Source organism: Acipenser ruthenus, chromosome 50, assembly GCF_902713425.1.
Source record: "Acipenser ruthenus chromosome 50, fAciRut3.2 maternal haplotype, whole genome shotgun sequence".
Taxonomy (NCBI): domain Eukaryota; kingdom Metazoa; phylum Chordata; class Actinopteri; order Acipenseriformes; family Acipenseridae; genus Acipenser; species Acipenser ruthenus.
In genome coordinates, this window is record NC_081238.1 from 8630928 (window position 1) to 8699389 (window position 68462).

The 68462-nt window shown below is 41.3% G+C and overlaps 4 protein-coding genes across 9 annotated transcripts; all 4 read right to left on the reverse strand.

The window, feature by feature from the left end:
- Positions 1-3981: 3981 nt before the first annotated feature.
- On the reverse strand, positions 3982-34790 carry LOC117969720 (E3 ubiquitin-protein ligase TRIM39-like). 6 transcript variants are annotated; one of them, XM_059015596.1, is made up of 14 exons: positions 34709-34790; positions 24702-25016; positions 13619-13678; positions 13163-13198; positions 12976-13002; positions 12186-12221; positions 11500-11529; positions 10854-10886; positions 9808-9903; positions 9242-9328; positions 7970-7996; positions 6567-6593; positions 6448-6474; positions 3982-5138 (listed from the first exon to the last, which is right to left on the reverse strand). In XM_059015596.1, exons 3-14 carry the CDS (start codon positions 13665-13667, stop codon positions 4588-4590), a joined length of 1026 nt encoding a protein of 341 aa, XP_058871579.1. In that variant the 5' UTR covers positions 13668-13678; positions 24702-25016; positions 34709-34790; the 3' UTR covers positions 3982-4587. The 6 variants fall into 6 exon arrangements, with proteins under 6 accessions (XP_058871579.1, XP_058871581.1, XP_058871578.1 ...); XM_059015598.1 differs by lacking the exon at positions 12976-13002; XM_059015595.1 differs by lacking the exons at positions 24702-25016; positions 34709-34790 and adding an exon at positions 16208-16725.
- Positions 21279-23603, reverse strand: LOC131722034 (uncharacterized). Its single transcript, XM_059015606.1, has 2 exons — positions 23560-23603; positions 21279-22626 (listed from the first exon to the last, which is right to left on the reverse strand). Exon 2 carries the CDS (start codon positions 22585-22587, stop codon positions 21976-21978), a length of 612 nt encoding a protein of 203 aa, XP_058871589.1. The 5' UTR covers positions 22588-22626; positions 23560-23603; the 3' UTR covers positions 21279-21975.
- A 5880-nt stretch (positions 34791-40670) lies between the features above and the next one.
- Positions 40671-43811, reverse strand: LOC117404946 (zinc finger protein 135-like; the record flags this gene model as incomplete). The annotated part of the gene is made up of 1 exon (XM_059015376.1): positions 40671-43811. A coding segment is annotated over one exon (1350 nt), but the record flags the coding sequence as incomplete, so codon positions are not given.
- Positions 43747-56164, reverse strand: LOC131722033 (zinc finger and SCAN domain-containing protein 12-like). Its single transcript, XM_059015605.1, has 3 exons — positions 55951-56164; positions 54102-54576; positions 43747-45981 (listed from the first exon to the last, which is right to left on the reverse strand). The coding sequence occupies exons 2-3, from the start codon at positions 54544-54546 to the stop codon at positions 45806-45808; spliced, it is 621 nt and encodes a 206-aa protein (XP_058871588.1). The 5' UTR covers positions 54547-54576; positions 55951-56164; the 3' UTR covers positions 43747-45805.
- Positions 56165-68462: the final 12298 nt, after the last annotated feature.

The following is a 68462-nucleotide window of genomic DNA, read 5'->3' on the forward strand; positions in this document are numbered from 1 at the left end:
ATTTCTTATTTCTAGGTGAAATAGTCAATATTCAGGATGTGCTTTTTTATTTTTATTTTAAATCCAAGAGTTGGAGAGAAAATATACAGAAACGGAGTTGAATCTAAAAGCCTTTCAGAGAAACCCCTCTGAAGCTGAATCTATGGATGGTGCAAATTCCCTTCAGTCTGCCACACTTGCTCACAAATCTAGTATTGTATATTTAAACATCCCTGTGAGGGGATTTTGTGGTGTAGTAAATCCACTGTAAGAACATAATAACTGGTAATGTATCAAACCATTTCGTATGGCTCCATTTTTCAGTGCAAAATTAATCTGTATGCTTCACTTGACCAGAGATCCAAGATGGCCCCCATTGTGGTCATGTGACTTCTTAGTTTGTGGATGGCCCTCATGCTTTGAGCTTCATGATCAGTGCACCCCATCGTATCATTCTCTTTGCCCCTGTACTGATTGGCAGTCATGGGAATTGCACTGCTCAATTTCATCTACATCAAACATTGTGTGTTGGATCATCTAATACTGGAAATATCCACAATATCATGCTTTTAGGATAAAGTGCATGAGTCACCATAATATTGAGCATATCTGCTCCTCTAATTCTAGTTATGCATGTGTATTATATTTCTTTAATTAACATATCACAGATCACATGGACAGACCACGTGCACAAAATTCACATTAAAAATGAATACATAAATAAATAAAACTGCACTAACTTAGCAGTGCAGTTAGATACATCTGAAAACATTCATTTTTATTACTATGGCAATCCAAATTATCAGTTAGAGATAGCTAAATGCATTTCAAGATATCTTGAACTGAATTAGATATATCTAACTGAATTACAGATATATTTAACTAAATTAGATATCTAACTGAATTATATATATATATATATATATATATATATATATATATATATATATATATATAATTCAGTTAGATATCTAATAATATATATATATATATATATATATATATATATATATCTGTAAATCATTTTGAGATATCTAAATAAGATAGTTTTAAAGATATCTATAATTTATTTAGATATCTTGAAATAAATTAGATATCTAAAAATCATTGAGACATTACAGACATCTTATTTAAAAGTATATTTCAAGATATCTGAAATCATTTGAAGATATCTCCTAGATGATCATTTGACTTGTCATACTCTACTATTTTCAGTCTCCTCTAAAGCGTTGAGGTGAATAATCTGGGAATGCTCTTATTAATAATTCGACAGAACAGAACTGACAGGGTCGATTCGCACAGGACTAAAAATACACACGACAGTGCACGAGTTTGAAATTTTATATACAGGAGGTCCCGATGCCCCGTAAAACAAGTGGAGGACCGCTGGAAAAACATCTGGGGTAAAACGAAGTGGACAATTTACATGGGACTACATTTCACTGATGACATGAAGAACAATTCCAGAACCGCTGGCAATCTGGTGATTAAGTCCCGTGTGAACAGTGCTTTAGACTTCACAGAAACACGCGCGCTTGTGAGAGCCTTTCAAATAGTGTTTTCATTTATTTATTTATTTCTTACCACAGAATGAAAATACATGCAAAAAAATATTTCATACAACAGGGTCGTTAATTTACCCAACGTAGAAGTGACCTCAATTTTTATTCATATACTGCATATATATTATTAATGTGTGTTTGTATTACATGCATTTGCATATAGAGTATTTAAACAGTACTTGTACAAATAATAATTCAATTCTAAAATACAGTATTGAAACCATACGTTTTTCTTCTTCGTGTCTGCACACTTGCTGTGCTGCTTTATATATAGAATAGGACAGTCACTCCCATGATGCAGTTCAGTACTGTGTCACAGGTGTCTTTTGGGGATCCCACTCAGTTCTGTATGCACTGCAGTTGGTTGGCGATGCTGTGCTGCAGCGCCAGGATGATATATCCCACTATTATTTTTATTAACAATGAAACATATTGTTGATATAAAGTGACTGTCTGTCTACTGGTTCAGTTTTAAACCTGCAATATGTCAAGAATCATTTAGCCAGGGCACGCAATGCGTACAGGTTAAAAGCATTGCGAGTAACTAACGCGCTCTTACGGGCTCCAGAAATGGCGCCATTGTTTACTAACTCCGCCCACTTGTGACATCACTGTCCTATCCTTCTTTATATAGTCCTCGAGGTACAGACAGATGTTAGCTCTAATTGAATGATGCATGCACAGAGCGCTTTTGAAAATGACAAGGATACATTACCCAGAGTTCATAATTGTAACTACAAAATTGCCTCATAAGCTTTACAAATTATATACACACACACACACACGAATAATATAGGGTTAACTTATCACATACTGTACGTGTTGTCAAAAAAAGAAAGAAACACTGGAAAAAATCATGTATCAGCCTCTGCACTTGTTTATATCCAACTGCCTGAAACGCCTACCACTTAGCGAGGCGTCAGCTTTTCAAACTTAACGTGTAGATAAAGCAATGTTGTAGATATAGCAATGCTGTATTGTGATGCTGTACATATAGCAATGCAGTATTATGATGCTGTACATATAGCAATGCAGTATTATGATGCTGTACATATAGCAATGCAGTATTATGATGCTGTACATATAGCAATGCAGTATTATGATGCTGTACATATAGCAATGCAGTATTATGATGCTGTACATATAGCAATGCAGTATTATGATGCTGTACATATAGCAATGCAGTATTATGATGCTGTACATATAGCAATGCAGTATTATGATGCTGTACATATAGCAATGCAGTATTATGATGCTGTACATATAGCAATGCAGTATTATGATGCTGTACATATAGCAATGCAGTATTATGATGCTGTAGATAAAGCAATGTTGTAGATATAGCAATGCAGTATTATGATGCTGTACATATAGCAATGCAGTATTATGATGCTGTACATATAGCAATGCAGTATTATGATGCTGTAGATAAAGCAATGTTGTAGATATAGCAATGCAGTATTATGATGCTGTACATATAGCAATGCAGTATTATGATGCTGTACATATAGCAATGCAGTATTATGATGCTGTAGATAAAGCAATGTTGTAGATATAGCAATGCAGTATTATGATGCTGTACATATAGCAATGCAGTATTATGATGCTGTACATATAGCAATGCAGTATTATGATGCTGTACATATAGCAATGCAGTATTATGATGCTGTACATATAGCAATGCTGTATTGTGATGCTGTACATATAGCAATGCTGTATTGTGATGCTGTACATATAGCAATGCAGTATTATGATGCTGTACATATAGCAATGCAGTATTATGATGCTGTACATATAGCAATGCAGTATTATGATGCTGTACATATAGCAATGCAGTATTATGATGCTGTACATATAGCAATGCAGTATTATGATGCTGTACATATAGCAATGCTGTATTGTGATGCTGTAGATAAAGCAATGTTGTAGATATAGCAATGCAGTATTATGATGCTGTACATATAGCAATGCAGTATTATGATGCTGTACATATAGCAATGCTGTATTGTGATGCTGTAGATAAAGCAATGTTGTAGATATAGCAATGCAGTATTATGATGCTGTACATATAGCAATGCAGTATTATGATGCTGTACATATAGCAATGCAGTATTATGATGCTGTACATATAGCAATGCAGTATTATGATGCTGTACATATAGCAATGCAGTATTATGATGCTGTACATATAGCAATGCAGTATTATGATGCTGTACATATAACAATGCTGTATTGTGATGCTGTAGATAAAGCAATGTTGTAGATATAGCAATGCAGTATTATGATGCTGTACATATAGCAATGCAGTATTATGATGCTGTACATATAGCAATGCAGTATTATGATGCTGTACATATAGCAATGCAGTATTATGATGCTGTACATATAGCAATGCAGTATTATGATGCTGTACATATAGCAATGCAGTATTATGATGCTGTACATATAGCAATGCAGTATTATGATGCTGTACATATAGCAATGCTGTATTGTGATGCTGTAGATAAAGCAATGTTGTAGATATAGCAATGCAGTATTATGATGCTGTACATATAGCAATGCAGTATTATGATGCTGTACATATAGCAATGCTGTATTGTGATGCTGTAGATAAAGCAATGTTGTAGATATAGCAATGCAGTATTATGATGCTGTACATATAGCAATGCAGTATTATGATGCTGTACATATAGCAATGCAGTATTATGATGCTGTACATATAGCAATGCAGTATTATGATGCTGTACATATAGCAATGCAGTATTATGATGCTGTACATATAGCAATGCTGTATTGTGATGCTGTAGATAAAGCAATGTTGTAGATATAGCAATGCAGTATTATGATGCTGTACATATAGCAATGCAGTATTATGATGCTGTACATATAGCAATGCTGTATTGTGATGCTGTAGATAAAGCAATGTTGTAGATATAGCAATGCAGTATTATGATGCTGTACATATAGCAATGCTCTATTGTGATGCTGTAGATAAAGCAATGTTGTAGATATAGCAATGCTAAATTGTAATTCTGAATGGAGAGTTTCATGTTGAATCAAACCTGGTGATTTTCAAAGGTGCTTTATCGTGACAGCCTGGGCTTAAGACGGGGTAAACCACCTCAGGGAAGTTGTATTTAAAAGTATGCATTGCATATCTATTGTCAGCATCATAGATGTTGTAAAATGACAATTCCCCTTTCCAATAGTTCAGATACATCCCCACTTTATAGAGCTTGTGTTCCAGTGTGAGAGGGAGAGGGGACTGGCTCTCTTGTTGGGATGGAGGAGGGTGAGTGACCAGGCTCTTGCCCACTGCTTCATACTTCCTCCCTCTAGCTGACAGTCTCACAAGCCAGTAGCCCTCCTCTGGTTTCTCAGGTATGATCTTCTCTCCAGGGTGTGTGGAGACTCCCACAGCCCAGTAGCCCTTCTCTCCCACCTCCACCTCCCAGTAGTGTCTCCCTGAGGTGAACACCTCCCTGCCCAGCACACTGGGCCACTCTGCTTCTCTCTCCCCTGTGAATTTCACCAGTGAGTCATCTACATTGACTGCAAGTCCTGGGCCGGCTGTGTCAGGATTCAGGGTCACTTCAGCTGATGAGAAGGAACAAATAAGAAGCCTTCTTTTATCAAGTAGAACCAGAAATGGCCGACCCTGGTCCAGGAGAGCCTCAATCCTGCAGTTCTTGTAGGTATCGTTAAATCATCACTTGCTAAATACCTGGAACAAATGGTAATTCTGACTAATTAAGCCCAGTAATCGAGTCAATTACCTCATTAAGAGGCTTCAGTAGTATGTTTAAAGTCAGTGGTTCTCAACCCCGAATATATTTCTTAGGATAGAAAATTAAACCATAGGGAACTGTTTAGCTTTTGGAATGAATTAAAACAACTACTTACTACTCTATATTTATCTATATACTACTCAATAGTTAAGCATTAAAGGGGAACTCAGGGTGTGTGTGTGTGTTACATGTTCCCATATGTTGCTACAACTGTTTAAATAAGGTGTGCATAGTTTTTTTTGACATCCTGACCACTTTTTAACACTATTAAATTGCAGTCTACACAGTGCTCTGTTTCCAAGATGGCTTCAAAATGTACCCATCAGAAGAACATTTCCTATCATCCTCCTGCTCATGTATCTATGATGGGAGTGATGATGGGAAGTGTAGTTCTAAAATTCTTCTGAAGAGTACATTTGAAGCCATCTTGGAAACAGTAGCACTGTAGAATGTAATTTAATAGTGTAAAAATGTGGTCAAGATTTACAAAATAATAATAAAAACATGCACACCTTATTTAAACAGTTGTAGCAACCTATGAAAACACACACACACACACACACACACACACACACACACACTGACACACACACTGACATACACACTGACACACACACACACGCAAGCACACACAAGCTGAATTGGGCAATAATTAGACTGAAGCAACCAGATTGAAATGCAGGTTTCCCAATCCTGGTCCTGGGGGACCCCTGCCTGCTCTGCTGGTTTTTGTTCCAACTGAGCTCTCAGTTACCTCATTTAACTAATAATTTACCTCAATCTGAACTCTTAAATTATTTAAAAACAGATGGAGATTTCAAGTTAAATATGAAATATTAGGAACTTAAAATCTCCAACTTTTTTATAAGCTACACAATTTAAAGTAAAATTAAGCAAAGTATTAGTTCAATTGAGGGTTCAGTTAAGTAATTGAGAGCTCAGTTGGAACAAAAACCAGCAGGGCAGGCAAGGATCCCCCAGAACCAGGAATGGGATACCCTGCTCTATATAATGTGCATATATGAATTATATCAACCTTAATGGCGTTGCACAATATACTAATAGATTCTATAATCATAAGAATGCAGTAAACATGGAAGCAGTACATTTAAACTTACTTTTGGCTTTACAAATCTGTTGCCATACTGAAAGAGACAAAAACAGGGATGGATTCGCAACTCAAAATCAGCATATTCTCAATAATAAAAATGCATTCAAAGAGATTTACTGTATTTACCTCCATTTGTAACATATCCCACTACATCTAAAGAAAGAAAATGACATGTTACAAGTTGTGAGAGTATAGAAGGGGAAACTGACATTCTAATTGTACTTCTGCATGTGGTTTTCAGCACAGCTCCAGCCTGGAGCTGACCTGGTGGAAGAAGAAGAAGAAGAAGAAGAAGAAGAAGAAAAAGCAACACACTGGCAGTTATAACAAGCGAACAAGTTTGATATCTTCCCTTAATTGACACATCTTCTTTTGAAGTTATATACTGGTGTTTAATCACCTGTGAGCAGTTCATTTCTCTAACAAGTTTGTTAGTATTACTCTCCATAGTAACAAAATAGTGGTAACATTGAATTCATTCTGTCACGTACAGTATTTCTTCCTCTTCTTTGTACATCATCATGTTACTTGATAACAATTGACTAACTGAAAAAACACAGCCCCTACCAAATCATACAAAATGACTTATTCTTTAAGGTATTTTTTTTTAATAAGATGTGGCAATTAAGCAAAGATATCCGAGTCATGTGTTATTACTACTGCCAATATGTTGCTGATTTTGCACCACCAGGTCCATTCCAGGCTGGAGCCGGGTTGAAAACAGCATGCAGAACTGCAGCTGCAGTATCATACGCAGACTAGAAGATGCTGCAATAAGAACACAGCCAAAAAACAGGTCGTTTAAAAGGGGAACACATTTTTTTTATTTTTTGTGCATGTGGTGTGTTTCCAAAATGGCTTCACATGTACCCTTCAGAAGAACATTTCCCATCATCCTCCTGCTCATGTATGTACGATGCATGGGGGTGGTAGGAAATGTAGTTCTGAAGTTTTTCTGAAGGGTGCATGTGAAGCTGTCTTGAGCACTGTGCAGACTGCAATTTAATAGTGTAAAAAAGTGTTAGGATGTCAAGAAAAAAATAAAATAAAAACAATACACACACCTTGTAAACAGTTTTAGCAACATATGGGAACATGTACAGTAACACACACACACACACGCGGACACATGCATGCACAAACACACGCATGCATAAACACACATGCGCACACACACGCACACACATCCCAAATTGACTCCCCCAGCCATAAACTAAATGAATTCAGTGACAAGCAATTCCATTTGAAGTCTTCATCAGGGCTTTCACTGAGAACATTTAAGATATTTATTTTACAATTCCTACTAGTACCTAGAAAATACTGGAAATCCAGAAAGCCTTTTATTATGCAATTTTCGCGTATGTCAAAAATAAAACCAAATGTTGTTGGCTCACGATACAAAATTCAGGGCAACAGCAAGTCATGGCCGACATTTGTTGAGCGAAATAAATCTTCTGTGCCAAATATTTTGGCCACAAATATTTCTGGACTTACAGTAAACACAAGAAAATGAAAAAAATAATTCTTACTTAACTTCTTTAGAATTTCAGCATGATCTACAAAAGAAACACAATGAAAAAACACACATTCATTATTGGAACAGAAGAAGTGTGGCTTTCTTTATTAGAAAACTGTTTTAATTGCGAGCTATAACATTATTTATAAAAGATGTTTGAAATGTATAAAATGTGTATGAACTCAATTTGTTTTAGTTTGTCAGGTTTTAGAAGAAGAAACAGAGCTTTGTGAACTAACCTAGTTGGAATAAAAGTAATAATCTTTATTATTTTTTTTTCTATATTATTATTTAGTCGTTGCCAATTTTTTTTTTTTATTATTTTCTCCCAATTTGGAATGGCCAATTATTTTATTACTGTCGGCTCACCGCTAACACCCCTGTGCTGACTCGGGAGGGTGAAGATGAACACACGCTGTCCTCCGAAGCGTGTGCCGTCAAGCCGACCGCTTTTTTCACACTGAGGACTCACCGTGCAGCCACCCAAGAGCTACAGCGTCGGAGGACAACGCAGCTCTCGGGCAGCTTACAGGCAAGCCCGCAGGCGCACGGCCAGACTACAGGGGTCGCTGGTGCGCGGTGAGCCGAGGACACCCTGACCGACCTAATCCTCCCTCCCCCCGGGCGATGCTCGGCCAATTGTGCGCCACCCCCTGGGAGCTCCCGTCCTCGATCGGCAAAGGAATAGCCTGGATTCGAACTCGCGACTTGCAGACTATAGAGCGCATCCTGCACTCACGTGGAGCGCCTTTACTGGATGCGCCACTCGGGAGCCCCGTAATGATCTTTATTTTAAGTGTATTTTCTATGTTTCCTAAAATAATATGAATACATTGGACTCCTCAAGGATTTTTGGAAATTGAATTAACCTGTTCCATTAGACAATGGATTGCTGCAGCTGTGCAAGTTTGTAACATTCTAGAAAATAGAGAACTTTCTAATTAAAGGATAACTCAAGTTGTGTGTGTGTGTGTGTGTGTGTGTGTGTGTGTGTGTGTGTTACATGTTCCCCCATATGTTGGTACTACAACTCTTTAAGGTGCGTGTATTTTTTTTTTTTTATTGACATCCTGACCACTTTTTTTAAACTATTAAATTGCAGTCAGCTGTGCTCTGTTTCCAAGATGTCTTCACATGTACCCTTCAGGAGAACTTCAGAGCTGCATTTCCTCATCATAGATATACAAGAGCAGGAGCCGGATGGGGAAATGTAGTTTTGTTAGCAGTTATAAAGTTACCCCTTTGAAAAGCATACAAGTGATTGACTTCAATAAAGAAGGTATACCTATTCTGGGTTCACAACAGCACATGTAGTTGCTGATGACTGAAACACACACAATACTCTTCATGGAAACATTTTTGATCAAGCTTCCTGTGAACAAATAAACACATACATTAATGGTCAATTCCTGTGTGACTGGACACTGTCAAGGAATAATTTCAGAGGCAAAAATTGCCATTCAAATATACCATTTTTTTAAATTTGGAATCAGCAATTATTTTTTACCCCCATTTTCTCCCAATTTGGAATATCCAATTGTTTTTGAGACCTTGTCTCAGTGCTGCTAGTACAAGACAAGGAGGCTGTGCGGTCCAGTGGTTAAAGACAAGGGCTTGTAACCAGGAGGTCCCCGGTTCAAATCCCACCTCAGCCACTGACTCATTGTGTGACCCTGAGCAAGTCATTTCACCTCCTTGTGCTCCGTCTTTCGGGTGAGACGTAGTTGTAAGTGACTCTGCAGCTGATGCATAGTTCACACACCCTAGTCTCTGTAAGTTGCCTTGGATAAAGGCGTCTGCTAAATAAACACAATAATAATAACAGGGATTTCCACCCTATCCAGTTCTTACTTGAAGACACAAAGTTGACGATCAGTGAAGCAATTAATAAAGGACTGAACCCAAGCAAAACCATCTTCTCTCTGAAACAAGTGTTGCAAAAACCACCTGCAAAGAAACAGACAAAGAAATGAATAATAAAGACAAGTTCAATCTACGGGAGATAGACGTCTAAAATCAGTGTTTAATCCCCGCTGTTTTTTGTTCCAGCAACACTCTCAATTAAACTAACAATTAACCTATTCTGAGCTTTTTAATTGTTTTTAAAATAATTGGGGGTTTTAAGGTTACATACAAGGGCAGCAGTGTGGAGTAATGGGGGGAGGGGGGGCTCTGGACTCCTGACACGAGGGTCTTGTGTGGGTTCAATCCCAGGTAGGGACACACACACACACACACACACACACACACACACACACACACACACACACACACACACTGCTGCTGTACCCTTGAGCAAGCAGGCATGTACCTTACCTCCTAGGTTAATAGACAGACAGGTAGCTAGTTCAACCCTTGAGCAAGCAAGGTACTTTACCTCCTAGATTGACAGACAGACAGCTAGCTAGTTCAACCCTTGAGCAAGCAGGCAGGTAATTTACCTCCTAGATTGCTCCAGTAAAAACACAACTGTATACATGGGTAATTGTATGTAAAAAATAATAATGTGATAATTGTAAGTCGCCCTGGATAAGGGAGGCGTCTGCTACGAAATAAATAATAAGGAACCTAAAACTTTTAGAAGCTACACAATTTAAATCTAATTTAAGCAAATTTTGTAATGAATTCTGTTTACTTAATTTAGAACTCATTTGGAACAAAAACCAAGAGGCAGTTTCAGAATCATATAATTATGTACAGTATTATAGTATGTTAAAATATAGCACTTAATCCACAAAACCATGAAATACATTCTATGTATATTTTATACTTTATTTGTAGTGTTCTGTTCATTTAACCTGGAAAAGAAATCTATATTAAATAGGTTTTTATTTTTTCTTGTAGTACAGTAATAAATCAAGGCATATGATTAAAATAAAAAATCTTGATGTACTTACCGGGACTAAATTTCTTTAGAAATTGATCATGAACTAGAAAAGAAACACAGAAAAATAATATACAATTATTGGAAGAGAATAGGTTATTATTAGAAAAGGAGTGATTGCAGTTTGATTTTATAAAGACATTTGGAATTTGATTTTCTGAGTAATGATTGGACACCATAACAACCACAAATGTATCACTTGGCTGATATACAATTAGAAAACACATGGAAACTATGTCACTGGCTTGGTTTACATGCTGGAAAAATGTCATGACTTACTTGACTACTGTCATGACTTATTTAAGGTGGAATAGTGACTGGATTCAAATTTTAGATTTATGTTTAGTTTATGTTTGAATACAAATGTAAAAAAAATATACAAAAATAATCAAACAACAACAACGTGAAGTTTCAAAACAGGAATTGTTCAATTAAACAAACCAAAAATTGTAATCCAGCTGTACCACCTTAAATAAGTCATGACAGTAGACAGAAAAGTCATGACACTTAGAAACTATTAATTTTTCATATTGAATTTCATTTCAGTTTTTTTTTCACTATTACTTTCAATGGATTTATATAATCTTCAATGTTATAAACATTTTTGAAATTTGATTTATAAAATATGTTTGAAATGTATAAAAGGTGTATGAACTCACCTTGTTTCAGTTCTACCAGTTGATCGTGTTCTGAAATATAAAAATAGAAAGTTTTGTAAATTAGACTAAATAAAAACTTTGACCCACCCACTAATTGCAAATTAAAAACCTGGTCCTGATGATAATGATGATGCTAGCATCTTTTTTGGTTTGTCAGATTCCTTCCACCCCAGAGGGAACCCACTTCCATTAATACTGCTGGGTTTTGAATTTACAATTAGCAGGGGGATTCAAAGTTTTGATTTGGTCTAGGTCTAAGCTTGTTGAGAAAATGTTTTTTTTTTCTTTTTCTGTTCAGGATGAGCCCTATAGCCATAAAGGAGCTCGCTGGTTCGAATCCAGCGCTATGCCATCACTGGCTGTGGTCAGGAGATCCCAGGGATTCCCACAGAGTTCCCAGAGGTTTCCCAGGGGGTGGTGCATAATTGTCAGAGCTTGAGATGCCTGGGTGGGGAGGGATCTAGTCGGCTCGTTAATCCTCGTCTCACCACTGCGCATCAGCGACTCCTGTGGTTGGCCTGTGAGCTGGCTGCACTGTCACCTGATCTGTGTTGTCCTCTGACACAACAGGTCTGGTGACTTAGCTGTGGGGTTGCAGTGTGAAAAAACAAGAGGTTGGCTTGACAGCTTGAAGCACATTTCAGAAGACTCAAGCTTAAGTGCGTTTCTCTGTCTTCATCTCTCACCTTGTTTCAGTGCTGCATTCTCCTTTTCTAAACTTTCTGAAAAACACAACTTATAATGTTTAGTTTATACATTTATATTTGGCATGTATAACATTACCACAATACACACACATTACTCCTGCTGGAATTCTGCACTGCGTTCTGTTTTAGGTGTGGCTCCAGCCTGGAACAGACATGGTGGAGGAGGAAGAGGAAGAAGAAGAGGAAGAAGGAGGAGGAAGCAGAAGCAGAAGCAGCAGAAGTCGCCGCTAAATAATCAGCAACAAATTGGTAGAAATAACACAAGTCTGATATCTGTGACATCTTTCAAACTTATACTAGTATTTATCACCTGTGTGAGCAGTTCATTTCTCTAACAAGTTTGTTAGTATTACTCTCCATAGTAAAAAAATAAAAAAGTGGAAACATTGAATTCATTCTGTCATGTACAGTATTTCTTTCTCATGTGTGTACATCATCATGTTACTTGAAAACAATATGACTAACTGAAAAAACAGCCCCTACGAAACCATAAACAAGGTTACTTTTTTATTCAGATGTGGTAATTAAGCAAACATATCGGACTTGTTTGCTTGTTATTTCTGCCAACGTGTTGCTGATTATTTAGAGGCAACTTCTTCTTCTTCAAACACCAGGTCCATTCCAGGCTGGAGCCGCGATGAAAACAGTGCAGTGCCGAATTCCAGCAGGAGTGACACACACACACACACGCACACACACACACACACACACACACACACGCACACACGCACATATATATATACACACTGTATATATGAATTCAACTTGCCAATTTCCTTCTTAAGTTCATAATTCTCTGGAAAACAGAGAAAGGAAAGTTTTGTAAATTAAGATTTTGTTGTAAAAATTTCCATTTCAGAAATAAGTGCAGTTAGTGGGTTGTCAAAGTTTCGTTTTGGTCCAGGACAAAATCGGATTGTAATTTAATAAACTCTCTATCAATCTGATGAATTTACCTTGTTTCAGTTCTTCAAACTGCTTTTCTGAGCTACCTGTATAATTAAAAAAAATAATTCAAAATTAATAAAATTTCAATCAATATTTATTTTTGGTACAGTATTGGATTACATTAGAGATACTTCAATTAGAAATCAAATAGTCCCATAGGATTCCCATGGTGGTGCTATATAATGTATGGCACTGCAATGCATGGTACATTGATGGTACAGGACAGTACTACCATGGTAAAAGAAATAGGACCATGATGGTACAGTGTTGGATTAGATTGTTGACACCACCATTGTGATACTTCAATTAGTAATCAAATAAAGTCCCATGGGATTCCCATGGTGGTGCTATGTACAGTACAGGATAGCACTACAATTGTAAAAGAAACAGGACCATGGTACAGTGTTGAATTTGAGTGTAGATATATTATGTCTTAAATTAAATATTAAAGAGATATAACTTACTATGATCAGCCTTTGTTGATCCCGGCAAAAACTGTTTTAGCAAGTCCATGTCCACGAAACCTATAATTTTTAAAGAAAAATAAATGCAAGTTAAAGGGAAGCTTCCATTCAATTGGTTAATGTGTCAGACATACAGTCCCGGTACACTCTCACTGGGATGGGTTGAAACAATGGGCTTGATTGTGACTGGCTAGAGGTGCTCTCTTGTTTGCTGTAAGATAGATCAGGGTTTCCCAATGCTGGTCCTGCAGGACCGCGGCCCGTCTGCCCTGTGCAAATACTTCATTGAACCCTCAATTGAACTAATCATTTGCCTGCTTTGGCTTTTTAAATTGTTTAGCTTATAAGAAGTTGGAGATTTCAAGTTCCTTGTTATACCATTTTATATTTAACTTGAAATCTACATCTGTTAAATAATTTCTTCACAGTGTCCATCTGTTAAGAGTTGAGATTTAGCCAAATTATTAGTTAAATGTGGTAACTGAGAGCTCAGTTGGAACAAAACCCAGCAGGGCAGACAGGGGTCCCCCAGAAGCAGGATTGGGAAACCCTGAGGTATCTTACTCCTTCTGGAATTCTGCGTGCTGTTTTCAACCCAGCTTCAAATCAGAAACAAACTGGCAGCAATAACAAGCGAGTCTGATCCACATCTTTTGAACTTATAGTATTTATCACCTGTGAGCAGTTCATTTCACAAACAAGTTTGATATTATTCTCCATAGTAAAAAAGAGGTCCTTTAAAATTGAATTAATTCTGCCATGTATTTCTTTTTCTCTTCTGTGTAGATTATGTTACATGATAACAACATGACTAACTTAAGAAACACAGAGCCGACGAAATTATAAAAAAAAGTAGAACTTATTTTTAGATGTGGCAATTAAGCAAAGATATCAGCGTCATTATAACTGTCAATTTGTTTATAATTATTTAGTGGTGACTTATTCTTCTTCAAACACCAGTTCTGTTCCAGGCTGGAGCCAGAAAACCACGCAGATTTCCAGCAGGAAGAATATCCTGTCATAACACAACCAGACAGAGCTTGTTCGTTTTTGGAACTAAAACTAGTCACGTTCATGGCTAAGTAAGTACAAGAGTCGAGATAAGAACTCAACGACCTGGGATGACTAACAGTAAGTTCAATGCCCTTTAAACAACACACAGCCTATATAAATTAGACATTGAAAGTTCAATGCGATTTCCAAGGCCGTTATGTCCAATATAACAATTTACAATGTGTTTATTTATTTGGCTGTCGGTTTTATTCAAGACGACTATCACTTAGTTATTTTACATACAATGTCTGGCCAATATACTTGCTTGCTTGCTCAAAGGTACAGCAGCAGTGTGTGCCCACTTAGGATTGAACCCTCACAAGACACTCCGGTCAGGAGACCAGAGCCCTAATCACTATTCCACAATGCTACCCTTAATAACCAACAAGATGTATTAGAATCCAGCGCAACAGCAATACCTATTCCCCGAGAGGAATGCACGTTGCAACATTTGGCAGAAACACAGTTATTTCAAGATGTATTTAGAATCCAGCGCAACAGCAATACCTATCCCCATAGAGGAATGCACGTTGCAACACACATTTGGCAGAAATACAGTTATTTCGCAGTATTCCACACTAAGAGCAAAAGTCTGTCTAGTGTTTACCAACATATCGTAAAATAAAACAGGCTACAGAACTGCCTCTCTTTAATATTACAACCAAAAAATAATGGTCGGATTTTTTTTTAATATTATTACATTGTATTAAACATATCGGATGATATTCAAATGAGCATTAGTTTAAAATAATCAATACGAGTCCATTAAATAATAAACAAAACGTACCTTATACAGTGATTTTAATTCGCTAGTGATACAACTTTAGTTTATTATAATTCAATATGATTTAGTCCAGATTGACAGCGCGGTGTGTTCAATTATATTCGAAGCGAGTTACCCTTGTACTTCAAATTAACAGTTAGCCGCCGACCTATAAAAAATAAATAAATAATGAAAAAGAAAAAGAAAACATCTTTGAAAAACGTGTCTCCCCTATTTCCATGTCTAAGGTAGTGGATCCTAACATGACAGACGCGCGTAGACCTCTGCACAGCTTTACTGTGGATTTTTCCCCATGTTTTTTATGCTTCACAATACCTCCCTGTGATTTGCAGTGCTTCCTTAAGCTTTTATAAAATGTATCAGTACTTTATTAAACTGCCGTGCTCCAGAGTCGTGTCGAACTCAATTCAAAAACAACATTTTAGACTAAAGAAGTAGCCTACTATTCGCACGGGACTAAACATCAGGGGATCCTCAGCTTCTGACCCGCTGCTCCGTTTATAATAGTACTAGGCTACTTGTCTTTAATCGCAGATGTTGTGTTTGAATTGAGTTCGACACGATTCTGAAACTGCCCTTTACCGTGCTTTCCTTTTTTCTTTTCAGTGCTTTCATTTTGCTTCATTGCACTGCGCTGCACTTTTAGAAGGAGACGGCTTTTATAATTAAAGTTGACTAACAAGCTATTCAATAATAAATTATTTCTAGCTAGCGTTGTACACGTTTAGAATCATTTCAGATATTGCTCTTACCTTGAATATATTTTGTAATGAGTTCTTACAACGTTCGTAATCCACAGTGAAAACTCTGCGTTCGTCCGCTTGCTTTCTCCAGTGCAAGTTCCCTTTCAATTTGAAGACGACCACCAACATGACGCACTCGGTCCAGCCCACCCGAGGGTTTAAGTGCTAGTTGGATTTAAAAGATGGACCGTTGGGTGTCCCAAAGGACCAGAGATGAGAGGCCCTGCCTTAAGCAAGGACACAGCACACCAGCTGGAAAGTCTCACTCTTTGGCCTAGAAACCTCACTCTTTGGGGCTGGAAGTCTCACTCTTTGGATTAGTCAACCCTTGGCATCTCTGACACACACTGATAAACACACAGACATTCAGACACTTGAAGTGTTTTTAAACGACAGGGGTTTTGTTTACAGCATTTGTATATGGACTTTACTTGTACTATGATTTCTGTAGTTTCCCTACAATAATATTAAGAAAACTATTTTTATAGTAATGATGACATAAACATATGGTGTACATAAACTCAGCATTTATAAAATAGATTTACTATAGTACATGTTTACTATAAAAACAATAATTGTGAGAAAAAAAAATCTGGGCAGACAATGCTGCTGAACTGCTGCTCTATACAGACACACACACACATGCACACTGCTGCTCTATACTGCAGCTCTATACAGACACACACACACATGCACACTGCTGCTCTATACTGCAGCTCTATACAGACACACACACACATGCACACTGCTGCTCTATACTGCAGCTCTATACAGACACACACACACATGCATAGACACACTGCTACTCTACACTGCAGCTCTATACAGACACACACACTGCTACTCTATACTGCAGCTCTAAAAAGACACACACACACACGCACTTAAGTCCTAATATTCTTGGATGTTCAGGATTTTAAGATAAGCATATACATGAAAGGATGTCGCACACATTTGATAATATTCTATAGGGTGGGCATCACAAATGCAGGCCATGAATTTAAGTTTCAAAAAATAAATGAACACACACTTAGCTGTGTTCCACAATTGCACACAAAAAAAAACTTGATTTATAATAAAGGAAAAGAGCTGATGTGTCGACCACACTGGTCTTTGTCGAAGCATCACAGGGTAAAACCTGGGCTCCCTTAAACCCCAAAATGCACACAATTGCTCAATTGTAATAATTATTTACAGAGGTCAGTTAATCACAGTGATATTTCAATCAATTGTAATAGAAAACAATGTCCCAGTCATTGTATACAAATTATACAGACCCCTCATTTTTACAAATGAATGTGTACCGGTGAAGCTAACCAAAAACATGAGGGTGGGTGGGGGGGGGGCGGCTGGGGAAGAGAGAGAAGCAAATTATAAAAAAATGTAAATTAAGCTAAATGAAATATGAATCCATTTTGTGGTTTTCTGTTTACTGTTATCTATCCATCCATCGGACCCCTCTTAGTGTAAGACGTGTACAGGCCTAAGAACCCTCTCTACAAACCAGTGGACTGAGAATTCCTCTTTAGCATGATTGCTGTTGGTGCTGAGGTAGCGTGTTCACATCCCGCTGTAGCAGCATATACAGAATATATATTTTACATTAGAGAGAGAGAGATGCAAATACAACAGTTGTTAAATGTTGTCACTAGGGGGTGCCACCATGACCTACTTCTGATAATCACATAAGAACTGTTCAATATGTGCTCCTTCATCATACAGAATGAATTGAAAGTCAAACTATTTTTGTGTTGAGAACAGCATCACACCTCACTCAATTTCACCAGGGTGTTCCAATCAGTGTCACACCTTACTCAATTTCACCCAGGGTGTTCCAAACCATGTCACACCTTACTCAATTTCACCAGGGTGTTCCAAACAGCATCACACCTTACTCAATTTCACCAGGGTGTTCCAAACAGTGTCACACCTTACTCAATTTCACCCAGGGTGTTCCAAACCATGTCACACCTTACTCAATTTCACCAGGGTGTTCCAAACAGCATCACACCTTACTCAATTTCACCAGGGTGTTCCAAACAGCATCACACCTTACTCAATTTCACCCAGGGTGTTCCAAACCATGTCACACCTTACTCAATTTCACCAGGGTGTTCCAAACAGCATCACACCTTACTCAATTTCACCAGGGTGTTCCAAACAGCATCACACCTTACTCAATTTCACCAGGGTGTTCCAAACAGCATCACACCTTACTCAATTTCACCCAGGGTGTTCCAAACCATGTCACACCTTACTCAATTTCACCAGGGTGTTCCAAACAGCATCACACCTTACTCAATTTCACCAGGGTGTTCCAAACAGCATCACACCTTACTCAATTTCACCAGGGTGTTCCAAACAGCATCACACCTTACTCAATTTCACCCAGGATGTTCCAAACCATGTCACACCTTACTCAATTTCACCCAGGGTGTTCCAAACCATGTCACACCTTACTCAATTTCACCCAGGGTGTTCCAAACAGTGTCACACCTTACTCAATTTCACCCAGGGTGTTCCAAACCATGTCACACCTTACTCAATTTCACCAGGGTGTTCCAAACAGCATCACACCTTACTCAATTTCACCAGGGTGTTCCAAACAGCATCACACCTTACTCAATTTCACCCAGGGTGTTCCAAACCATGTCACACCTTACTCAATTTCACCAGGGTGTTCCAAACAGCATCACACCTTACTCAATTTCACCAGGGTGTTCCAAACAGCATCACACCTTACTCAATTTCACCAGGGTGTTCCAAACAGCATCACACCTTACTCAATTTCACCCAGGATGTTCCAAACCATGTCACACCTTACTCAATTTCACCCAGGGTGTTCCAAACCATGTCACACCTTACTCAATTTCACCCAGGGTGTTCTAAACAGCATCATACCTTACTCAATTTCACTCAGGATGTTCCAAACCATGTCACACCTTACTCAGTTTCACCAGGGTGTTCTTGAGCTCTTTCAGGCTTTCTTCACTTTGGTCCGCTGCTTGTCTTAACATGTGGGCGGCCTCATTCCCTTGTTTTATGGCCTGTTCCAGGGCAGCGCTAACCAAGACTGTGATGTCAAATTCCAACACAGTCTCTACTCTGCTTCACTGGGGTGAAAAAGACATGCAGTCTTAATGATCAATATAGTTAGACAGCATTGCAGTTCATTTTCTGTTATGTCACAAAATCGACGTTGAGATGCAGGTTTGTTTGTCATTCTGTTGTGTTTTTACTGTGAAGGGAACCCATACGGAAAGAAAACATATTTTAAATATATTTATGAATGGGGAACATGATAAATATATGAATAATATACTTATAACCTTACATATATTTTCAACATATAAAATATATGGCTCACAGATTAAATCATATTTAAAATATATTCCGAATGCACCAGATATTTATGCATTTTTTTTATACATTATTAATTCATTTTACTTAACTGACTAAAAATATATTTTACAATATATTGTTATAAATATGTATTTGCAACAAACTTACTGTGCATTTCAAATATATTATGTTTTTGCCTTACATTTGTCATACATTTTAAAAACATTATTTATGGATGCTGTTTAAATATAAGAAATATATTTAGCAACAAATTGGTGTAAATATTTTGGAACTGAATAAAAACACATTAAGAATGTATTCATAAGTTTCCCTGAAATGTATAATGATGCTAATATGTGATGCTGACCTTAGACATTGATTAAACATTAACTACATATCATACAGTACATACATTATATATTGTATTGAAACATGTATTTAACTTTTTAAATGTAATATTAATCAAAATATTTATTATATAAAGAACATAAGAAAGGTTACAGATGAGAGGAGGCCATTCAGCCCATCTTGATTGTTTTATATACAGGTATGTATTAGAAAGGTTACAGATGAGAGGAGGCCATTCAGCCCATCTTGATTGTTTTATATACCGGTATGTATAAGAAAGGTTACAGATGAGAGGAGGCCATTCAGCCCATCTTGATTGTTTTATATACCGGTATGTATTAGAAAGGTTACAGATGAGAGGAGGCCATTCAGCCCATCTTGTTTGTTTTATATACCGGTATGTATTAGAAAGGTTACAGATGAGAGGAGGCCATTCAGCCCATCTTGTTTGTTTTATATACCGGTATGTATTAGAAAGGTTACAGATGAGAGGAGGCCATTCAGCCCATCTTGATTGTTTTATATACCGGTATGTATAAGAAAGGTTACAGATGAGAGGAGGCCATTCAGCCCATCTTGCTCATTTTATATACCGGTATGTATTAGAAAGGTTACAGATGAGAGGAGGCCATTCAGCCCATCTTGCTCATTTTATATACCGGTATGTATTAGAAAGGTTACAGATGAGAGGAGGCCATTCAGCCCATCTTGATCGTTTTATATACCGGTATGTATTAGAAAGGTTACAGATGAGAGGAGGCCATTCAGCCCATCTTGATCGTTTTATATACCGGTATGTATTAGAAAGGTTACAGGCGAGAGGAGGCCATTCAGCCCATCTTGATTGTTTTATATACCGGTATGTATTAGAAAGGTTACAGACGAGAGGAGGCCATTCAGCCCATCTTGATCGTTTTATATACCGGTATGTATTAGAAAGGTTACAGATGAGAGGAGGCCATTCAGCCCATCTTGCTCATTTTATATACCGGTATGTATTAGAAAGGTTACAGACGAGAGGAGGCCATTCAGCCCATCTTGATTGTTTTATATACCGGTATGTATTAGAAAGGTTACAGACGAGAGGAGGCCATTCAGCCCATCTTGATTGTTTTATATACCGGTATGTATAAGAAAGGTTACAGACGAGAGGAGGCCATTCAGCCCATCTTGATCGTTTTATATACAGGTATGTATATGAAAGGTTACAGACGAGAGGAGGCCATTCAGCCCATCTTGATCGTTTTATATACCGGTATGTATTAGAAAGGTTACAGGCGAGAGGAGGCCATTCAGCCCATCTTGCTCATTTTATATACCGGTATGTATTAGAAAGGTTACAGATGAGAGGAGGACATTCAGCCCATCTTGCTCATTTTATATACCGGTATGTATTAGAAAGGTTACAGGCGAGAGGAGGCCATTCAGCCCATCTTGCTCATTTTATATACCGGTATGTATTAGAAAGGTTACAGGCGAGAGGAGGCCATTCAGCCCATCTTGATTGTTTTATATACCGGTATGTATTAGAAAGGTTACAGGCGAGAGGAGGCCATTCAGCCCATCTTGCTCATTTTATATACCGGTATGTATTTGTCATATATGGATATTGTCGGAGCAGATTTGTAAAGGGTTGGGATTTTTTGTGTGGAAACTGCGATTATTTGTTGATTATTGTAAATATTTAATTACTGTTTCTGTGATCATTGTTCACGTTATTGTTTTACATGTTTATGGTTCATTTGGGAGTATTTCTGTGATTTGTTATTAATCAGTGAAAATCACCCTGAGAGGTGTGTGAGTCCACAAGGAGGTGTGGAGGTGCCTGTGTGTGTGCGTGCGCTTGTGTTAGTGAGCGGTGAGTCACTGCTGTCAAATAAACTCTGCTAAATAAACACCTCTGGTGTTATCTAAAGATCTGAGTTGCTTCCTGTATTAATCCATAAAGTGCCCTGCTTCTCTACAATATTGTTTGACAATATCAATGTTGGAAATTGAATCTTTTTGGCATCATCGCAATGGGATCTTAGTTGGGCAGGGTGATGACTGAAAAACAATCAGACACAATGAACACATAAATGAGTTATTCACAAACACCGTACCCTGGGCCTGCAGGCCGCTGTCTCGCCAGGCACGCTGATGGCCCTCATGTTCTTTGCCAGCTTGCCCATCAGGAAGACCATCTTGTTCACGTTTGGCGCAGTCAGGAGGGTTGTACCAGCGAACAGCCCTGCGGAGACTAATCTTGTGAAGATGTGATCCTTCTCGAGCGGCTCTGGGCTGTCGACACACCTTTGAGAGGATGCCATCCTTTCGGCCATCTTGTCCAGCTCCTTCATCAGCCTGACCACCTCTTTGGCGGCCTCCTTGTCAGTCTCTGTGATCTTCCTGGCGGTCTTCATGCAGTCGCTGGTCTTGAAGCTCTCTACTCTCTGCGCCATGCCCCATATGGCTGTCATAGCCGTCGTGACGGCCACGCCCCCAGCCACCGCCCCCAGCAGTGGCACGCCCAGGCCTGCAGTGCACACCACCGAAACAAAGGCCCCCACAGGGGCCAGACCCCTCACTTTGCGGCTGTAGTTTGCTTCTCGTCTCATCCTTTCCAGCTGCTGGGCGATGTACCTCAGCTGGCTGGCGGAGGCCTCTTGCTTGGGAATCCAGGCCTTGAGTGTGACGTAGAGCTGCTTCACCAGCTGCATGCCTTCCTTCCACCACACACAAGAGTGCAGCTCCACTGCCTGCATCACCAGCAAAAGACACCGGCTCACAAGCTTGTCTTGTTTTTAAAGTTAGTGGATCCAATTATTTTGTACGTTTTCACCCAAACCAATTTTGGACCAAGGTTTGGACTTTTTCAAATGAAGGTGAAAGAACGCTCACATGTCAGATTTAAAAGCTGCATTTAAATACAGATTGTCTAAGACCAATTGTTTAAATCATGGTGTTATCACAATATAGTGTGAAGCCAGGAAAAGCCAGGTCAATACAGGAGAAAGCACAGTGAAAGTACAACATTTCCATGCAAACTTACTCTGGTAAACTTGTGTACGTGTGGAGAGGAGATAGAGAGAGAGAGATGGAGAAGTCACCCTTATGAAAGTGCTATATCATTATCATGGTATTGTCATATAGTGCAGGTCAGCACAGCATGGTGAGGCTTACTCAATAGAACATAAGAAAGCTGTGAAAGCAAGGTAAATGTGTGGTGAAAAAAATAATAGGAGTCAACATGGTGAAAGTGTGAAATTATAATGCAGATTTACTATGGCAAACTTTTCTAAGGGCTGGGACTGAGTCTCACACAGGACTGTAACCAGTCACATGTCAAGTGTAGGGGGGGGGGGGGGGGGGAGTTCTTGTGAGCAGATCAATCGGCTTATGGGAAATGGGAAATCTCCAAATCCCTCTTCTAGACCAGAAATGATAACAAGCCCTTTGACTTTGCATATTCTAGGAGGTAAAAGACTAAAAATAGCGATAGACATGGTGTGGTGGGACAGACACAATGTAAAAAGATAGATACAAAAAGGTTCTGTTACATGCTCCTGTAATAGCAGATGAAAATCAGTGCCCTCCCCATGCCCCTCTCACCTGTTTGCTGGCTCTCTCTTCCTCAGGGGTGACTGTAGAGTGGCTCCTGTAATAGAGTACCCTCCCCGTGCCCCTCTCACCTGTGTGCTGGCTCTCTCTTCCTCAGGGGTGACTGTACAGTGGCTCCTGTAATAGAGTGCCCTCCCCGTGCCCCTCTCACCTGTGTGCTGGCTCTCTCTCTTCCTCAGGGGTGACTGTACAGTGTCTCCTGTAATAGAGTGCCCTCCCCGTGCCCCTCTCACCTGTGTGCTGGCTCTCTCTTCCTCAGGGGTGACTGTACAGTGGCTCCTGTAATAGAGTACCCTCCCCGTGCCCCTCTCACCTGTGTGCTGGCTCTCTCTCTTCCTCAGGGGTGACTGTACAGTGGCTCCTGTAATAGAGTGCCCTCCCCGTGCCCCTCTCACCTGTGTGCTGGCTCTCTCTTCCTCAGGGGTGACTGTACAGTGGCTCCTGTAATAGAGTACCCTCCCCGTGCCCCTCTCACCTGTGTGCTGGCTCTCTCTCTTCCTCAGGGGTGACTGTACAGTGGCTCCTGTAATAGAGTGCCCTCCCCGTGCCCCTCTCACCTGTGTGCTGGCTCTCTCTCTTCCTCAGGGGTGACTGTACAGTGGCTCCTGTAATAGAGTACCCTCCCCGTGCCCCTCTCACCTGTGTGCTGGCTCTCTTTCTTCCTCAGGGGTGACTGTACAGTGACTCCTGTAATAGAGTACCCTCCCCGTGCCCCTCTCACCTGTGTGCTGGCTCTCTCTCTTCCTCAGGGGTGACTGTACAGTGGCTCCTGTAATAGAGTACCCTCCCCGTGCCCCTCTCACCTGTGTGCTGGCTCTCTCTCTTCCTCAGGGGTGACTGTACAGTGACTCCTGTAATAGAGTACCCTCCCCGTGCCCCTCTCACCTGTGTGCTGGCTCTCTCTCTTCCTCAGGGGTGACTGTACAGTGGCTCCTGTAATAGAGTACCCTCCCCGTGCCCCTCTCACCTGTGTGCTGGCTCTCTCTCTTCCTCAGGGGTGACTGTACAGTGGCTCCTGTAATAGAGTACCCTCCCCGTGCCCCTCTCACCTGTGTGCTGGCTCTCTCTCTTCCTCAGGGGTGACTGTACAGTGTCTCCTGTAATAGAGTACCCTCCCCGTGCCCCTCTCACCTGTGTGCTGGCTCTCTCTCTTCCTCAGGGGTGACTGTACAGTGGCTCCTGTAATAGAGTGCCCTCCCCGTGCCCCTCTCACCTGTGTGCTGGCTCTCTTTCTTCCTCACGGGTGACTGTACAGTGGCTCTTGTGTTTGGTGGCTGCACACAGTAGACACACAAAGCTCCAGTCAGTCCTACAGAACACCTCCAGAGGTCTGTGGTGCTGCTGGCACAGTGTCTGACTCAGATCTCCAGTGGCCTCCACCAGCTGGTGCCTCTTGAAAGACGAGACCATGAAGTGAGGTTTGAGGTGCTCTGGGCAGTAGGAGGCACTGCAAGTCAGACAGGATCTCACCGCTCCCAGTTTTTTCCCAGTGCAGAAGTCAAAGGGCACGTGTCCAGGCCTGGTGAGACTGTGAGTGGAGAGAGAGGGGGTAAATCTCTCACTGTCACTCTGATTCCTGCTTGTACTGTGCACAGACACTCCATTCTCTCTCACTGTCACTCTGATTCCTGCTTGTACTGTGCACAGACACTCCATTCTCTCTCACTGTCACTCTGATTCCTGCTTGTACTGTGCACAGACACTCCATTCTCTCTCACTGTCACTCTGATTCCTGCTTGCACTGTGCACAGACACTCCATTCTCTCTCACTGTCACTCTGATTCCTGCTTGTACTGTGCACAGACACTCCATTCTCTATCACTGTCACTCTGATTCCTGCTTGTACTGTGCACAGACACTCCATTCTCTCTCACTGTCACTCTGATTCCTGCTTGCACTGTGCACAGACACTCCATTCTCTCTCACTGTCACTCTGATTCCTGCTTGTACTGTGCACAGACACTCCATTCTCTCTCACTGTCACTCTGATTCCTGCTTGCACTGTGCACAGACACTCCATTCTCTCTCACTGTCTCTCTGATTCCTGCTTGTACTGTGCACAGACACTCCATTCTCTCTCACTGTCACTCTGATTCCTGCTTGTACTGTGCACAGACACTCCATTCTCTCTCTCTGTCACTCTGATTCCTGCTTGTACTGTGCACAGACACTCCATTCTCTCTCACTGTCACTCTGATTCCTGCTTGTATTGTGCACAGACACTCCATTCTCTCTCACTGTCACTCTGATTCCTGCTTGTACTGTGCACAGACACTCAATTCTCTCTCACTGTCATTCTGATTCCTGCTTGTACTGTGCACAGACACTCCATTCTCTCTCACTGTCACTCTGATTCCTGCTTGCACTGTGCACAGACACTCCATTCTCTCTCACTGTCACTCTGATTCCTGCTTGTACTGTGCACAGACACTCCATTCTCTCTCACTGTCACTCTGATTCCTGCTTGTACTGTGCACAGACACTCCATTCTCTCTCTCTGTCACTCTGATTCCTGCTTGTACTGTGCACAGACACTCCATTCTCTCTCACTGTCACTCTGATTCCTGCTTGCACTGTACACAGACACTCCATTCTCTCTCACTGTCACTCTGATTCCTGCTTGTACTGGTCACAGAAACTCCATTCTCTCTCACTGTCACTCTGATTCCTGCTTGCACTGTACACAGACACTCCATTCTCTCTCACTGTCACTCTGATTCCTGCTTGTACTGTGCACAGACACTCCATTCTCTCTCTCTGTCACTCTGATTCCTGCTTGTACTGTGCACAGACACTCCATTCTCTCTCACTGTCACTCTGATTCCTGCTTGTACTGTGCACAGACACTCCATTCTCTCTCACTGTCACTCTGATTCCTGCTTGTACTGTGCACAGACACTCCATTCTCTCTCACTGTCACTCTGATTCCTGCTTGCACTGTGCACAGACACTCCATTCTCTCTCACTGTCACTCTGATTCCTGCTTGTACTGTGCACAGACACTCCATTCTCTCTCACTGTCACTCTGATTCCTGCTTGTATTGTGCACAGACACTCCATTCTCTCTCACTGTCACTCTGATTCCTGCTTGTACTGTGCACAGACACTCCATTCTCTCTCACTGTCACTCTGATTCCTGCTTGTACTGTGCACAGACACTCCATTCTCTCTCACTGTCACTCTGATTCCTGCTTGTACTGTGCACAGACACTCCATTCTCTCTCACTGTCACTCTGATTCCTGCTTGTACTGTGCACAGACACTCCATTCTCTCTCACTGTCACTCTGATTCCTGCTTGTACTGTGCACAGACACTCCATTCTCTCTCACTGTCACTCTGATTCCTGCTTGTACTGTGCACAGACACTCCATTCTCTCTCACTGTCACTCTGATTCCTGCTTGTACTGTGCACAGACACTCCATTCTCTCTCACTGTCACTCTGATTCCTGCTTGTACTGTGCACAGACACTCCATTCTCTCTCACTGTCACTCTGATTCCTGCTTGCACTGTACACAGACACTCCATTCTCTCTCACTGTCACTCTGATTCCTGCTTGTACTGGTCACAGACACTCCATTCTCTATCACTGTCACTCTGATGCCTGCTTGCACAGTACACAGACACTCCATTCTCTCTCACTGTCACTCTGATTCCTGCTTGTACTGTGCACAGACACTCCATTCTCTCACTGTCACTCTGATTCCTGCTTGTACTGTGCACAGACACTCCATTCTCTCTCACTGTCACTCTGATTCCTGCTTCTACTGTGCACAGACACTCCATTCTCTCTCACTGTCACTCTGATTCCTGCTTGTACTGTGCACAGACACTCCATTCTCTCTCACTGTCACTCTGATTCCTGCTTGTACTGTGCACAGACACTCCATTCTCTCTCACTGTCACTCTGATTCCTGCTTGTACTGTGCACAGACACTCCATTCTCTCTCACTGTCACTCTGATTCCTGCTTGTACTGTGCACAGACACTCCATTCTCTCTCACTGTCACTCTGATTCCTGCTTGCACTGTGCACAGACACTCCATTCTCTCTCACTGTCACTCTGATTCCTGCTTGTACTGTGCACAGACACTCCATTCTCTCTCACTGTCACTCTGATTCCTGCTTGTACTGTGCACAGACACTCCATTCTCTCTCACTGTCACTCTGATTCCTGCTTGTACTGTGCACAGACACTCCATTCTCTCTCACTGTCACTCTGATTCCTGCTTGTACTGTGCACAGACACTCCATTCTCTCTCACTGTCACTCTGATTCCTGCTTGTACTGTGCACAGACACTCCATTCTCTCTCACTGTCACTCTGATTCCTGCTTGTACTGTGCACAGACACTCCATTCTCTCTCACTGTCACTCTGATTCCTGCTTGTACTGTGCACAGACACTCCATTCTCTCTCACTGTCACTCTGATTCCTGCTTGTACTGTGCACAGACACTCCATTCTCTCTCACTGTCACTCTGATTCCTGCTTGTACTGTGCACAGACACTCCATTCTCTCTCACTGTCACTCTGATTCCTGCTTGTACTGTGCACAGACACTCCATTCTCTCTCACTGTCACTCTGATTCCTGCTTGTACTGTGCACAGACACTCCACTCTCTCTCACTGTCACTCTGATTCCTGCTTGTATTGTGCACAGACACTCCATTCTCTCTCACTGTCACTCTGATTCCTGCTTGTACTGTGCACAGACACTCCATTCTCTCTCATTGTCACTCTGATTCCTGCTTGTACTGTGCACAGACACTCCATTCTCTCTCACTGTCACTCTGATTCCTGCTTGTACTGTGTACAGACACTCCATTCTCTCTCACTGTCACTCTGATTCCTGCTTGTACTGTGCACAGACACTCCATTCTCTCTCACTGTCACTCTGATTCCTGCTTGTACTGTGCACAGACACTCCATTCTCTCTCACTGTCACTCTGATTCCTGCTTGTACTGTGCACAGACACTCCATTCTCTCTCACTGTCACTCTGATTCCTGCTTGTACTGTGCACAGACACTCCATTCTCTCTCACTGTCACTCTGATTCCTGCTTGTACTGTGCACAGACACTCCATTCTCTCTCACTGTCACTCTGATTCCTGCTTGTACTGTGCACAGACACTCCATTCTCTCTCACTGTCACTCTGATTCCTGCTTGTACTGTGCACAGACACTCCATTCTCTCTCACTGTCACTCTGATTCCTGCTTGCACTGTGCACAGACACTCCATTCTCTCACTGTCACTCTGATTCCTGCTTGTACTGTGCACAGACACTCCATTCTCTCTCACTGTCACTCTGATTCCTGCTTGTACTGTACACAGACACTCCATTCTCTCTCACTGTCACTCTGATTCCTGCTTGTACTGTGCACAGACACTCCATTCTCTCTCACTGTCACTCTGATTCCTGCTTGTACTGTGCAGACACTCCATTCTCTCTCACTGTCACTCTGATTCCTGCTTGTACTGTGCACAGACACTCCATTCTCTCTCACTGTCACTCTGATTCCTGCTTGTACTGTGCACAGACACTCCATTCTCTCTCACTGTCACTCTGATTCCTGCTTGTACTGTGCACAGACACTCCATTCTCTCTCACTGTCACTCTGATTCCTGCTTGTACTGTGCACAGACACTCCATTCTCTCTCACTGTCACTCTGATTCCTGCTTGTACTGTGCACAGACACTCCATTCTCTCTCACTGTCACTCTGATTCCTGCTTGTACTGTGCACAGACACTCCATTCTCTCTCACTGTTACTCTGATTCCTGCTTGCACTGTACACAGACACTCCATTCTCTCTCACTGTCACTCTGATTCCTGCTTGTACTGTGCACAGACACTCCATTCTCTCTCACTGTCACTCTGATTCCTGCTTGTACTGTGCACAGACACTCCATTCTCTCTCACTGTCACTCTGATTCCTGCTTGTACTGTGCACAGACACTCCATTCTCTCTCACTGTTACTCTGATTCCTGCTTGCACTGTACACAGACACTCCATTCTCTCTCACTGTCACTCTGATTCCTGCTTGTACTGTGCACAGACACTCCATTCTCTCTCACTGTCACTCTGATTCCTGCTTGTACTGTGCACAGACACTCCATTCTCTCTCACTGTCACTCTGATTCCTGCTTGTACTGTGCACAGACACTCCATTCTCTCTCACTGTCACTCTGATTCCTGCTTGTACTGTGCACAGACACTCCATTCTCTCTCACTGTCACTCTGATTCCTGCTTGTACTGTGCACAGACACTCCATTCTCTCTCACTGTCACTCTGATTCCTGCTTGTACTGTGCACAGACACTCCATTCTCTCTCACTGTCACTCTGATTCCTGCTTGTACTGTGCACAGACACTCCATTCTCTCTCACTGTCACTCTGATTCCTGCTTGCACTGTGCACAGACACTCCATTCTCTCACTGTCACTCTGATTCCTGCTTGTACTGTGCACAGACACTCCATTCTCTCTCACTGTCACTCTGATTCCTGCTTGTACTGTACACAGACACTCCATTCTCTCTCACTGTCACTCTGATTCCTGCTTGTACTGTGCACAGACACTCCATTCTCTCTCACTGTCACTCTGATTCCTGCTTGTACTGTGCAGACACTCCATTCTCTCTCACTGTCACTCTGATTCCTGCTTGTACTGTGCACAGACACTCCATTCTCTCTCACTGTCACTCTGATTCCTGCTTGTACTGTGCACAGACACTCCATTCTCTCTCACTGTCACTCTGATTCCTGCTTGTACTGTGCACAGACACTCCATTCTCTCTCACTGTCACTCTGATTCCTGCTTGTACTGTGCACAGACACTCCATTCTCTCTCACTGTCTCTCTGATTCCTGCTTGTACTGTGCTCAGACACTCCATTCTCTTTCACTGTCACTCTGATTCCTGCTTGTACTGTGCACAGACACTCCATTCTCTCTCACTGTCACTCTGATTCCTGCTTGTACTGTGCACAGACACTCCATTCTCTCTCACTGTCACTCTGATTCCTGCTTGTACTGTGCACAGACACTCCATTCTCTCTCACTGTCACTCTGATTCCTGCTTGTACTGTGCACAGACACTCCATTCTCTCTCACTGTCACTCTGATTCCTGCTTGTACTGTGCACAGACACTCCATTCTCTCTCACTGTCACTCTGATTCCTGCTTGTACTGTGCACAGACACTCCATTCTCTCTCACTGTTACTCTGATTCCTGCTTGCACTGTACACAGACACTCCATTCTCTCTCACTGTCACTCTGATTCCTGCTTGTACTGTGCACAGACACTCCATTCTCTCTCACTGTCACTCTGATTCCTGCTTGTACTGTGCACAGACACTCCATTCTCTCTCACTGTCACTCTGATTCCTGCTTGTACTGTGCACAGACACTCCATTCTCTCTCACTGTTACTCTGATTCCTGCTTGCACTGTACACAGACACTCCATTCTCTCTCACTGTCACTCTGATTCCTGCTTGTACTGTGCACAGACACTCCATTCTCTCTCACTGTCACTCTGATTCCTGCTTGTACTGTGCACAGACACTCCATTCTCTCTCACTGTCACTCTGATTCCTGCTTGTACTGTGCACAGACACTCCATTCTCTCTCACTGTCACTCTGATTCCTGCTTGTACTGTGCACAGACACTCCATTCTCTCTCACTGTCACTCTGATTCCTGCTTGTACTGTGCACAGACACTCCATTCTCTCTCACTGTCACTCTGATTCCTGCTTGTACTGTGCACAGACACTCCATTCTCTCTCACTGTCTCTCTGATTCCTGCTTGTACTGTGCACAGACACTCCATTCTCTCTCACTGTCTCTCTGATTCCTGCTTGTACTGTGCACAGACACTCCATTCTCTCTCACTGTCACTCTGATTCCTGCTTGTACTGTGCACAGACACTCCATTCTCTCTCACTGTCACTCTGATTCCTGCTTGTACTGTGCACAGACACTCCATTCTCTCTCACTGTCACTCTGATTCCTGCTTGTACTGTGCACAGACACTCCATTCTCTCTCACTGTCACTCTGATTCCTGCTTGTACTGTGCACAGACACTCCATTCTCTCTCACTGTCACTCTGATTCCTGCTTGTACTGTGCACAGACACTCCATTCTCTCTCACTGTCACTCTGATTCCTGCTTGTACTGTGCACAGACACTCCATTCTCTCTCATTGTCACTCTGATTCCTGCTTGTACTGTGCACAGACACTCCATTCTCTCTCACTGTCACTCTGATTCCTGCTTGTACTGTGCACAGACACTCCATTCTCTCTCACTGTCTCTCTGATTCCTGCTTGTACTGTGCACAGACACTCCATTCTCTCTCACTGTCACTCTGATTCCTGCTTGTACTGTGCACAGACACTCCATTCTCTCTCACTGTCACTCTGATTCCTGCTTGTACTGTGCACAGACACTCCATTCTCTCTCACTGTCACTCTGATTCCTGCTTGTACTGTGCACAGACACTCCATTCTCTCTCACTGTCACTCTGATTCCTGCTTGTATTGTGCACAGACACTCCATTCTCTCTCACTGTCACTCTGATTCCTGCTTGTACTGTGCACAGACACTCCATTCTCTCTCACTGTTACTCTGATTCCTGCTTGCACTGTACACAGACACTCCATTCTCTCTCACTGTCACTCTGATTCCTGCTTGTACTGTGCACAGACACTCCATTCTCTCTCACTGTCACTCTGATTCCTGCTTGTACTGTGCACAGACACTCCATTCTCTCTCACTGTCACTCTGATTCCTGCTTGTACTGTGCACAGACACTCCATTCTCTCTCACTGTCACTCTGATTCCTGCTTGTACTGTGCACAGACACTCCATTCTCTCTCACTGTCACTCTGATTCCTGCTTGTACTGTGCACAGACACTCCATTCTCTCTCACTGTTACTCTGATTCCTGCTTGTATTGTGCACAGACACTCCATTCTCTCTCACTGTCACTCTGATTCCTGCTTGTACTGTGCACAGACACTCCATTCTCTCTCACTGTCACTCTGATTCCTGCTTGTACTGTGCACAGACACTCCATTCTCTCTCACTGTCACTCTGATTCCTGCTTGTACTGTACACAGACACTCCATTCTCTCTCACTGTCTCTCTGATTCCTGCTTGTACTGTGCACAGACACTCCATTCTCTCTCACTGTCTCTCTGATTCCTGCCTGTACTGTGCACAGACACTCCATTCTCTCTCACTGTCACTCTGATTCCTGCTTGTACTGTGCACAGACACTCCATTCTCTCTCACTGTCACTCTGATTCCTGCTTGTACTGTGCACAGACACTCCATTCTCTCTCACTGTCACTCTGATTCCTGCTTGTACTGTGCACAGACACTCCATTCTCTCTCTCTGTCACTCTGATTCCTGCTTGTACTGTGCACAGACACTCCATTCTCTCTCACTGTCACTCTGATTCCTGCTTGTACTGTGCACAGACACTCCATTCTCTCTCATTGTCACTCTGATTCCTGCTTGTACTGTGCACAGACACTCCATTCTCTCTCACTGTCACTCTGATTCCTGCTTGTACTGTGCACAGACACTCCATTCTCTCTCACTGTCACTCTGATTCCTGCTTGTACTGTGCACAGACACTCCATTCTCTCTCACTGTCACTCTGATTCCTGCTTGTACTGTGCACAGACACTCCATTCTCTCTCACTGTTACTCTGATTCCTGCTTGTATTGTGCACAGACACTCCATTCTCTCTCACTGTCACTCTGATTCCTGCTTGTACTGTGCACAGACACTCCATTCTCTCTCACTGTCACTCTGATTCCTGCTTGTACTGTGCACAGACACTCCATTCTCTCTCACTGTCACTCTGATTCCTGCTTGTACTGTGCACAGACACTCCATTCTCTCTCACTGTCACTCTGATTCCTGCTTGTACTGTGCACAGACACTCCATTCTCTCTCACTGTCACTCTGATTCCTGCTTGTACTGTGCACAGACACTCCATTCTCTCTCACTGTCACTCTGATTCCTGCTTGTACTGTGCACAGACACTCCATTCTCTCTCACTGTCACTCTGATTCCTGCTTGCACTGTGCACAGACACTCCATTCTCTCTCACTGTCACTCTGATTCCTGCTTGTACTGTGCACAGACACTCCATTCTCTCTCACTGTCTCTCTGATTCCTGCTTGTACTGTGCACAGACACTCCATTCTCTTTCACTGTCACTCTGATTCCTGCTTGTACTGTGCACAGACACTCCATTCTCTCTCACTGTCACTCTGATTCCTGCTTGTACTGTGCACAGACACTCCATTCTCTCTCACTGTCACTCTGATTCCTGCTTGTACTGTGCACAGACACTCCATTCTCTCTCACTGTCACTCTGATTCCTGCTTGCACTGTGCACAGACACTCCATTCTCTCTCACTGTCACTCTGATTCCTGCTTGTATTGTGCACAGACACTCCATTCTCTCTCACTGTCACTCTGATTCCTGCTTGTACTGTGCACAGACACTCCATTCTCTCTCACTGTCACTCTGATTCCTGCTTGTACTGTGCACAGACACTCCATTCTCTCTCACTGTCACTCTGATTCCTGCTTGTACTGTGCACAGACACTCCATTCTCTCTCACTGTCACTCTGATTCCTGCCTGTACTGTGCACAGACACTCCATTCTCTCTCACTGTCACTCTGATTCCTGCCTGTACTGTGCACAGACACTCCATTCTCTCTAACCCCCTTTGTACCCTCTCATAGTCCCCTCTCCCACAAACACAATTCACCCAAGCATTTATCAGCAAAGTGAAGGTTTGCTTTTTGTCTCAATGAAGTAATAAAAAGACCTAGTGCATATATATATATATATAGTACCTAGATAAAAAAAAAATAATAATAACCAAGAAACAAATACAGATCTCTCATATTCTGATACGATACTATGGATAGGCATTTTAAATGTTTTACATTTACTCAACAACACCACCTACTGCAGGAACACATTTCTCCAGAGGAATGGACTCCTCTGGAGATATTTGAACCCCATGCCTGAGGGTTAACTTTTCAAAGGAAACGTTTGGAGAGCCCTGCCTCTGACGCGACCATGCTGGACGATATTGCTGACAAAAGTCAGCTCACATATTAACACGAAATAACAAAACAGTAATAATAAAAAAAAAAAAATGAAAACAAAAGCGACACACCTTTCAGCAGCGCTCACCCACACACGCGCGTCCTTCCCATCCACACCCAGCATTCACTGCGTCAGACAGGTAGAGAGATAGATCACTTCATTTTTCAAAATAACTTTATTAACAAATAATGCCGATATTACAAAAGCAAATCACACATCAAAACAATTGTTTGATAAATTAAAAACCACGCATTAGGAGCTGTAGATAGGGTTAGCCTACAATGCAAGATTCATAAATTTAAAACCACGCATTAGGAGCTGTAGAGAGGGTTAGCCTACAATGCAAGATTCATACATTAAAAACCACGCATTAGGAGCTGTAGACAGGGTTAGCATACAATGCAAGATTTATCTTTAAATAGTTTACTAAAGTACAATATGAAATGAGATGCACCGCGATTATACACTCAAGTGTCATTCATTTTCACAAAGTGCAACCGGGTACATTACACTGTCATGTAATAAATACAGAACATACATTTACAAAATTCCATTAACATGAGCTCCCTGACTTTGTGTTTCTCTCTCTGTCCCGATGTACCTGCTTTATTATTACTATGTTCTATTAAATGTATCTGCTCTTGCTTCTCCATATCTCCTGACAAGCGTCGGTTTTGTTTTTCTACGCCTTTACTACCTTTCAATCACACCAACGCTACGATTCGCTTAACAACTACAACTCCCAGAGGCACTGCGGCCGGCTGTTTGCTCCTCCCAGTCCCAGACGCCTTTGCTGACACCGGAAGCTTGAGAGAGAGAGAGGGAGGGAGAGGGAGGAGGAAGAAGTACGGTAAATAGAAATACATTTGGTATTAGAGTATAACAATGAATTAAAAGCAAAAAAATATGCAATAACAATGTTTTTTTTTTATAAACAAACTGCTTTCGTTCTTTGATGTGTTGGACTCATACGAGACTGAGTTTACTGTTGACTGTTTATGTTGTTGTTGTCGGTTAAATAATAAAACGCACTTTCATTGCAAATGTTTTTTTTTTGTATTATTATTATTTCTATTTTGAAAGCTTATACATGTCGTGAATAAAATATACACTGCATATTTTTAGCAAACACAAACAATAATATATATATATATATATATATATGTATATATATATATATATATATATATATATATATATATATATATATATATATATATATATATTATAACCGAGTCATTCATTTCATTTTTTTTCTTGTTTTGTTTTTGTATGGAACAAAATCAGTCGCCTCTGTCAACATATATTTGAAACGCAGAATGTTACCAGGAGGTTCCCAGTCCAATCCCAGCTCAGCCACTGACTCACTGTATATGTGACCATGAGCAAGTACTTCGGATGAGATGTAAAAACCGAGGTCCTATTGGAAGTGACTGTGCATTAGTAAGACCTCACCTAAAATATTATGTTCAGTTCTGGCCACCTTGTTACAAAAAGGATATTGCTGCTCTAGAAAGAGTGCAAAGAAGAGCAACCAGAATTATCCCGGGTTTAAAAGGCATGTCGTATGCAGACAGGCTAAAAGAATTGAATCTATTCAGTCTTGAACAAAGAAGACTACTCAGCGATCTGATTCAAACATTCAAAATTCAATTGCAACACGTCATCGTTGATCAAAATCACAATCAGCAGTATTCTGTTAAAACAAGCTTCACATTTTCAGTGGCAACAAATGATTTCAATTGAAGAACTCGCTGTTTGTTTGTCAATTAAATTGGCTTCAAATGAAAGAAGCTGAACAATCACAACATTTATTATTACATCTCTAAAATACAAATTCCAATTCCTTTTGAAGGAATTGATTTTAAAAAGGAATTGAAAAATAGGAATTGACTTCAACCCTGAGCACCCTGCTTCCTGATTTGAAACAGCAAGTATGGCGGCAGAGGAATATGAATATCGATTTTTGCAACAACATTTCAGGTGTGTTTGTTTGAATGTGTATCTAGGCACTAATAATTTTTAAAAAATTAATAAAAATGAAACATTTGACTTTGGACTCGAAGCTGGGTGGGTGAGATAATTGTATCACTGTTGTTCCTAAGGGCGGCACGGTGGCATAGTGGTTAATGCTGCTGCCTCACAGCACCAGGGTCCTAGGTTCAAATCCGGCCTAGGGTACTGTCTGTGTGCAGTTTGCATGTTCTCCAGCACCATGACACCTGGTGGAGAGATAATATCATATTCAACCAAATTAGTTCTGGCGTGCAAGTCAGAAAAAAACATCGCTGAATTCCTCAATAAGCTTACGCAGCTCCCGTTGCTGATCTGGAATCAATTGTTCCCCCATCGGAATGATTTTTGTGCTAGGAGTCTCTGGACAGGGGCCTAAATCATCCTCTATGTTGCCTGGGGCTGTAAACAAGACCTCCCTTGCCTGCCAGGGCTTTAATAAATTCATATGATAAATTTCACGTTCATTACGGCGATCGGGCTGTCTAATTTCATAATTCACCTTTCCTATAGCCTGAATCACTTCATATGGCCCCTGCCATTTAGCACATAACTTGCACTACCTTGTCTCCAGGTCGAAAGTTTCGAATTAGTGCATTTTTGTGGAATGCTGCTGTTGTCGGTGCTGAGCCGATCTGAGATTGTCTTGGGCCAAACGACCGACCAAATCTAGGCGATCTCTTAGTAGGAGCACATGCTGCACTACATTTTTGGATGAGCCTTTGTGCTTCTCCCACCCCTCTCTCAACAGATCGAGAAAGGGAGGGAGATTTACAACCAGAACTCATTCTATTTCTGTCACACAGCCCTATTAAGCTGTAATCTAGAGTTACTTCAAAACTTGTAGATACATTCAATCAATGTTTAAACGGTTCAGACATTTTAAAATGCACAAAATATCATCTGTTCAGTTAAAGTCTTATCTTGTTTCAATTGTTCATCACAGTAGAATTGTTTGTATTTTTTAATCTAAATGTTATCCATGCTCAGAACTGTGTAAAAAGTAAAAGGCAATGCAATTTAGCAAAACCAACCGATTAATAAAAAAAAAAAAACCCTCAGGTTTCCAGAATTAAAACAGTATCCAAAGTCAGGATTCAAAATTACAGAATATAGTGTAAGGCCCTAACAGCAACTACAAAATCATCACAGGATCTAAACCTGTCTAATGTTTAACTGTTACAATACCGTAGCTTGTCTTGTTCACTTTGTTTTGGCTGCATTGTCGTCAGGTGAAACTGGAGGAAGCGCTGTGTAACTGCACAGTATGGAGGCTGTGTGGTCCAGTGGTTAAAGAGCTTGTAACCAGGAGGTCCCTGATTCAAATCCAACCTCAGCCACTGACTCATTGTGTGACCCTGAGCAAGTCACTTCACCTCCTTGTGCTCTGTCTTTCGGGTGAGATGTAGTTGTAAGTGACTCTGCAGCTGATGCATAGTTCACACACCCTAGTCTCTGTAAGTTGCCTTGGATAAAGGCGTCTGCTAAATAAACTATAATGCCACTGATTTGGCATTAGAGATTTTTTTTTTTTAAATGCGGGTTGTGACAGATATTCAGATAAATTGTAACATTGAAGAGATGGGCTTTGTATCAGAAAACTGACATCATGCTGATGACATGTCAGAAATCACGCGTGACGGGCAAGTGTATTAATTTGTTACAATATATATTTATTTTGTGAACGTTGCGCTCACAGTTTAGGTGTTTTATAAAAGAGGAAGCAGGAAGCCAGATGAAGGAGAGCAGGAATGTGTTTTAATTGACCGCAAATCAAAGGGAAAATAAAACCACTTCAAATTGAATGATGCCCGCAGGTTGGTCCAGTTAGTAAATGCACAGTCTCGATTCAAACAACCAATTGTAAAAAGAAAAGAAAACCTAGCCCACTCATTGGGGCCCTATCTTATACTTCTTCAAGGCTAACTAAAGATCTGAGGTTGGCTAATCCAAGCTCACATACCACACATACAGAACTGAACATCCCCGGCCATTTCTCGCCAGCACAATGATCTTTAAGGCCTGAAGCATTCCAAACCTCCCGTACAGATTAGTCACAGTCAATTATTCATTCAGCCCTATAGTAGTTTCCTTCTTTTGTTTCCCAGGTTTATTTCCTTTCTTCCCACAGGATTCCCAGGTAAGTAACCAATGCTCTTAATTGTATTATTACTTGTACTGTGATACTTGAAATGTATTTGCTTACGATTGTAAGTCGCCCTGGATATGGGCGTCTGCTAAGAAATAAATAATAATAATAATGCTGTCCAAAGTCTCTGTTTTGTCTTTTCCCTGTTTAAAGTTCTGGCGCCATCTGCTGGCCACTATTAATTATCACAGTCCTTAATAAAGAATAACTTTTAAAACGCTGTTGGTTTGTTGTCTTTTGTTAAGGTACGCTTTCCTTTTATAGGCAGGGACAACAGCAAAGTGTTTCACTAGGCTCAGGCTTCTTAGTAACAAACAGCTGTTCCTAAATCCACATGTTCTCCTGACTGAAACAGACGTAAACGACCAGGCAGCAAATGCAAACGGGAGCTTGGAATCTTCGTCTCACAGACCAGCGTCAATCCTAGTTCACCGAGGCAGACTTTAGCGTTTAGCCAACCTTAAACACACATTTTAAGAGTCCCTTATGAAGTTCAAACTAACTTACTCTCGGTTAGTCGTCTTCTATTCACAGCGTCCTGCTCTGTTGTAATTTCCACCAAGCTGTTTGTTTTCCTTTCCTTTTGTTTCTCAAGCGCCACGCATAACAGACGCTCGCACTTTTACACAGCTATAGCAGTTCCAAGCTAAAAGGTTTAGTTTACCGGTCTCAATACACCGTTTCTTCTGTATTAATCCACACTCTGGCAATACAGCCCAATTACCTCACACACCCGTTCCAACAATCACAGCCCCTTTTTATTACCCAGAGTTCCCGCCGTTACAGAAACTCTGGCTTCCAGGAACTACGGGACGTGTAGTTTTTTTTGTTTTGTTTTGTTTTTGATGGCGGACATTTTACAGCTTGCTGCCGTTTAAAATGTAAGCACCTTTATTAAAACCTTGTTACATGTAACAGTTCTGCATTGTAGCAAATTATTTAATAACAATGTTAATATCCCCAGTTATTACCATTGTTATTTTATTTATATATATACACACACACATATATATATATATTATATATATTTATTACATACCTGGGAATTTATTAAAATTACCGTGGCTCCGGTCGGCTGGTGCGATTGCTATAACCTATTTTTTTTTTTTTTTTTTTTTTTTTTAAAAAGCTGTTGTCTTTATTTTTGTAGAATTGTTCAAGTTCATGTTGGATGATATCAACTGCCTCCAATCGCTTTCATGTTTCATCACTGACATTGGAAAAAAAAAATCACATTTGCAGAAAATACAGCTGCATGTGGATTAATGTATACGATGTTGTGCGAGGGAGTGTGCAAGCACCAACTTTATTATACAATATAGCACAGTATTTAAATTAAACATTCCGTTTTCGGCTCGTTGTCCAGTTTTTAACAAACGTCTGTTTGTTAAAGTTATGCTTGGTGTGTACGTGAATTTGTTTACCAGTGCTGCAAAAAAAAAAAAAAAACTAAAATACAAAGTATTATATTAAAAAAGGACCAGATTTTTTTTCTAAATTATTATACGTTCCTGATTTTGGTTTAGTAAACTTAAGGAAAGAAAACAATGCTATGCAGTAGGATGTCAGTCTCAGTTTGACAGATAGTTCCCAGGTATGAATTACGTGTTCTCTGTTGTCTTGCATAAATGAAATAAAACACAATTTATTTATTCATCGCTGTACACACTCTATGCTAATGTTTTACACGAGGAGCTATATCCCTAAAAAATACATTCCTTTATATCTGTTGTCATTATTACAATACCGTAGTTCTTTTTTCAATATACGAGGATTTTATATAAATGAAAAAAAGCAAAACATTACACAATATATACAGTAGGCTACTGTACTACTATTGTAATTCAATATTTACATAGTGTGAAGAAGCAATGCCAGAAAATGTAAACATCCGATGGTCTTTTATTAATAAAAAACAAGTTCACTTGATTATTATTATTTATTTCTTAGCAGACGCCCTTATCCAGGGCGACTTACAATTGTTACAAGATATCACATTATTTTTACATACAATTACCCATTTATACAGTTGGGTTTTTACTGGAGCAATCTAGGTAAAGTCCAGAGGCTTGCTCAAGGGTACAGCAGCAGTGTCCCCCACCTGGGACTGAACTCACAACCCTCCTGTCAAGAGTCCAGAGCCCTAACCACTACTCCACACTGCTGCCCTGATTATTTCAATATGAACACAAGTGAACTGAGTCCTGGGAAAACATGGAAGTGAACCACGAAAACGAGCCCCAGTTAATTTCCAAACAAACTCAGTACGTTTGTATACAAGGCAAGTGTGAACAGCTAGCACATTGATACACTGCTTCAAAGCAAACAAACCGAACTGAGGATGTTTGAAATGAGCCCAGTTTGAATACACCCTAACTATCGTATTCGATTTTTTTTTCCTGGGTTGGGAAATAACATTAACGATTTAATAAAGGTAACAACAAGATAACACAATGTGAATCTCGGTGAGCAGAGTACAGTAGCTTGTAATTCCAGTCTGTAACTGTTTAAAAAATCATAGCCTTGGCTGTCGTAGAGTCCATTTTACCCTTCGTTTCACTGGAGCAGACATTCATGTGACATATACCAGTGCGCTGACTGGATAGGATTGCTTTTGAGTTGTCTGGGCGTTGTCAGGGGTGTTACACGGGGCAATCCTCGTGGGATTTGGTCACAAGCAACATAGCTGCTACTAGTAAACTGTCTAGACAGTTACTGCTAGAGCTGCTGACCCGCTTTAGAGATCAATTATTATTAATAATAAAAGTAATCGCAGAATCATTTTCATTCTCCCGTGATGCTAGTAAAATTCCAGACTTTTTGAAAACTTTCATAACTGAGACATAGTTTTTCAAGCATTTTCAAGCCCTGGAAATCAGTTTTGCATTTTTCCATACTTTTTCCAGACTCCAGACTAGCGTACGAACCCTGATTAATAGTCATAGCTCAGCTACATTTTCATTGGGAATTTGTCACCAAGTGCAAGATATTGCAAAAGAGCAAGAAAGAGCCAGGGATGAAACCGCTATGACTTTCTGTACCCAAGATCCGCACACATGCCTGCTGCACTGCTATTACTCGAGGCACTTTACAAAAGCAACACAAACACAAGCATGGACAATGCACACTGCAAAGTGACACGTCACGCAATATTCACTCATTCATGTCATAATACAGTCATGCAACACTATCAGTTTTCATACGTTTTTGAATAGTGATGAATTTCCAAGACCCATCCTCCAGGCGGTTGCCCAGTAAGGACGCTGCAGTCTCGTCTCTGGGATGCTACATCAGGGGTCTGGATACTCATTCCCATCAATTTATTTATTTTCAAGTTAATTAAGTTTAAATGTTAAATCCTGAAACTCATTTCCACACTGAGTTAGTGATTTCTCCTGACTCGTCCATCAGATGAGGTGTGGAATAGTTTCCTTTCTGCATATTCCCACTCCCAGGCACTGACTGCATTGACAGCCTGAGTTAAACTGACAGCAGAGAAGCCTCTTGTGACGTGTCAGCGTCACCGCCCACTTTGACAGAGAGCAAGAGAGTGGATTTGCATTTTTATAATTTAAAATGCATGCTCTTAAGAGTGATACACAAAACATACATGCTGAAAAAATGGACCGCAAAGGGTTAAGAGTGATATACAAAACAGTCTTTAAGGTTTCTCTCCTCTGTGAATTCGCTGGTGTTTTTGAATGGCTTGTTTAAGACGGAAACTCTTCCTACAGTCAGAGCAGCAACACAGTTTCTCTCCTGTGTGAACTCGCTGGTGTTTTTTTAGGCTTCCTAAATGACTGAACCTCTTCCCACAGCAAGAGCAGTGATATGGTTTATCTCCTGTGTGAGTTCGCTGGTGTAAAACAAGGCTGTCTGACCGAATGAAAGTCTTCCCACAGTCAGAACAGTGATACGGTTTCTCTCCTGTGTGAGTTCGCTGGTGTCCTTTTAGCCTTCCTAACTGACTGAAACTCTTCCCACAGTCAGAACAGTGATACGGTTTCTCTCCTGTGTGAGTTCGCTGGTGTGAAACAAGGCTGTTTGACTGTCTGAAACTCTTCCCACAGTCAAAACAGTGATACGGTTTCTCTCCTGTGTGAGTTCGCTGGTGTGAAACAAGGCTGTCTGACCGACTGAAATTCTTCCCACAGTCAGAACAGTGATACGGTTTCTCTCCTGTGTGAGTTCGCTGGTGTGAAACAAGGTGGTCTGACCGACTGAAACTCTTCCCACAGTCCGAGCAGTGATATGGTTTCTCTCCTGTGTGAGTTCGCTGGTGTGGAACAAGGCTGTCTGACCAACTGAAACTCTTCCCACAGTCAGAACAGTGATATGGTTTCTCTCCTGCGTGAGTTCGTTGGTGTCCTTTTAGGCTTCCTAACTGACTGAAACTCTTCCCACAGTCAGAGCAGTGATACGGTTTCTCTCCTGTGTGAACTCGCTGGTGTTCTTTTAGGCTTCCTAACTGTCTGAAACTCTTCCCACAGTCAGAGCAGTGATACGGTTTCTCTCCTGTGTGAGTTCGCTGGTGTGAAACAAGGCTGTCTGACCGACTGAAACTCTTCCCACAGTCCGAGCAGTGATACGGTTTCTCTCCTGTGTGAGTTCGCTGGTGTAAAACAAGGCTGTTTGACTGACTGAAACTCTTCCCACAGTCAGAACAGTGATACGGTTTCTCTCCTGTGTGAGTTCGCTCGTGTAAAACAAGGCTGTTTAACTGACTGAAACTCTTCCCACAGTCAAAGCAGTGATACGGTTTCTCTCCTGTGTGAATTCGCTGGTGTTGTTTTAGGTTTCTAAAATGATTGAAACTTTTCCCACAGTCAGAGCAGTGATATGGTTTCTCGCCTGTGTGAGTTCGTTGGGTTTTGTTTAAATGCCCTATCTGCGTGAAACCTTTCCCACAGTCAGGATATTCTCCACCGTCTGCCCTCGCTTTAGCTGCTGGACTGGAACCTGGAAAACATGAACAGGAAAGAAAGTAAGACGGACTGCTTGTAGGCTTAAGGTTGGTTCATAATTCAGACTCCGACATAATTTGTTGAGGGTCTCTGACGCTGTGTGACAGGTTGGAATTACGTCACACACACTCTTGCGACATGCCTATTTTTTGGAAAGTCGTACAGGCTTTTCTCATGCGTCTGTAACCTGAAATCGCTTGTGGTCTGCGCTGGATGTATTGCATTCATCTGCAGTGATGTATGAACCAACTCTCAGGGCATGTGCAGGGCCGGATTAACACATAGGCAAACTAGATATACAGATAAAACTTGACTTCACTGACGTTCGAACCGAGGCATGCATCTCAAAATCAAATTGTCCTGACGGGTGTTATGCAGATTTCTGTTCCCCATAGAATTGTGTATCCCCTGTGCAGAGGCAGTTTCTCAAAGATCGCTGGACGTGCACGTGCGATATTTCTGTGCCCGAGCCCCACTGTGTTGTCAAGCACTGCCATGGAGTTCAACAACGGTGGAGGAGTGGATTAAAGCATATGAATTTCAGCTGTGGGGGCTTGCACTGGGTTACACCAGCTTAAAGTTAAAAATTTAGAGTAAGTAGTGGGGTTCCAAAGATATAACGTTCCACATCCCCATGTGTTGCTAGAACTGTATTTTTGTTTACGACTGTAAGTCGCCTTGGATAAGGGCGTCTGCTAAGAAATAAATAATAATAATAATAATAATAATAATAATAATAATAATAATACAATACTACTTTTTAAATAACGTACCTGTCATTTATTTTCAATGCTAACATCATGACAACTTTTTACACATAACTTTAAAGCATGTTTCAAAGCTCTTTTCAAAATGCCCACCCTAGTGCACTGATAGCGTCAGGATTACTGCCAACATTGTCAGGTAACACAGCAATAGTGATCCATGATGTGGTACGGAACAGAAAAAACAGAGCACTTAAGGTTTTTTGTTAGGGTTGGGAATTTCGAATAATAAGATATTCGAATATACCAAGAATGAAAGTTTCGACTCCTCAACCTCTAATTACTCATAACAGTGACAGGTCCTTAGAAAGTATTAGCAGCAACCACACATAGGGACGCTGTTGCAAAGTGGGTAAGTGAGTGCAGGTGAAGGCAATGCAGCAGTGCAGAAGAAAACAGACAGACAATTATATCCAGGTGCAAGAAAACAGACACACAATTATATCCAGGTGCAAGAAAACAGACACACAATTATATCCAGGTGCAAGGGTGTGTGTTGGTTTCACAATGTCCAGAGGCTGACGGCAATCAGCTGTAAATAATACTGTTGTAAAGTGATACAGTGGTGTGTATCACTTCGATTAGAATCCCCGGGTTTGACCTGTAACAAAAAGTCCCGTTCTTTTAACACCCACACGTAACACAAAACACAGACACAGTTCTTTAGTGAGTGATTTTAGTGCTCGTGGTGCGTAATACAATTTGTTGTGGTGAGGGAAGTGCTGGTGTCCGGGTTTGATGCTGGCCTGTGGCTACAGCTCCGGACAGTGTTAGTAGTCTTAGAAACAAACAAACAGTTTACTAGACAAACGAACAAACACAACACTCACGTTTTTTGTTAGGAGTGGGAATTTCGAATAATAAGATATTTGCAGGTGATCTGATTCAAACATTCAAAATCCTAAAAGGTATAGACAATGTCGACCCAGGGGACTTTTTTGACCTGAAAAAAGAAACAAGGACTAGGGGTCACAAATGGAGATTAGATAAAGGGACATTCAGAACAGAAAATAGGAGGCACCTTTTTACACAGAATTGTGAGGGTCTGGAACCAACTCCCCAGTAATGTTGTTGAAGCTGACACCCTGAGATCATTCAAGTAGCTGCTTGATGAGATTCAGGGATCAATAAGCTACTAACAACCAAACAAGCAAGATGTGCTGAATGGCCTCCTCTCGTTTGTAAACTTTCTTATGTCTACACCCCCTTGAACTTTTTTTCACATTTTGTTGTGTCAGTGCCTCAGTTTCGTGCATTTAAACGAGGATTTTTTCCACTTATCTACACACCACACTGTTAAGATTGAAACTTTTCCCACAGTCAGAGCAGTGATATGGTTTCTCGCCTGTGTGAGTTCGTTGGGTTTTGTTTAAATGCCCTATCTGCGTGAAACCTTTCCCACAGTCAGGATATTCTCCACCGTCTGCCCTCGCTTTAGCTGCTGGACTGGAACCTGGAAAACATGAACAGGAAAGAAAGTAAGACGGACTGCTTGTAGGCTTAAGGTTGGTTCATAATTCAGACTCCGACATAATTTGTTGAGGGTCTCTGACGCTGTGTGACAGGTTGGAATTACGTCACACACACTCTTGCGACATGCCTATTTTTTGGAAAGTCGTACAGGCTTTTCTCATGCGTCTGTAACCTGAAATCGCTTGTGGTCTGCGCTGGATGTATTGCATTCATCTGCAGTGATGTATGAACCAACTCTCAGGGCATGTGCAGGGCCGGATTAACACATAGGCAAACTAGATATACAGATAAAACTTGACTTCACTGACGTTCGAACCGAGGCATGCATCTCAAAATCAAATTGTCCTGACGGGTGTTATGCAGATTTCTGTACCCCATAGAATTGTGTATCCCCTGTGCAGAGGCAGTTTCTCAAAGATCGCTGGACGTGCACGTGTGATATTTCTGTGCCCGAGCCCCACTGTGTTGTCAAGCACTGCCATGGAGTTCAACAACGGTGGAGGAGTGGATTAAAGCATATGAATTTCAGCTGTGGGGGCTTGCACTGGGTTACACCAGCTTAAAGTTAAAAATTTAGAGTAAGTAGTGGGGTTCCAAAGATATAACGTTCCACATCCCCATGTGTTGCTAGAACTGTATTTTTGTTTACGACTGTAAGTCGCCTTGGATAAGGGCGTCTGCTAAGAAATAAATAATAATAATAATAATAATAATAATAATAATAATAATAATAATACAATACTACTTTTTAAATAACGTACCTGTCATTTATTTTCAATGCTAACATCATGACAACTTTTTACACATAACTTTAAAGCATGTTTCAAAGCTCTTTTCAAAATGCCCACCCTAGTGCACTGATAGCGTCAGGATTACTGCCAACATTGTCAGGTAACACAGCAATAGTGATCCATGATGTGGTACGGAACAGAAAAAACAGAGCACTTAAGGTTTTTTGTTAGGGTTGGGAATTTCGAATAATAAGATATTCGAATATACCAAGAATGAAAGTTTCGACTCCTCAACCTCTAATTACTCATAACAGTGACAGGTCCTTAGAAAGTATTAGCAGCAACCACACATAGGGACGCTGTTGCAAAGTGGGTAAGTGAGTGCAGGTGAAGGCAATGCAGCAGTGCAGAAGAAAACAGACAGACAATTATATCCAGGTGCAAGAAAACAGACACACAATTATATCCAGGTGCAAGAAAACAGACACACAATTATATCCAGGTGCAAGGGTGTGTGTTGGTTTCACAATGTCCAGAGGCTGACGGCAATCAGCTGTAAATAATACTGTTGTAAAGTGATACAGTGGTGTGTATCACTTCGATTAGAATCCCCGGGTTTGACCTGTAACAAAAAGTCCCGTTCTTTTAACACCCACACGTAACACAAAACACAGACACAGTTCTTTAGTGAGTGATTTTAGTGCTCGTGGTGCGTAATACAATTTGTTGTGGTGAGGGAAGTGCTGGTGTCCGGGTTTGATGCTGGCCTGTGGCTACAGCTCCGGACAGTGTTAGTAGTCTTAGAAACAAACAAACAGTTTACTAGACAAACGAACAAACACAACACTCACGTTTTTTGTTAGGAGTGGGAATTTCGAATAATAAGATATTTGCAGGTGATCTGATTCAAACATTCAAAATCCTAAAAGGTATAGACAATGTCGACCCAGGGGACTTTTTTGACCTGAAAAAAGAAACAAGGACTAGGGGTCACAAATGGAGATTAGATAAAGGGACATTCAGAACAGAAAATAGGAGGCACCTTTTTACACAGAATTGTGAGGGTCTGGAACCAACTCCCCAGTAATGTTGTTGAAGCTGACACCCTGAGATCATTCAAGTAGCTGCTTGATGAGATTCAGGGATCAATAAGCTACTAACAACCAAACAAGCAAGATGTGCTGAATGGCCTCCTCTCGTTTGTAAACTTTCTTATGTCTACACCCCCTTGAACTTTTTTTCACATTTTGTTGTGTCAGTGCCTCAGTTTCGTGCATTTAAACGAGGATTTTTTCCACTTATCTACACACCACACTGTTAAGGGGAAAAAAAGTTTTTTTTATTGAGAAAAAGATGATATATTACAAATACAAAACTGGAAGATCATAATTGGATAAGTCACCAACCCCGAGTTAATACTTGGTGGAAGCACCTTTGGCAGCAATTATAGCTGTGAGTCTGTTGGGATAGGTCTCTACCAACTTTGCACACCTAGATTAGGCAATATTTGACCATTCTTCTTTACAAAACTGTTAAAGCTCTGTCATGTTCCTTGGGGAGCGTTGATGGAAATTTTCGATTGGATTTAGGTCGGGGCTCTGCCACTCGATGACATTTACCTTTTTGTTCCTTAGCCACTCCAGTGTAGATTTGGCTGTGTGCTTTGGGTCGTTGTCATGCTGAAAGGTGAACTTCCGTCCCAGTTTCAGGTTTCTTGCAGAGGGCAGCAGGTTTTCCTCAAGGACTTCACTGTACTTTGCTCCATTCATTTTCCCTTCTATCCTGACGAGTGCCCCAGTCCCTGCCGATGAGAAACATCCCCATAACATGATGCTGCCACCACCATGCTTCACAGTAGGGATGGTGTTCTTTGGGTGATGCACTGTGTTGGGTTTGTGCCAAACGCTTTGAATTTAGGCCAAAAAGTTCCATTTTAGTTTTGTCAGACCACAAAACTTTTTGCCACCCTACCACACAGGCCAGATTTGTGGAGTGCTTGGGATATTGTTGTCACATGCACACTTTGACCAGTCTTGGCCATAAAAGCCTGTAGCTCTTGCAAAGTTGTCATTGGCCTCTTGGTAGCCTCTCTGATCAGTCTCCTTGCTCAGTCATCCAGTTTGGAGGGACGGTCTGATCTAGGCAGGGTCTTGGTGGTGTCATACACCTTCCACTTCTTAATAATCGTCTTGACCATGCTCCAAGGGATATTCAAGGCCTTTGGTATTTTTTTTATACCCATCCCCTGATCTGTGCCTTTCAACAACTTTGTCCCAGAGTTCTTTTGAAAGCGCCTTGGTGCTCATGGTCTTTGCTTTGAAATGTACTACCCAGCAGAGGGAACCTACAGAAACTACTGAATTTATCCTGAAATCACTACAATTTAACACAGGTGGAGGCCACTTAACTTGGTGTGTGATTTTGAAGGCTATTGGTTACATCTGAGCTAATTTAGGACTGCTATTACAAGCGGGGTAGACACTTATCCAAACAAGCTATTTCAGTTTTTATTTTTAATTAATTTTCTACAAATTTCTAGAATATTTTTTTCACTTGGGAGTTGTGGGGTAGGACGGCACTGTATATATATATATATATATATATATATATATATATATATATATATATACACATTATATATATATATATATATATATATATATATATATATATATATATATATATATATATATATATATATATATACATATACATATATACATATATGCATACACACAGTGCTGTGCAAAAGTTTTAGGCAGGTGTGAAAAAATGCTGTAAAGTAAGAATGCTTTCAAAAATAGACATGTTAATAGTTTATATTTATCAATTAACAAAATGCAAAGTGAGTGAACAGAAGAAAAATCTACATCAAATCAATATTTGGTGTGACCACCCTTTGCCTTCAAAACAGCATCAATTCTTCTAGGTACACTTGCACAAAGTCAGGGATTTTGTAGGCATATAGTCAGGTGTATGATTAAACAATTATACCAAACAGGTGCTAATGATCATCAATTCAATATGTAGGTTGAAACACAATCATTAACTGAAACAGAAACAGCTGTGTAGGAGGAATAAAACTAGGTGAGGAACAGCCAAACTCAGCAAACAAGGTGAGGTTGCTGAAGACAGTTTACTGTCAAAAGTCATACACCATGGCAAGACTGAGCACAGCAACAAGACACAAGGTAGTTATACTGCATCAGCAAGGTCTCTCCCAGGCAGAAATTTCAAGGCAGACAGGGGTTTCCAGATGTGCTGTCCAAGCTCTTTTGAAGAAGCACAAAGAAACGGGCAACGTTGAGGACCGTAGATGCAGTGGTCGGCCAAGGAAACTTACTGCAGCAGATGAAAGACACATCATGCTTACTTCCCTTCGCAATCAGAAGATGTCCAGCAGTGCCATCACTCGCTGCTGGTGTGGAAACACCCATTTGACTGCAATGACTTCTAAATGATTTGCTTGTGTTGCTTGCGTCCGGTGTGGATACAGCTTAACAAACAAAAAGCCTTTTTTCAGTCGAGACGCCTCACATCCCCACTGCACACAGTAAAAGATGCACTGCTTGCTTGTTTCAGTCGAGACGCCTCACATCTCCACTGCACACAGTAAAAGATGCACTGCTTGCTTGTTTCAGTCGAGACGCCTCACATCCCCACTGCACACAGTAAAAGATGCACTGCTTGCTTGTTTCAGTCGAGACGCCTCACATCCCCACTGCACACAGTAAAAGATGCACTGCTTGCTTGCTTGTTTCATTCGAGACGCCTCACATCCCCACTGCACACAGTAAAAGATGCACTGCTTGCTTGCTTGTTTCAGTCGAGACGCCTCACATCACCACTGCACACAGTAAAAGATGCACTGCTTGCTTGCTTGTTTCAGTCGAGACGCCTCACATCCCCACTGCACACAGTAAAAGATGCACTGCTTGCTTGCTTGTTTCAGTCGAGACGCCTCACATCCCCACTGCACACAGTAAAAGATGCACTGCTTGCTTGCTTGTTTCAGTCGAGACGCCTCACATCCCCACTGCGCACAGTAAAAGATGCACTGCTTGCTTGTTTCAGTCGAGACGCCTCACATCCCCACTGCACACAGTAAAAGATGCACTGCTTGCTTGTTTCAGTCGAGACGCCTCACATCCCCACTGCGCACATTAAAAGATGCACTGCTTGCTTGTTTCAGTCGAGACGCCTCACATCTCCACTGCACACAGTAAAAGATGCACTGCTTGCTTGTTTCAGTCGAGACGCCTCACATCTCTAAAAGATGCACTGCTTGCTTGTTTCAGTCGAGACGCCTCACATCCCCACTGCACACAGTAAAAGATGCACTGCTTGCTTGTTTCAGTCGAGACGCCTCACATCTCCACTGCACACAGTAAAAGATGCACTGCTTGCTTGTTTCAGTCGAGACGCCTCACATCTCCACTGCACACAGTAAAAGATGCACTGCTTGCTTGTTTCAGTCGAGACGCCTCACATCTCCACTGCGCACAGTAAAAGATGCACTGCTTGCTTGTTTCAGTCGAGACGCCTCACATCCCCACTGCACACAGTAAAAGATGCACTGCTTGCTTGTTTCAGTCGAGACGCCTCACATCCCCACTGCACACAGTAAAAGATGCACTGCTTGCTTGTTTCAGTCGAGACGCCTTACATCCCCACTGCACACAGTAAAAGATGCACTGCTTGCTTGCTTGTTTCAGTCGAGACGCCTCACATCCCCACTGCACACAGTAAAAGATGCACTGCTTGCTTGTTTTTTGCCACATTCTTTGTTTTCTTCGAAAGTAGCAGATGGGTGCTGGCATTTTAGATGATTGAGAATGTACTTGTTGATTTACAATATGAAATGCTTGTGCTGCAGAGATTACATTGCACGGTGCTCTCATTTAACTTTTTTCAAAATACTTCCAAGCACTGCATTTTTTTTTTTTTTAAAGATGCTATTTTCACTGCTCATGCACTCCCTTAGCCAATAGCAGAGCTAGGTAAGGAAGAGCCCCACCTCCTGTCAGTTATCAGTGAGGTGACAATTGTAGTGGCTGATCACTTTTAACTTGCTCCTCTGTCAAAATACCATGCCAAGCTTTTTCGGGTGTAGTTAGCTCATTTTTCCATTTGTTTTAGAAATTAACGAGTACTCGAAACTTGATCACAGTGTTTCGAGTAGTAATTTCATTTCGAATACTCGATTATTCAGACTCACCCCTGTTTTATGGATCTCTCTTCCTGCAGTGATTTAGAGTACAGATCTCAAACCTCAGTGCACTAGAGCAGACATTTCTAAAAGAGCTTTGCAACAGACTAAAGTCATGTGTTAAAAGTTGTCTGGAAGTGAAGAATGAAAAGAAATGACAGGTACGTTATTTAAATATTTGTAGCAACACGTGGGGACGTGGAATGCTATATTTTTTAGAACCCCGATACATACTCTTTATAGCCTTTACTTTATGTGTAAAAGCAAAGTCAGTAAAGACTGACGCTGGTTAAACTGAGCCCTGGGATCAAAATCTGCCCTCAGAGTTCTCCTGTAATGTTTCGGGTCTATTTCCTCTAAAACACCCTACAATTATATATTTTTCAATAGCATTACGTTTAGGGGTGTTAATCATTTAAAGTTTAAACGGTTAAACGTTAGCAAAGTGTCAAATGTTTTTAATTTTGCTGAATTGTTTAAACTTTGTCAAATGTGCATTTCAAATATTAAGAAGAAGAGCGTGTCTGCAAATAACGGCTACTCAGAGTTTTCTTTTGTTGTCCATTTCCTACCTTTGTCACGTGACATCATTGTCACTGGATATTCACCTCGCAGTTTCCAGCATGCTTTTGCTCTCATGACTATCAATGTTATCTTCAGGAGATCGAAATAACCAAAGCGCTGTCTGGGCATATTGTGATATAAAGGGAGACTGTGCTCTGCAGAGCTGAGTTACAGCAGCAGTACAGGAACAATGTTAAAATACATGAAAATATAACTACTGGTGCTGGATCTAGTGAGGAGGAGGTGGGGCCCAGGCAAACAACAATGCAAGTGCATGGCTGGTAGTGCAGGAAACGTGATCAAACTCGGGCTGAAAACACAATACCATGGTTGATTACTGAGACGATCGCAACTGATTCAACAAGTTAATGTGTTTTGTTGATCCAGATTTTTAGTCTTGCTGGTTTGCATTAAATCCTTGAGTGTGAGTGTGTGCTGGTACGGCAGATCAGCGCGTTGCTAGGATACACACTTCAAGCCTTTACATTCGTCTTGGAGAAGACCAATCACAAGCAGGACTATTGGATGCACGGTTTCTTGATTTAAAAATTAAGGCAACACTATTTTTATCTATTAAATCTACCAATTACCTTTTGTTTCAAAGCATGTTGTGTTTGGATTATATGGCAATACTATAGAAAAATAAGATGAATTTAGTACAATTGTTACATTAGTCACAGTTTGTGAGATTAATTCAAACGCTTTGCTTTTGGACATAAAATGTGAACAGTACTGAAAAGCCATAGTTCAGAAATTACTTCTGTTAAATACAGTATTTTAAATTATTATTACAATGTTAATCTGATGCAGACGCACGCATATTCTTTTCAGTTGTTAAATGTAAGTCCTTTGTATTTTTTTGTTTTTTATATAACTGAAGTGTTCTCATTTGAATGCAAGTCGTGCCTTTTTGTTTAACTATTATGCACAACACTGTTTTAGTTATTAGAGCGTCTGTTAAAAAAAAAAAAACTAACGTTTGTTTATTTTGAAAAATAAAACCTCAATGCATGGATAATCATTGATAAATGTCTAGACGATAATCGAATACGAAATGAGGGTGCCGACTGCACCTCGACTTAACAGGATCAAATGCATTATTTAAGGAGAGTTGAAAAGCTGAGGTAAAACACTGAACAATCAGAAGACCTTTTTACAGACATATAGGCTATGCGATCATTTATAGAAAGCTACTTATTTAAAAAGATATAGCACTCTCAATGTTTTTACTTGAACGTTTAAACTATATATTTGTAGAAGTCTAAAAGTGTGAAATAAATGAAATGGAATCAAGCACCCCTAATAACGCTACACATGTACAATAATATCCCTCTATTTAGACACTGAACATTTCTAATGTTATGTACAGTACTTTAGTTCTTCTCCCCTTGGTATAATCGGGTAGGAGTGCCCGTGTGAAAGGGGCTTATATCTGTATCTTAAGATCACCAGTAGTGAGTCCTATCCTGAACTGGTGTGAGTGGTACAGGAAAAACAAATAGCTAGTAATGTAACCCACATGCTCCCTCCCTCCCTCTCTGCCACACTATCACGCAATCTAGAATGACAATGTCACAGCTACTGGGAGTCACTCACCTGCTAGACTGCATTCTGAATGTGACTGCCCGTCTTCCTTTCCACCTCCTTGCATGCTGTTGGGAGAGCCTTCCTCTCCAGCGCCTTGCTCTCTCACACAGACTCTCTCCAGCTCAGGGATGTTTGGTTTGAAGTCCTCAGATTCTTCCTTCCCTGGTTCCATGTGGTCAAACTCTACTTCAGGGGGCTCCTGTTTAATATGGTTAATTTCCAGCACCTCTTCTTGTTTCACAGGAAGGGGTTCTTCTGTCTGCGGGATCTCCAATTCATTGCGCTCAGCTTTAACCTCAGAGACCTGTGGCTGACTGCTGTCACATTGCATCTCACAGAGCTCCTGTTTAATGGGGAGAGAAGCCAGCCCAGAGACCTCCGCTCTAAAGGGGACAAGTTCAGGTTCAGAGAACTCCTCTTTAATCTGGACAGATTCCATCTTCACACTGTCCATGGCAGCACACGGGATTATGCTTAGTAGCAGCTGAAAAAGAAATGCATTTATTTAAATATAGTGCTACTAAGGCCATTCAAGGGACCGAAAAAACCTGGCTTTAATAGCAGGGCTGGATTTACTATTGAAGGGACACAGAATTTCTTGTAATACGTTTATAATCCCAGAGGATTGTATCTGTCTAATCTCAAGAATGATGGATGAAAGTTACTATAGTTCTCTTTTCATTAAATAAGTATGTTTGGTGTTTTATAAAACATTCTCTTAAAGACTGATCAGCAAGGAGTCATTTTGTCCTCAAACCTGGTTGTTAGGAGCTTATTGTTCCTTTTAGGAGGCTGAGTGGTCCAGTGGTTAAAGAAACAGGCTTGTAACCAGGAGGTCCCCGGTTCAAATCCCAGCTCAGCCACTAACTCTGTGTGACCCTGAGCAAGTCACTTCACCTCCTTGTGCTCCGACTTTCAGGTGAGACGTTGTTGTAAGTGACTCTGCAGCTGATGCATAGCTCACACACCGCTTTGTGATGATGGTCCACTATGAAAGGCGCTATAAAACTAAAGATTATTACTATTATTATTATTATTATTATTATTATTATTATTATTATTATTAGAATCTGTTTCTTGAAGGATCCCAGGGTGTCGCTTCAACAACGTTACTGGGGAGTTGGCTCCAGACTCTCATGATTCTCTGTGTAAAAAAGTGCCTTCTATTTTCTCTTCCAAATAGCCCTTTATCTAATCTCCACACACATACACAATGTAATGAGATGTAAGAGAGTAATAAGAATTAAAAATAAATAAATCCCTAGAGAATTGTGTTTATTTATTACCTTAAAATAAGTACTACATACATAAACAGTGTGTTGTCGTGGCAATTGGTGATCAAAGAAATAATAAAGTAAAATAAAACAAAATAAAATCAATAAATAATAAGATCATCGCCTTACAGTGATGACTTTGAAGTCATAGTGCATGGCAAGTGTTATTAGGGAATGCTGTGTCGCGTTTTCAAGCGCGTCACTGAGCTGCGCTGCGAGGTTTGGAGACGCGCTTCTCCACAAGCTGCGTGTGACGTCAGAAAGACAGCAGCCAAGAGCAGCCGGCGCGCGCTCCGGGTAACAGAACGAAACCCGTATTGACCCGCGAGACGCTTTCAGAACAATGAGAATCTGTCTGGAAACCCGCGAAGCTGTCAGCCCTGAAACACACAGACTGTGAATGAGAGGATGAGAAGAAAAACAAACGCGCTGACACAGACACGCCGCTTCACAAATACAACACACACACACACAAAAACAACGCGCTCCTACCACACTACAACCCGGACCTTTCAAAATAATACAATATAACAGCGCTCTGTAGTTTATAAACACATTGTAGAGCTCCATGCAGACTCTCTCACCTCCTCTCTGCTCTCCCTCAGTGTCTGAACGGATAAAACAACGCGCTCCTACCACACTACAACCCGGACCTTTCAAAATAATACAATATAACAGCGCTCTGTAGTTTATAAACACATTGTAGAGCTCCATGCAGACTCTCTCACCTCCTCTCTGCTCTCCCTCAGTGTCTGAACGGGTCTGTCTCCCACAGAACGAGGAATATACCAATCACAAAATACAAACCGATATGAGCGGTTTAACAATTCAACTAATATGAACCGCAAAGGGAATCGTGATACCGGGGATCTTTTAATAAAAAATGAATATGACTTTCAATTTTAACATCATAATCGAGCTGTTTGTAGCTCTATATTTTCCCCAGTGAATACAATTTGAATTCAGGTAACCCCTCCCCCATGCCGGAGTTGGTATAGTCCTTTCTCTATCAGGCGGCAGCAGCGTCGATGCAGCGAGTTTCACGCAGATATATAATCTGTGTTTCGTGTAATTATATTGATATTTCCCGTCCTCTTCTTCCGAATGAGATGTTCAAACACTAACGCGATACCCCTGATAATGTTTTTAGAAGTATATCAGGTTAATTCAAGTTGAGCGCCGTTGTCACAAACAGATCCACAATGGCGCAGGCATGCTCGCAGTTTCATAGCTTTCTCTTCGCTAGTCTTGGAGGTTCAGGGCGTGTGAACTTGTTTTTGGTAAATACAGCACAGGGTCGCAGAAAGGTCATTCTTTACGAGTAAACTTCCAGGCAGTAACCTCTGCTATTTCTACCCCATGCTTTTATTTCGTTTCTCTTAAACTGTATTCTTGTCTCCTATTCTTTATCCAGGACAGTATTCCTCCCTGCTGTCCAGCGGCACAGATTTAGACTCTTCCTCAGACTGCGCTGCGAACTAAACCAGGCAACAGAGCCGCGTCCACAGCAGCAGAAGAGTCACCAGCAATGAGACACGCCAAGGAGTGCGCTGCTCTGTGAGACTCGAGGGGACGCGTTATCAAAGCGCTTCCTCCAGCCTTTAATTAACTGCTATTGATTTAAAAAAGGACAAGACATCATGTTAATGTTACAACATGAAAAAATAAACACACTGAGAGTGCTGAAGAGGGCTTGAAATACAGTGTATCACTCAGCTGTTTGGTTCTAGTTTTGTAAAATGAACAGGTGGTTTACCTCTTTAAAATAAATAGGAGTTAATTAAAGACTGGCGTAAAAGCTTTGAAAAGATGTCCTGAGGTGTCTTATTGTGATTAAAAAGCGTCCCATTCCACAAGAAAAACCTGAGAGGCGTTAGAAAACTGTGTGTGTGTGTCTCAGTGTGTTTATCTAAGTGTGTGTGTCTCAGTGTGTTTATCTAAGTGTGTGTGTCTCAGTGTGTGTGTCTCAGTCTGTGTGTGTGTGTCTCGGCTTTGTGTGGAGGTTGATGCACAAAATAATGAACATTTGCAGTAAATGTCCAGATACATACTCAGACAATGTGAGTGTCTCCTCCCTCACACCCCCTTAGCAATGTTCATTTCTGTCTCTCTGTTGGCCTTTCTAACTTCCTTTTTGACTTGTGTTTGCAGTTCCAAACAGGAGGAGTGGCAAACACTGTTGCAGCAGCAAAGGTCATTCAAAATGATCTAGACAGCATTCAGAACTGGGCAGACACATGGCAAATGACATTTAATAGAGGAAAGTGGAAGGTACTGCACGCAGGCAATACATTTCTCCCCCCTTCCTTTCTATATTGGTTAATTGTGGGCTCTAGTTTTTTATTTAACATCGCTGAGTCCCTTGTCCCTGTGGATTGCAACCACAATGTAGAAACATCTAGAGAATGGATGGGAATGGTCAATAAACATCACTGCTGTTTCTCTTAAAGAGTGTTTATTTATTTCTAATACTGGACCCTGTCTTAATATTGTATCACATTCTAAATATGAATATAGCTGAGTTATTAATTGTAGGTAATACTTAGAATACCAGATACACATTTAGCATTCAAAAGCAATCCATGTGATTTCTTTACCAGTCGTTCATTATTTTGTGTATCAGCCTCCACACAAAGCCGAGCGCAGTGCGGTATACTGTAATGATGCTGCAGTCAGTCTGCCCGGACTGCACCTGAACCATCTTAAAAACACGAAGCCTCCAATAAGCTCATTTGTAAAAGTTAGTAAAGAATGGCGCTATATAATCTAAGGAAGCTGAATGTGAACTCCTAGCTGGAGCAACGAGAGAGGGAGAGAGGGGGCGGGGCAGAGAAGGAGGCGGAGACGCTGCTAGGCAACCGGCTCCTGAACATTCCACTCCGCTGAGCAGAGACCGTTAGGATTTAAAAATGCCAAAGTTCCGAGCGGCGTCAGGCGCTTCGTTTAATTAACACACCGTTGCTGACATTTTAATTTTGAAGTAACCATATTTTAAATACTCAAATAGCACTGTATTAAAAGCTACTTGCTTTGACCAACTAAAAGCTATGACCAGCAATTATAAGCGAGATTAAATATAAATGCTTGACGCGCACTGACATTTAGGGACACACACACAAATAATAATAATAATAATAAACATGTTTTGCTTAAATGTATTGTTGAATGTCTACAGATCTTTTTGTTAATTCTTTCTTACATAACACGTGTGCAGTTTAATTCTTTTGCATCAACACAATTAAAATGATTAACGTTTTATTTATTTATGTATTTATTTTAGCTGTCTGCTCGCATGTTCCTCAGAAGGCGCTGCTTGCTGTTCATGGCGGCGCGCTGAGCTGCCTCTCCGCACACTGCGTGTCGTTTTGAAGCGCTGTGTTTAAGATATTTTCATGTTTGAACTCCTGGCTCCCTGTTAAAATGCAGTCTGTCCTGCCATCAGTTCCCTGCATCCTGATAAAACGGGCAAAACATGGATTTTTTTTAACATTGTCAAACTTATGCCAGGGTAAATCTTTTAGCCACTGTTGGTTGAAGTTGTATTTTACTCGACTGTGAACACGCTGCAACTAACTCGAAGTTCCCTGTTCGCTTTCAATTTCTGAAACACCTGCATTGCTCATTTCCTGTAAAGACGTCGACATATCTGAATTTGTTATTTTCCTCATCTTGGTTTGACAAACTGTCTGGAAACGAGTAGCCATCGCACTGATAAATCAGTGAAACTGGCGGGTATGGGATTTGTAGTTTTTAATGTGCGATTAACAGTGGGCAGTGGACACCAATAAACTACATTCCCAGGGTGCATTGCGATTGAGCTTAGAGTTTAGATCCGAATGTGAGATTTTTTTTGTTTTGTTTTTTGTTTTTGTTTCCAGCTGAAAAAATAAATCACGTTTATTTTTTTAGTCAACCTTTAGTAATTTCTAGTCGCCTACGTGCGCCTAAATTAAAATGTATTTTCCACAAGCATTTTGTTCGTCTCATACGCAGAAACTGTTGAGATTTCATCTGTGCTACTGGACGACACAGAAGACTCTGCCCATCATCCGAAACAAACACTGTTGTGTGAGTATATGCTGTGATTCGACCCGACATCCACCGGAAATCTCTGCGATCCACGTACCGGCCACCACTGTATTAAACTAACATGTTATTTTATCTGAACACAGCTCCGTGACAAGCGGTCGCTGCTGCCCTCTGCTGTTTACAAGAGGTAGTACAGGTAGTGAAAATCAGCAATGACATCACTACTGTTATTAGTATTTATTTCTTAGCAGACATCCAGGGTGACTTACAGTTGTTACAAGTTATCACAGTACAAAGTATCACATTATAAAATATCACATTACAGAATATTATAATACAGATAAGAGCAGTTATGAAAGTACCATAAAATCAATTCAAGTAAGAGCAGAATAATAAAGCACACAGTAAATTATAAGAGCGAATTCGACTAAGAGCAGCTAAACCTGATAGTAACTATTTGCTGATATGAGTCCAGTAAGAACAGGCAGTAAGCATGATAAATACATGAGAATGATTTCAAATAAGAGCAATTACAGAAAACGTTATTATTTATACACACAGTACTCTCCTGGCTATCCTGTAAATATTGTTTTTGCTGTATTTTAAGAATGTATCTGAAATGTCTATTTTTGCACAGGGGTTAAGGTGAATACGAGTCATTTCAAAGGGCAACTGAGTTGATAGATAGATAGATAGATAGATAGATAGATAGATAGATAGATAGATAGATAGATAGATAGATAGATTAAAACAAACCGTTCTAGTAAATGGCCACACGATGGCAGCATTGTATAAGGAATAGCGAGAGCTGCGTTCTGTCCGTCTCCATGACGACCAGGTTTACAGCACAGGAAGCCCTGCGACCCGACACCTCCCCATGTGAGTTTAATTATTTATTCTTAAAACCAATACTATTTTAATCCACAGCAGGGACTGATAACACAGCCTTTGTACAGCAGTTGCCCTGCGGTGTGCAGGTCAGGGAGCTGTGTGGGTGCTGGAGTGCACTGCAGAGCAGATTTCCACTCGATCACACAAGGGAATATAAAGGATGCCGTGTTCAGAGCTGACTCTGCGATTTAGTGCGAGGAGAGATTGAAACCACTGAAGCTGTTTTAAAAAAAAAAGTAAAGAAAATGTACGTGGTCTTTAACTCGCTGTTTTTTACAAACAAAAATTCAGAAATGAAAGCGTGCGTGCCGCTTATTTCCCTACAAGCCCTTGTCTTTAACCACGGGAGCACACAGCCTCTCACGGGGGTTTGAAACCGCACATCACTTTGCGCGGATCCTTACTCATTTCTGTCCCACAGGAGTTCCCTGGCTGTAGTTTATGTGGCTGTTCTTTGATCTCATGCAGTGTTACAGGAGTGTGCAGAGCTGCTAGTCTGTGATGGTTGAAAAGTGCCTCCTATTTTCTGTTCTGAATGCCCCTTTATCTAATCTCCATTTGTGACCCCTGGTTTCTTTTTTCAGGTCCAAGAAGTCCCCTGGGTTGACATTGTCAATACCTTTTAGGATTTTGAATGCTTGAATCAGATCGCCGCGTAGTCTTCTTTGTTCAAGACTGAACAGATTCAATTCTTTTAGCCTGTCTGCATATGACATGCCTTTTAAACCCGGGATAATTCTGGTTGCTCTTCTTTGCACTCTTTCTAGAGCAGCAATCCTTTTGGTAACGAGGTGACCAGAACTGAACACAATATTCTAGGTGAGGTCTTACTAATGCATTGTAAAGTTTTAACATTACTTCCCTTGATTTAATTTCAACACTTCTCACAATATATCCGAGCATCTTGTTGGCCTTTTTTATAGCTTCCCCACGTTGTCTTGATGAAGACATTTCTGAGTCAACATAAACTCCTAGGTCTTTTTCATAGATTCCTTCTTCAATTTCAGTATCTCCCATATGATATTTATAATGCACATTGGGATCAGTATTAGGTCCTCTGCTATTCCTAATCTACATTAATGATTTAGATTCTGGTATAGTAAGCAAACTTGTTAAATTTGCAGACGACACAAAAACAGGAGGAGTGGCAAACACTGTTGAAGCAGCAAAGGTCATTCAAAATGATCTCGACAGCATTCAGAACTGGGCAGACACATGGCAAATGACATTTAATAGAGGAAAGTGGAAGGTGCTGCACGCAGGCAATACATTTCTCCCCCTTCCTTTCTATATTGGTTAATTGTGGGCTCTAGTTTATTTAACATCGCTGAGTCCCTTGTCCCTGTGGATTGCAACCACAATGTAGAAACATCTAGAGAATGGATGGGAATGGGCAATAAACATCACTGCTGTTTCTCTTAAAGCGTGTTTATTTATTTCTAATACTGGACCCTGTCTTAATACTGTATCACATTCTGAATATGAATATAGCTGAGTTATTAATTGTAGGTAATACTTAGAATACCAGATACATATTGGGCATTAAAAAGCAATCCATGTGATTTCTTTACCAGTCGTTCATTATTTTGTGTATCAGCCTCCACACAAAGCCGAGCGCAGTGCGGTATACTGTAATGATGCTGCAGTCAGTCTGCCCGGACTGCACCTGAACCATCTTAAAAACACGAAGCCTCCAATAAGCTCATTTGTAAAAGTTAGTAAAGAATGGCGCTATATAATCTAAGGAAGCTGAATGTGAACTCCTAGCTGGAGCAACGAGAGAGGGAGAGAGGGGGCGGGGCAGAGAAGGAGGCGGAGACGCTGCTAGGCAACCGGCTCCTGAACATTCCACTCCGCTGAGCAGAGACCGTTAGGATTTAAAAATGCCAAAGTTCCGAGCGGCGTCAGGCGCTTCGTTTAATTAACACACCGTTGCTGCCATTTTAATTTTGAAGATAACCATATTTTAAATACTCAAATAGCACTGTATTAAAAAATACTTTACTTCAGTTCCAGACCGTTTTCCAACAAATAAAAGAAGGTACTTATTTATAATAAGTATATTTGTTATGCTATTAAGAGTAAGCGAATGTACTACAGTTTGGTGTATAATTTATTTATTTATAAAATGTTGTAGTGTAATTTATTTATTTATTTTTTAATATTGTATTGTTTTCACAAAATAACATCCATACATTATCAGTTCACCTGCTGATGTAATCAAATCACAAATATGAGTCAGTAATTCATACATAGACACGGGGGGCGTGACTATGACTAAAGGGGCAGTTCTGTAAAAAAACAACAACAAAAAAAAAACAGGCTAAATAAATGAATGTTAAAACACATTGTTAAAAGTCGGAGTGTAAGCGCAGCTCTGCAGCATACTGTAGCGGTCCGTGTGTTTGTGTTTCGTGTTGTGTATTCGCTCTTGTCTCCCCTGTCTGGGTGCTGTTATTACCGCTGTATTGTGTTCCTCTCCCCTCGTCTGTATTCCCTGTAGCTGCGGGTTCGCTCTGTCTCTGTGGCTGTGCGAGCTGTCCTGCACGCAGGGTGCGCCCTGCTCCCTGTCATTGGCTGTTAGTTGTGTGTGCCCATTGGTCCTGGTTTGCGGCTGGGGACCAATGGGATAGCTGTTCGCTCCGGCACTCGATTAGCATAAAGGGACGGAGCTAAGTTATAAAAGGGGGCGTTGCACGCTCGTTGGGTCGTTCCAGGGCAAACAGCTAGAGCGCTGGTTACTGTAGGGTGCTTCTTCTGTTCTGCCTACTGCGTGAAACGCTACAATACATTGCTTAATCAAACGCGTCAATGGGAATGGGCTTGCATATTAAAAGCGCTATGCACGCCGGACGCGAGCAAAAATAATGAAAACTATTGATTTAAACTGAGTAATGCACAACGCAAGCGAAGCAAGCGGCATGAATGAAGCGAGCAAATATAGAAATACATTTGTTTTATTTGTATTTTGCTACGCGCTGTTCGCATCGCAATGGACCAATCAAAAATAAGGTCAAAGGTAGCGGCTGTCAGACTGTCTGTCTTGCTCACGCAGACATTAAAACAGAAATAAAAAAAATCGACATCAATAAAAAATTTAATTATTAAAGTCAAAACATATAATGTTCTTTATGATGCCAGTGTCTTTGGTTAAGAAGACAATAAAAAGAAGGACGATTGGAAATTGATGGTATGTCTATCTCTCTAGTCCGAGTCCTGCCTTGGTGTTTTGTTTTCTTCTGCCTTTCTTTCTGCCTCTAGCCAATTATTTACAGATCTTATTCTGGTTTCTCTCTCAATTAATCAATCTGGGCCGAATGAGCATAACAGACACTTCACCTACAATAACGGTGCCATCTCATTATACAATTAGTCCATCACAATGCTGCAAACAAACTACAATTCCCAGAATCCCTTGCCTGTGTCTGTAGTCCCATGTGTGATGCCATAGGTCTGCCTGCCTCTGAGTTGTGATTACACAGGCATATTCTGCTGATTAGATTTCTTCTTGCTTTGACATGTTACTTTCAGTATGCAAGTTTAGGGTGAAATTATCAACACCCCTTATATATATATACCCTGTTCCAGCATCACAAAAAGTGTGTAGATTTATATGGGCCTAATATGTTTGTTTTTTGTTATGAATGCAAGTTTTTATTTATTTTGTTCACTATGGTTTATACATCTCTTACTGGAAGTAGTCCCTGGTGTGAGCCCCAAGTGAGGTATTATCAAACCGGTACTTAACAACATGTAGGCACTGGTTTCCCCTATGGGGGGGATCTTTAAATCCGTGCACCAGTCGGAATCGGAAGTTACATTGTTTGGGTTGCTTGGAGAAAAAGACACGAGAAAACAGAAAGAATATAAGGTAGAGAGAGAAAGAGAGCGGTGAGTTATTGGAATTGAATTCACTGCACCCTCTGGGAACCCCGTGTGTGGTTCGGGGGTGTGTAATGTGTTTATATTATATAGAGGATGGCGAGTTTGATGCGAGACTCGAGCAGACACAGCAGGATCATTCATTATTATTAAAGCTGCTCGCAGACTCTCCGGCGCCGTCACTCTGAGCGCTCTTTGAAACAGACTGAGATCGGATCGGATTTGTATTCATGTTGGGTTAATCAGAGATGAGTATATCGGCGGCTCGTCTGTAGTACTGCAGGAGATTTGAATCGCACAGTTTGTACCGCTCTGTGCAGCGCCGTCCCGTTTGTAACTCGGTACATGAACTGCATTGTGTTAAACTGTCAGGTGTCCTCCTGTACTGTACGTGCATCGGCGTGCTTCATAATAATAACACAATGACCGCTGCTTTCTACACGATCGCAATGTGCTGTGTGTCAAGAAGGGCTACCAGATATCACTATCTCCATAGTTATACTACATTTATATTAACTCTATATTGCTATGAATTGTAATGTGTTCAAGTAAAGGATTGAGCAGTATGAATTATTTTTCGCTATATTCTGTGTCGGTTGGCAGTTCTAAGATTTGTTTTTGTTTACAATGAGAAATGGATCAATCGGAAGCAGAGATGGAGTCTCGAGGCCACATTTTAAGGTCAAGGTCTTGGTCTCGGTCTCAGCACGTCTGGTCTTGGTCTGGGTCTTGGGCTCGGCATGTCTGGTCTGGGTCTCAGGCTCAGCACGTCTGGTCTGGGTCTTGGTTTTGGCATGTCGGGTTGGGTCTGGTCTTGGTCTTGATAGCAGGCAGCACACAGATTGGTCTCATTCATAAACATTCAAGATTATTTTATTTCCTCTTTTATCATATATCCTTTTTTATCCTTCAAAATTCACTCACATGGGGCTCCCAAGTGGCGCATCCAGTAAAGGCGCTCCACGTGGAGTGCAGGATGTGCCCTATAGTCTGGACATAGCGAGTTCGAGTCCAGGCTATTTCTTTGCCGACCGTGGACGGGAGCTCCCAGGGGGCGGCGCACAATTGGCCGAGCGCCGCCTGGGGGGAGGGAGGTTTTAGGTCGCCCAGGGTGTACTCGGCTCACCACGCACCAGCGACCCCTGTAGTCTGGCCGGGCGCCTGCGGGCTTGCCTGTAAGCTGCCCGAGAGCTGCGTTGTCCTCCGACGCTGTAGCTCTTGGGTGGCTGCATGGTGAGTCCGCAGTTTAAAAAAAAAGTGGTCAGCTGAAGGCACACGCTTCTGAGGACAGCGTGTGTTCATCTTCACCTTCCCGAGTCAGCGTGGGGGTGATAGCGGTGAGCTGAGCCTAAAAATAATTGTCCATTCCAAACTGGGGAGAAAATAATAATAAAAAAAAAAATTGGCAACGACTAAATTAAAATAATAATAATAATAATAATAATAATAATAATAATAATAATAATAATTTCACTCACATGTATACATTGACAGCTATTATACAACATAATGTAGCCATTATACTGTAGAGCAGCATTCAAATTACTAAATTTAACACATCAGACTTCGTGCTGCTACAGCGTCTCTCAGCCTCCCTCATGAAGCAAACTGTCCTCCTGCCACCAAATACATTTCCTGTGATATATTAGTTACCTTAACAAAACTGTGTGAGTAACACAAATGCAGAGAAATATGACTGTCTGTACATACCTGTCAAGTCTTCCATTTTGATCAGGACCCTCTTTAAGATGTTTCCAATTATATGTAACTATTTAATGTAAATGTTTTTATACACCTTTTCAGGGTATGTAGTGTGTAAGTGAATTGATTGTAACTGGAAAAAGTCAATAGAACACATTTTTCAGTTGTTGCATTTTTTGTGTTTATTTGGTTTATCAAAAGAAAATTAGCTTTCAAAAAATAAATAGTTATTATCATTGTTGTTGTTCTTATTCTTCTAGCAAAAATTAATTTAGTTTAGTTGGTCACAACAAAAATATATGTTTATGTTTGGTCTCGGTACGTTTGGTCTTGGTCTCGGTCTTGGTCTTGGTCTCGGTTTTGGTCTCGGTACAATTAGTCTCGGTCTTGGTATGTTTGGTCTCGGTCTTGGTCTCGGTACGTTTGGTCTCGGTCTCGGTATGTTTGGTCTTGGTCTCAGTCTTGGTCTCGGTCTCTGTACGTTTGGTCTCGGTCTCGGTACGTTTGGTCTCGGTCTCGGTCTCAGTCTTGGTATGTTTGGTCTCGGTCTTGGTCTCGGTACGTTTGGTCTCGGTCTCGGTATGTTTGGTCTTGGTCTCAGTCTTGGTCTCGGTCTCTGTACGTTTGGTCTCGGTCTCGGTACGTTTGGTCTCGGTCTCGGTCTCAGTCTCGGTATGTTTGGTCTCAGTCTTGGTCTCGGTACGTTTGGTCTCGGTCTTGGTCTCGGTACATTTGGTCTCGGTCTCGGTATGTTTGGTCTTGGTCTCAGTCTTGGTCTCGGTCTCTGTACGTTTGGTCTCGGTCTCGGTACGTTTGGTCTCGGTCTCGGTACGTTTGGTCTCGGTCTCGGTCTCAGTCTTGGTATGTTTGGTCTCGGTCTTGGTCTCGGTACGTTTGGTCTCGGTCTCGGTATGTTTGGTCTTGGTCTCAGTCTTGGTCTCGGTCTCTGTACGTTTGGTCTCGGTCTCGGTACGTTTGGTCTCGGTCTCGGTCTCAGTCTCGGTATGTTTGGTCTCAGTCTTGGTCTCGGTACGTTTGGTCTCGGTCTTGGTCTCGGTACGTTTGGTCTCGGTCTCGGTATGTTTGGTCTTGGTCTCAGTCTTGGTCTCGGTCTCTGTACGTTTGGTCTCGGTCTCTGTACGTTTGGTCTCGGTCTCGGTACGTTTGGTCTCGGTCTCGGTACGTTTGGTCTCGGTCTCGGTCTCAGTCTTGGTATGTTTGGTCTCGGTCTTGGTCTTGGTACGTTTGGTCTCGGTCTCGGTATGTTTGGTCTTGGTCTCAGTCTTGGTCTCGGTCTCTGTACGTTTGGTCTCGGTCTCGGTACGTTTGGTCTCGGTCTCGGTCTCAGTCTCGGTATGTTTGGTCTCAGTCTTGGTCTCGGTACGTTTGGTCTCGGTCTTGGTCTCGGTACATTTGGTCTCGGTCTCTGTATGTTTGGTCTTGGTCTCGGTCTTTGTACGTTTGGTCTCGGTCTTGGTCTCAGTATGTTTGGTCTCGGTCTTGGTCTTGGTCTTGGTCTCGGTACATTTGGTCTCGGTCTTGGTCTCAGTATGTTTGGTCTTGGTACGTTTGGTCTTGGTCTCGGTCTTGGTATGTATTATTTAAATAAATAAATAATAATAGTACAAAGTGTAGTGTTGTACTATTATTGTGTTTTTATCACTTTAAACAGTATAGCCTTTTTATTTTGTACATGATCTTTAAAATATACCAATTCATATACTGAATAAACCAATTGAAATATGAAGAACAAAGTTGCTGTCTGCAAAGTAGTATAGTTGATATCTTGCCTAGTATCTTTATAAATCCTGCAGTACCTCAGTAGGAACAGTAGGTGGCAGCATAACTCCAAAAGTTTTGTGTTTAGACCAGCTCCTCTGTAACAGTGGATTATATTTCAGGATGATTAAAATGTTGTGAAGTTCTTAGTGATATAGTGATATTTGTTATATATACATAAATCAAGAAACAAAAAGACTGATGATTCAAACAGTAAACCTTTATTAATCTTATAATCCCAAGAAATCCACACAGAAATACAGACTATAAACAGTGAGCTATGACTCACTCTATTACATGTTTCCTGTTTAGTTAAAACTGCAGCATCATATTCAAATATAACTACAGTGTGCCTGTTTACTACATTCAATAGAACAGCATGAGGTGCAATCTGCTTCATCAGAAACCAGGCCTTGTTGGCTGTCCAGTTTGTTTGCATTCCCTAGAGGCAGGTCGTTTCAGCTGCAGGCAGGCAGGCACACAAGCTTCCTCCCTCCTTGAAGCTTTCTGGCCCTCTTTGTGTCACTCTGATGTCACTAAACAGGCCTAACCCTAACCAGGCTCACTCCTGCCACTACCTGCAGCAGCAGAGGGTATGACTGTCCGCTCTGCTGCAGCTCAGGGAAGCAACACAAAAGTGCAAACAAGGAAAATAAAAGGTTTCTTTCTCTTTTGTTTTCCAAGTGGAGTTTTTGTATACTGGTGCTGATGACCTCATACAGGGCCAACTACAGACACACGCTCTTAAATATATAAAAACTTCTAACTATGTAAAAACTAACACAATATTGTAAAACTATTGTTATATTTAAAG

Excerpts from the sequence above, each read along its gene's own strand:
- LOC117969720 (XM_059015596.1), bottom strand. The coding sequence starts at position 13,667 with ATGGACTTGCTAAAACAGTTTTTGCCGGGATCAACAAAGGCTGATCAT. Across the intron at positions 12,222-12,975 it reads TGAACTTAAGAAGGAAATTG|AAAGTTTAGAAAAGGAGAAT; the intron begins GCAAGTTGAATT and ends TGTGTTTTTCAG. Across the intron at positions 10,887-11,499 it reads ACTGGTAGAACTGAAACAAG|TTCATGATCAATTTCTAAAG; the intron begins GTGAGTTCATAC and ends TTTCTTTTCTAG.
- LOC131722034 (XM_059015606.1), bottom strand. The coding sequence starts at position 22,587 with ATGCAGCTGGTGAAGCAGCTCTACGTCACACTCAAGGCCTGGATTCCC.
- LOC131722033 (XM_059015605.1), bottom strand. The coding sequence starts at position 54,546 with ATGGACAGTGTGAAGATGGAATCTGTCCAGATTAAAGAGGAGTTCTCT. Across the intron at positions 45,982-54,101 it reads TTCAGAATGCAGTCTAGCAG|GTTCCAGTCCAGCAGCTAAA; the intron begins GTGAGTGACTCC and ends CATGTTTTCCAG.